Below are 57630 nucleotides of genomic sequence, written 5' to 3'. Positions count from 1 at the left end.
TAAATTTCATGTATTTAAAGCAATTTGTTTAAATTATATGATTATATAAACTATTCCAAATTAATTAGATTACAATTGATATAAAATATAAATAAGACTTGTACTGATCATTATTACTTATCTTATTATTAAAATATCAACTCTAAACCGTAAAAAAACCACACCATAAATATAATACAATCCACGTTATTTTAGAATCTAAAATCTGAAGAATGATCATTATTATGTGTTATAAATAAACTTAAATAATACTTTGATAATAATAATGTTCCATTCTTAATGTATCATATAATTTCAGTTGTACAATGTAAGTCTCGGAATCTAATATCTACTGTAAGATGAGATTATTTTAAACTATGACAATACAAGTATTAGTGGAAAGTTTGATGTCTGAATAGTTCTTGCTTATTAAATTACAACATCAAAACTATATAAGTTTTAGAAGAAAAATAATTAATTTTCATTAATTAAATTCACAATTTATCAAAATATGTATTTCAAACATGTATATAAACAAATTCCAACAACTTATATTCGATATTTTTCTACTATAGGTACTGTAAGAATAACTAAATATGAGGAGCCTCATAATCAATTTTCAAGTTTTTTGACAGATAATCACTATTGAAAATACTATTGTAGCTTTCACTTATAACTCAACTCCAAAACGTGATATCAGACATATTATTATACCGTTAGGTATATCCAATACATTCCACATTATTTTAGAATTTAAAATCTGTAGGATCATTTTTAATAAGTGTAATAACTATAAACTTAAATAATACTTTTATAATAATAATTTGTTTTATAATTTCAGTAGAAGGAAGTAAGTCAGCACTAAACACTTATTTTAGTTTTAACTTTTTACGGTTTATCAACTTAATGAAATTTAGGTACTAATTGCCATTATGAATCCAATGCGACACACATTCTTTTGTAATCTAAAATGTGAAGGATTACCAACTATAATAATTTATTGTAATATCTTAACACATAAACAATACTATTAAAATAATAAAATGTTTTATTATTTTAGTTGATGAAAGTAAGTCGGCAAAAAACTCTTATTTTAGTTTAAATATTTTGCAAATTATCAATATAAGAAATTATATTTATTGTAAAAATAAACATAGTGTTAGAAAGTGTTGAGTCTCAATAGCTTATACTTTTTAAATTGCAACAACATAACTTTTATCTTTAAAAGATAAATCATTAATTTTAATTTAATTACCAAAGTTAGAATAATATATTTTAATTCAAACGTGTATACAATCAAATTGAATCAATATATTTTCGATATTTTTCACCTAGGTACCAGTACCTACATACTGTAAGCAAAACGTAGATCCTTAAATTAAATTTTTTAATTTTTTAACGAGAATCACTTTTGGGGATTGTACATTAAACCTATTTATCTTCAAAACGTGATATCAGACATATAATATAATGTACGATAATGTAATATATGTATCGTAATACAATATAACAATAAAAACCCACTTTTTCATTGTAAGGATTTAATATGTGAGGTTTAAATTAATAAAAGGTTTAATTAATAGGTAATCATATGTGTAATACCTAAACATAAGCAACACTATTAAACGAATAAACTGTTTTATTATTTCAGTTGATGACAGTAAGTCGGCAAAAAACTCTTATTTTAGTTTAAATATTTTGTAAATTATCAATTTAAGAATATATATTAATAATTATAATTCGAACAAATTCCATGTGTTTAAAGTAGTTTGTTTAATTGATATGCTTGTATAAACTTACTATTTCGAATTAATTTGATTGCAATTGTCAATTGGTATTAAGTAATTGAGGACTTCAGAAATAATATAATATAATATAATATCTACTTATTATAAGATGAGATTATTTTAAATTAAAGCAATATACGTAATGGTATAGAAAATTTAAAGTCTCAATAGTTAATACTTTTTAAATTACAGCACCAAAACTTTTATTTTAAAAAGAAAAATCGTTAATTCAGTATTTTTTACCTAGGTACTTACTTATAACCTATGGGGATCCTCAAATTAAAATTAAAATTTTTAACGGGGTTCACTGTTGGGAATTGTAGCTTAAAGCGCCCGGTGCCGATGCCATTTTGTCCTCAAAAATACATTCTGCGGTAATAACAATACCGCCTTGTAAAATCAACCAAATTTCATAACTTTATTTAATTGCTAGAGAAAAATATTCTACATCCCGCAACGATCTCTGTTTTTCAATATTTTATTCACATACTTTATAACATGACTAAAAAAAATACAAGATAAAAAGCATTTTTTACAATTTTTTTAAAACAATTATTTGAAATAAAATACAAAATCAAAGATCAATGCGGGCTGTAGGAAGTCTTGATAGATGTTGCATAGAAGTTGTATTTTAGTTTTTAATATCGTATTATAGTTATTATAATTTAATAATATTTTTTAATTACAACAAAATAACTGAAAACGTTATTTTTAGTTTTAATACAGGGACTGGAACCTTGATGAATTTTACGGTTCCGGTCCCGGTTCGGTTCCTAGAAAACTAAAATTTCGGTTTCGGTTAGGTTAGGTTTTCAAAATAACAAAAACTACTAATCTTTCAATTTATCTGTTTTGGTCATTTAATTATGTAAAAAAATTTGTTCCGTCTCGATTTTTTAAAACTTAAAATAAAATATAGATAAGTATAGTAAGTATCAGTATTTCACCAATCGTTTATAAATTATTAACAAAATATGTAAAACATAGTAAAACGGTGTTAAACGGATAAGAACCACTCAGGCTATAGTTCAAGTTATGCAACCAAATATTCCTACTAGAAAGAGGAGAACATTGACTGTGCGACATCGTTTTTAATTTTTCGATATCACAAATACAAAAAAAGTTCTTTTTCAAACTTAAATAACATTTTTTTTTTTTTAGTTCTGATATCGGAAATCTAAAAACAATGTTGCACAGTAAATGTTCTCATTTTTATAGTGCGGATATTTAGTTGCTTAGCTTAGAGTACAGACTGAGTGGTTCTTATACCCGTGCAAAACAGTTTCTCCTATGGTTTACATTTTTACATTTGTAATACGGAGACAACACATGCGGGTGTACCTAGGCGTATTTTTAACAAACAAACAGACTATTTGATTCATTGCTATTTACATATTACTGTAAACAAATGTAAAACTAATGTAATGTAGTTTATTATAGTATTAGGATTTAGGGGGTGTGGCGGGAAAAACCCCCCCATGTATCTGTATAACATAAATTATTCCAGCACCCCCTAAATTCACACACAATGTGCGATTATGCTGAATGGCACAAAGTGGGGGAAACGGGACCTCGTAACAGTCGCTGCCGTCAGTCTGCAGGCGCGAAATAGGTTCCTCCTCTCGTGGCACAGAGTATCCTAAAAAAAATACGTTAGGTTAGCTTCAGATGAGTCAAAATAATTTGAAAGTTTGATGGTGTACTTACATAAAATACTAATACAAATACATTTAATGAAACTTTCATGTAAGTAGCTAGGATAATATTTTGTTTTTAGAATTACATCGAAAATAAAAATCTATTATGTGAAATACCAATTTTTAATAGATTAACCTTATTTTGTTTTTGCTTTTTCATGGCACTTTTTAAAACAACTAAGAATTTTAAATTTAGAACTCCCAAGTAATACACCAACTATATTCAGTTTCCCAACAGAAAAGATACTGTAGTGTCAAAGCATTATTACGAGTATTAATCATGTGAGGAAACACAAAAAAAAAAATGTTTAAAACAACACATCCGTTAAATCAATACATTCGACGCTATTATTGTAGCTTGAACCTATTTAACAACAAAATATGATAATAGACATATTATAACAAAAAAACGCAACCCAGTAAATCCATTATATTATTTTAAGAACCTGAAATCTGAAAATCTAAAATCTGAAAGATCATCTTTACTAAGACGTGTAATAAATAAACTTAAATAATACTTTTACAATAATAATTTATCTTATAATTTCAGTCGAAGAATGTAAGTAAGCACAAAACTCTTATTTTAGTTTTGATTTTTACAATTTATGAACATAAAAACATTTATTAATTGTAATTCGAATAAAATATTTATTGCGTTTAAAGGAGTTTGTTTGAATTGTGTTATTTGCGTACAATTTATTTGAGAATTTGTACAAAATAATTAATAATTTAATTATCAACGATACTTAAACTTTAAACAATCATATAATAATATCTAATATATAGACCGGTAGTTGAAAATGCTAATTGTGAAACAACGTTAATATGATCATGGAACATGCTAATAACCAAGGCTGGGCATTAACGAGTTAAAAAGTTAATTTTATTTTAACTTTTTAACTTAACTAGTTACTTTTGGCTTTTCATTAACTTAACTGTTAACTTACAAATTTTTTTTTAACGAACGTGAAATTAACGAGTTAATTTTTCATTTTAAAAGTAAGTTAAGTTAATTTAATTATATTTCACTATTTCAGTCTATTTCGTTTTCATGTCAAAAAATATGTATCGTAAATTGTTTGAAGTTAAAAATGTATATCATTCGAATCTAACTTATATGGAAATACTGTATGAAGTATTAACACTATATCCTATAATTTAGTTTTGGGTTGAGAAAAAATTAAGTACGCTAGCGTTGTATAAACAAATTAACTTTTTTTTAACTTAATAAAAAGTTAACAAAAAGTGTGTATTAACTTTTAACTTTTAACTTTTTGTTATTGGTGCATATTAACTTAAGTTAACTGAGTTAAAAAAAATCATTAACTTGCCCAGCCTTGCTAATAACTTTGCCTTTTTAGATTGATTAAAATGGTTGCTATAGCTATGGTCTGTATTATTTTTACACAACTAAAATACCACGCCAAACACTGTGTAAAAAAACGCTTAGTATAAAAAAAACGGCTCTAAAAGTTGCAATATAATTTTATAGGTAAATCTTTGAACTATATAAACATTTATGTAAAAATAGTCTGCTAAATAATTGTTCTTAGCTTGATGACATTAAAACACTTGATTAGTAAACTAATTGATAGTATATTATATACATTTATGTACCTACTTACTCATTATGCAATTGTATTTTTAAATTCTTAACTTAAGTCGCCAAGCTAAGTTCAATTATTTAGCAGCCTATTTTAATAAAAATAATATCCATAGTTCAAAGACTTAGCTAACTATATAAAATGGTATCACGACTTTCAGAGCATTTTTTTTTATTCTCAGTTTTTTTTTTCACTAAATTTGGCGTAGTGTTTTTGTTGGGATATCGCTTAAATACCTTATTATTTGTAAGTTGCCGTTGCATGACGACTAGAATTAAATAATAACGTGCTGTAAGAGAATAAATTTATCTAGACTTGTATAGGAGTCGATTAATGATATTTTATTTTCAATGTCCAATATTTAGCTCTAAAGCTTGTGATATTTCACTTTTTGAATTTAAATTATTGTCTATAGAGTTTAGTAATTAAAATATCAAACATTTACTTTTATACTGCCATAGTTAGATTAACTTCTCTTCTACAATATTGATAATAGGTGTATTTACTCTCAAACCGCTCAATAAACCATATTATTGGAAATAAAAATATACATTTTCATAGAATTTTTCAATACTATTCATACGCCTTAAGTGTAGTCTCAATTATATTATATTATTTTCAAAGATAGGTTCAACGAACGTGTTATCTTGTTGAGTTTAAACACGTAACTGAAGTTGCATTACCTATTTATAAAACATAACATACCAAAATAAAAACAAAAAATATTTATAATTACATGTTAACACTACTCCAAATTGTTGTATATTAATAACTTTAATAATTAATACGTTTATACAGTAACGAAAAAACGTAAGTAAACTAATTGTTTATATAATTTATAATTCATAATACTAATCATTTAATAACGATTTACGCTTATACATTTACAGTTATACAAAGTAAGCTATTTCACTTAATTTATAATAAAACATAATTCATTCAAATACGTAAACAGTAAAATGTCCTTATAACGAACACCCTGTAATAGAAGGAAATCTCCTAACAAAGGAAATGACAACTGTCCCGCATTTATAAATGTATTATTTAATATTATGAATGTTACTGTAAAGTTTAAATATAGTTGAATTATACACTTCTAAACAAGCAAAAATGTATTCAATTTAAAAATTGTTTATACTTTCAGAATGTACAACATCGATATTAAAATATAGACATGGTAATTATTTTTTTAACCTAATCAGTAAACTAATTATTATAACCATGTGTTGATGTGTTAACGTTAAGACAATTAATAGTTTTGTACATAAATAACATCACCAGTCATAAAAACACAACCATTGTCAAATTCAGTTTAACATATTATTTTTTGAATTAATTATCAAAGAATAGATGACCATTCAAAATGTCTATGTTTAATAGTGTTTAAATTAACTACCAAATGAAATACGATGACCCATCTCCCATAACTTTAACACTTAAGTCCAGAAGTAAATTAATATTATTAACACTAATGTACAGAAGTGCACCACTCAATCTTCTTTTTCATACACTGGTTCAAATATTTGAAATAGCATACATTATGAAATAGTACGTGATTATGCAGAACTATTCTATTTTCAAACTAAATTTAACAAATTTTGCCATTATAACAAGCTGCTGATAATTTCCCGAAATTGTAATTCTCAGATCATCAATACCCTGTCCTCTTATATTTTTATATTTTTATAATATCTTAAGAATAAATAGTTTTTAAATTAAATTCATTAATGTATTTAACAAAAATTGTAACGACTAAAATTAGTTAAATCTCGGGAGCTTACTCAGTGGGGCCCATTTACATTGTGTGCTATATTACATACAATGTATAATAATATGATGCATTTGTACCAAATAAATAACAATAATAATAATAATGATAATAATATTTTGAAATGTTTGTGATAGTATGACATTTTAAAGAATAATACATTTCAATTGTGTAATATTTAAAATTTTAAACGTTACTTATTGATTAGATATATAGTGAGACAAAAATCATATTATCTTGTGCAAATTTTATTATATAATATTTAAGCACAACATACATTTTAACGTTTATTGTTAAAATTAGCATTAACAATTATAATTGTGTTTTTATTAATATTCAATTGTTTTAATTATAATCCAATAAAACAGAAAATGGTGATAAAAAGTTTAAGTATGATGGTAAGTAGGTATATAATAATTATTTGACAAAAATAAACCATATTCTAGTTATTAGAGATCTGAATGACACTGGTTAAATTTAACTTATTAAGATATAATAATTCTCAGTCATTACATATCAGCACCCAAAGTTTTAAATTGTCATATGTATTGCATACTATCAACTCTTCTGAGCGAAGACATAAATAGACTATATAAGACTATATGATATATATAGGTTGGTCTGTCATAAGTATATTTATATTGCTCCTATTTTTTAAAGTAATTTATTTTACAACTGTCAATTAGTGATATTTTGGTAGGTAGATGAAAATATTTTTTGAAAAAAACATTGCCTTTCAAAATTTCGTTTTGTGTATAAAATAAATATAATATTATAATAATATAACTTCATAAAATTTTAAAAATATTTTTGAATTACAAAAATATTTAAAATCCTTCTTAGGTATATTATTCGATCAATTGCGTAATTTTGTCCAAATTACAAATTTAAATGTCTATAAAGAAAAATATTACTTTATATAGTTTTTAGATTTGTTGGTCCTAGTAAACCTATAGTGGCCTAAATACTAATCAGAAATATTGTGTTAAATTATCAAGCCTTAGCTATGAAAATCGAACATTTTATACACTTTTCAAAAACTAATTTGTTAATTTACATTATTTTAACAATTTTTTTCATAATTAAAACTTAAAATGCTAAAATAAAATTGTCCATATTTGTATGTATTTATATATCTTTAATGTTATAAATATACATTACAACAACTTATTAGGAACCTTGTATTATATTTAAAATCTTTTTGACCTAATAAATAATTTTTTTTTTATAAAAGGTATAGAATAAAAACGGACCCATTAATAATGTACCGTTTATATAAAATGCTAATATAAAATTAATATTGAATCTTGTAATTAATTAATAAGTCTTGGATTTAAACAGAAAATTTGTAAGTGAAAAAAACGTTGTGGGTCCCAAAATATGCATGTGCATATTGAGTGCTGAAGTTGAAATGTGTTTCACTCGTACCATTAATAATTTCAGTCGTACACACAACACCAGTCATTTACCATTAGTGATAGTTCATAACTGGTTTTATTGTTACCTTGAAAATATTGAACTTTTGGGTTTTAAAAAAAATTATCATGGTTAATTCCGTTACAAAATCTTGATAGAAATATTTGTGTACATTTTTATGTACAGGTTCCACTTTTATGTATGGATATTGGAACCAGTTTAATGGGATAGAGGAAACTGGAAAAAATCCAATATTAAAAATAAATTACCACTACAATTCATTTTTTATACAATTTAATGTCTGATGGGGTATTGATATCTTACTCAACTTAAAGTCGAAATGAAAATTAAAATAAGACGATTACCTAATATCTATGTAACGATAAAAAAATATATGATTTGAATTTATTATATGAATTTATTAGAAAACAATCGATACAAATGTCTCTTGACAACATATGATATGGGTAAGAAAAATATTAAACGTTATGTACATAACATCAATAATACATAAATAATACTAATGGAGAAAACTTTTATTCTATTGTTTTTTCACTGTTTTTACTTTAAATATCAAATATACTATAAGTTTATAAATGAATACCAATTATTTGATTATATATTGAATTTAGAAATCAACTAATAAAATTATTTACCTACCTACCAAATAATATATTCTACGTATTTACAACACATTGAAAAAGTGTATTGCTAGTTGCTACTTATATTTTGGTGAGCATATATATATATCGTACATCAAAAGGAAAATGGTGGGCAAGTGGGTGTCGCTGTGCTGTACAGTATATTACAAATGGGCCAGTGCAATGGATGGTGTTAAATTTGAATTCAATGATATACTATCATAGCTTACGAAAAACGAATCTAAGCGAAAACGATCAGTCATGCTATTACTTGATATATTCAATGATATTGTTATGAATGAAGTAATTTATTTAACGCTATTCACGTGGAACCTTGTTTTAAATTTTCAATACTTAACTATAAAAGTTGAGCATTTTATAAATTGTTAATTACAAAATAATTTTTAAATTTTAAATTAGATAATTGTTGTCATAATAATTCGATAGTGGGAAGGGGTTATATCACATCGTCTGATGTAGCATATCTAGAATAATAATTTTATAGTAATATAAGTTTTGGTTTAACTTAATAATTTTCCAAGTTTTTTTAAAATTATAACATAAACAACCAGCTAATCATAAAACTGTAGGTATATGTACCCCCACATTAAAATACGACTCTGGGTACTTTCTATAACTTAATGGTTTTTGAATATTAGATTTTATTCTAGCTCTATTATAGTACCTACTGTATATCGGTACGAACCACTATTGTAATATTATTTTTAAGAATCACTTAACTTAAGCAAAAACTAGACACATTATATAGATAACGATAATTAACAATTTTATATTTTCTTCTTTAGCTGTGTTAAATAACCCTGACGAAGGTAATAATATCTATATACTCGATCATGTTTTAGATAGTGGCTTTTTCAATGTCCGGTGGGTATCTATATGAGACAGCGTCTTATAGCGTCATATAATGCTGTGATTGCCGATTGGTCCAAATATTGAATAACAAATTGTAATCTTATGACTGCTGATTTGATAACTACCCTCATTAAAATTGTAATTATAAATTTATGATGGCGCAAGTTTAGCTTTCAAATGACACTCTTCTTATAGTTACAGTTTTGACATTTGTCTGCGCTAAATAATAGTTACCGACCAATATTAGAACAGCTGGAATGCTTACATCAGTAAATCGCACTCATGGTGTCAAACGTCAACCTTAGCAAATGCAATTATAATTGCGAATCTTTAATTGGTAATTGATATCTGATCGTTAATATAATTATTTACCTAGAAATACACTGATTATTTGTGTGACAATGTAAAATATTAAAATGTTAAAACTTAAAATACTTATACAGTTATACATCACGTTCAAATCGAAATATTTTCAAAAAAAGTCAACGTGCAAACACAGATAGGTACCTAAGTCTAAGGTTAGTTTTATAATAGATTTCTTCACTCTGATACTAAACTCAACATCAAAACTGGTGCTTCTGACGACAAATTGCAATGTTGTACGTTAGTCGAGGAGAGAAAAGAAATAGTGTTACACTGTAAAAAAAAATCAATGACTGCATTAATACTTTGTAAACTGGTTAAGAAATCACAATAATAATTAGAAGTATTCTTATATATTTATATTAGAGCATAATCTTTTCTTTATTACAAACATATATTTATCAATATTTATATATCCATCAATCAGCTATATTTATGTTAAGCTTTTATAATTTGCATTGCTACAGTCAACATTTGACACCAAAACAGATTCTAAACTTTATGCTGTCATTCCAGGCATTCTAAAAATGATCGGTATCAACATTTTTGCCAGGCTATAAACAATTTTAATGAGGGTCAAATAAAATAGAATAATAATCCAGTTAAATTTAAATTTGATTAAGCACTGGTAAGTATTTAAATCAGTGATGATAAGATTACAATTTTTAAATCAATATTTTTATTTTGGGCAACAACATAGGACGCAAAAATAAATAGATGAAACAACCACTTCCTATATTTTAAATATATATTTTTTAATCTAAAATTATGACAAAAAATGTATTGTACAGCAATGGTTAGAATTATAATTAATAAATATAGTTCTAAGATAATGACATTAATTAACAATTATATATTGTTACAGAGAAGTCCAAATTATTCAAGAAAATTTTAGGTAAATAATTTTATGTAACATTTTTCAGTACTACACTTACCTATATCTAAATATTCTAGTATACCTTCTGCGAATACTATCATTACTAAAAAAAAAAAATTATATAGGTACTGAATCATATTAGTTCGGGAACTGCTATTTGGATTACAAATTAATTTTAGAGTTACTTTAAATTCTTTAGAATATAGATACTTGTATATTGTGAGTAGATACAACTAGATCATGTAGCCTCATTTACAAATCCTTGTGCATTTATTACAGTCTTTGACTTTAAAAAGGGCTTAGGTGCTATTACCCTCTTCCCAAGGTGAACAGTCGTGACCTACGAGCCAAATTGCGTAGTGCGATTGCAGGCACTTTGACAAAGCTCACAGGTTCTACAGATAATAAAACAATACAAATAATAATATTAACAATATAAGCGAATAGACGTACGTTTCCCCAGCCCCCCACATATCAATTTTCGTGAATTTTCTTTTGCCAATATTTAGTTCGTTATTAGTTTGAATTCGTTTGACCCGAATCAGAATTTGTTTGACATCAGGTACCCAGGAAAATTCAATTTTCCCGTGGGGGGCCGAGGAAACGTTTCCCCAGCCCCCCTCATAATTAAATAATGGACTTTCCAGGATTTTTCTTTGCCAATATTTAGTATGTTATTTGTTTGAATTTGTTTGAACCTAATCAGAATTTGTTTGACATCGGGTGCCCCCGAAAATTCAATTTATCTGTGGGACTTATAATTTGTTTAAATTGTATGTTAAATAAATTCAAATTTAATTTAATTTGACCTTTCAGGGCAGGAGTCACTCAGAATACCTTATAGCCTCATTTACAAATCCTTGTGCATTTATTACAGTCTTTGAATTTAAAAAGGGCTTAGGTACTATTACCCTCTTCCCAAGGTGAACAGTTAGACAATCGTGGCCTACGAGCCGAATTGCGTAGTGCTATTACAGGAACTTCGACAAAGCTCACAGGTTCTACGGATAATAAAATAATACATAAGAATAATAATATTTAAGAAGTATAGAAAATAAAAAGGAAGAGAGTATAATTTGAATAGGTAGTAACCATTTTACCTTACTTCCTGTATATTAAACCAAACTTTTTTAAACTGAAATTATGATAAACCAATTATATAGCATTGCAATTATTAGAATTACTATAATTACAAAATATAGTTCCTAGCTGAACATTAAACGATGCATTTTATAATTATAAATTGTTATAGATAAGTACAAATTAGAGAAACCGGAAGGTATAATATTATTTTATTTAACATTAAATAATTATTTACTTACATTAAATGTAAATTTTAAAATTATTGTTGTTCAGAGCCCCTGGATACCTGGGCTAGTTATAGTACTTTTACTATATTTTGTAACTGTACGTCTGTATCTAACACAATAATATTCACAATTGGTTTTTACTTATACCAATAGATAGAAAATGTTGTCTTGTTTCATAATATGCATTAAACTCCCTTATTAATAAACACAATAATAGAAGTGAAATTCAATATCATATTATTATTTTTTTGTTACATTTAACCCCAATACTGGAGCGAGTTTCAACATGTTGTGGCCTTGTGGGATTAGTTGTAACACTCAAATATATTGCGTCATTTTTATATTCTTAAAAAATATATACAATATTTCAAAATAAATAGTTCTGTGAGAATTATTATAATAATATAAATAGTTTAAAATGAAATAGTTCTCTGTGTTTAATTAACTGTATTGGGAACCTCTTTTAGTGTTTCTTATAGTGTCTACTGTCTGGGTATATTAAAGCCTCTATGCCTCTATACAAGTATAAATGTATAATAATAAATTAATATTTTAGCTAAATACTATTAAAGTATGATGTAATTACCAAGCCTGGTCATAAACATGTTAAAAAGTTAAAGTTAATTAATTTTAACTTTTTAACTTAATTTTTTTTAAATTTAATTTTCATTACCTAACTTAAATTTTAACTTAACTTATTTTAATTAATTTAAACTTAATAATTAACGAGTTAATTTTAATCAAATTCAAGTTAGGTTAATTTATAAATAATTAAGTAATACATATAATAAAAATAAAAATTATTTTTGATGTTGCATATTACTAGAATAGGAAATTAGAAATATAGTTAAATTAATTTTTTGTTCCATTAGCCAGAATTTTTCGAGAAAAATAACTTAATTAAATAGTAAATACATATTATATCAATAGCCATTTAGGTATATATATTATCAAGGCTGGGCATTAACGAGTTAAAAAGTTAATTTAATTTTAACTTTTTAACTTTACTAGTTACTTTTGGCTTTTCGTTAACTTAACTGTTAATTTATTAAATTTCTTTCTTAATTAACGTGAAACTAACGAGTTAATTTTTCATTTTAAGATGTAAGTTAAGTTAGTTTATTTTGTTTTTAATTTTATAATATTTCACTATTTCAGTCTATTTTGTTTTCATGTCAAAAAATATATATCGTAAATTGTTTAAAGTTAAAAATGTATATCATTCGAATCTAGCTTATATGGAAATACTGTATGAAGTATTAACACTATATCCTATAATTTAGTTTTTGGTTGGAAAAAAATTAAGTACGCTAGTGTTGTATAAACAAATTAACTATTTTTTAACTTAGTAAAAAGTTAACAAAAAGTGTGTATTAACTTTTAACTTAACTGACTTAACCTATAGTTAAATTAACCTTTAACTTTTAACTTTTTGTTATTGGTGAATATTAACTTAACTTAACTGAGTTAAAAAAAATTATCAACTTGCCCAGCCTTGTATATTATAATATATAGGTGTATCGTAACAAGCTGAATTAAATCCCATTAATATCCTTAATTGAAATTAAATCTCCCAACACTATCCTAAAACTTTCCTTTGTAGAATCAAACACTAAATCGGGCTAGTGTTGCGTAGAAATATTCTCTCACTTCTTCGTCCTTCTCTTCAGCTGGCGCACGTAAATTAATTAATACAGTACCAAAATTATCTGTTATTACAGTTAATTTAGAGAGCCTAGGGTTAATATCTTTGAAATTTTTTACTGCGCAGATGATTGACTCATGTATAGTGAAGCCAGTCCCAAAACTATGAACATGTTCGCACTTACCATTAAATATGACTATATGAGTGTTTGTGATGTCTTAGTTATCCCAAGATCTTCCCGTCAAAGTTCTTATAAGGCTACGTACTTCATTCTATATTTCTCCACTTCCCTTCTCCAAATCAAATACCGCTAAAGGTTTGTACAGAGTCCTAACGTTCCATGTACCAACCACATATTAATAATTCCGTTTTCTGAATTCCAGTAAATTTGTCTAGGCTTGGTGTCCTGAAAATATGTCTTTTTGTAAAGCAAGGGTTTTACCCCTGCGCTTAACCCCAAACTTTGAGCACCAAACTACCCCAACCAATGAAGGTAAAGGTAGCAATGCACCCTAAGTACATTGGGCGATTGGAGTGCCACTTTCCCTATGCCATGTTTGAAAACGAAAACTTTTGTTAAGTATAGGAGGGTGATCGAAGATACGAGTCTAAAGCCCCCCCCCTCCTCCTTAGTTGTCGATACCATGCCTAAATAGAAACCATGTAAATTAATGCTAATTACATGCTAAATATAAAGGCCAAATTAAGTTTTTAATTCCAATTTGGTGGAGGGAGGCTGGATACATTTAGTCAACACAGAACAACAATTTGGTATTAAACGACAAATAAAACCTAATCTTTAATGGTTTGATTAATAAAATTAATATAATAAATAAGTGATTAATGCATTATTTTATTGTTATTTTAGGAAATGTACATAACTACTACCTGTATAATATCAAAGTTTTTGAAATATTGTTTGACAGTACGTATTTTAGTGAACACTAATAAATAATAATATAACTTTTTTTTGTATTCAGTTAAATTCATAAAAACATGATTGTGTGCGTGGAAACTTGACATAAATTGTATAATTTTCTGGATATAGACTCGTAATGATTTGCGCTGAATAAGTAATAAATAAGTGTTATAAATAAATATAAATTGTGATGAGTAGATCTAACAGTAATAACTAATAATGAACTGTATAGCAATTGATATACTACCTGCAATCTTTATTAACACGTATGAAGCAATGCAATAATAAAAGATATAAATGTGTCGCCTACCTTGCTAAAGACAATGACAAATACATTTTAATACATACTAACGTGTAAGTCGGTGCACTAGTGAACGTCTAAAAACAACTATACAAACAACACAGAATGACAAAAAACAAATGATAGAAAAACAATCTATCAGGTTATGTAAAGAAATAAGCTAATGACCATAAGTCCATAATATATTTTATATTAAATATCTTAAATTTGTGAAAACTAAAGGGATTCTGAATAAGTGTAAGAAGAAATCAGAATAACAAATATTATTTTGAAAACTTTGATAAATATGGTGCTTAAATAAAAAATTAGAAAAGTAGTAAACTAGTAAAAGTAGTAAAGACAGATACTGAGAAACATAATAACAACGAGCGCTGATCACAATGATTTTGGTTGGTGGGAACCACTTGCATATAGTTGCATGCAACGAATTTTTAAAAGATAATTTTAGCAATAGTAAAATGTTTTGATTTGCAAACAAAGTTGTTGTTGTTTTTTTTTTTTTTGAGCATTTTAGATTACCGATTTAATTATTTAAGTATATAAAAAGGAACTTATAAGAAAAAATTATTTAGCTCTTGTAATTTTAGGTATTTTAGATAAAACTATTAATGCATATTAATACTAAACTTTAGAGGACAATAGTTAATATTCTAGCGAACCAAAATTGATCATTTGACTGTCGAAATGTTCAGAAAAAATGCTTTACCAGAATCCATCAAAAAATATATTGGTTACCATTTGAAAAAAATAAAGTCAATTTTATTATTGGTACGATTGCGTGTTTAAAAATTTTATAAAAAAATTACCTGTTAAAAATAAAAAAACACGTCTTTTTTGTTTTAACAAAATTCCATATTCTCGATCCATAATTGTTAAAAAAAAAAACCCTCTGTACAATGACATAAGATACACCCTTTATATTTTTTGTATCGTAAAACTGTATACAACAATATAAAGTCGTTAATATGTAATGATACTTTTTTTTTAGTTAAAGTTGAAAGGGGCCCCACTAAGTGTATGGTGTCCCAGGGCCTAATTGATCCTTAATCCGGACTTGATTGCACATAAAATATTCTGGAGCAAACAAATAAATATCCTGCATTAACCCGCGTGAATCCACACTGACTTAACGATAGCGGTTAATGTTAATAACCGACTTTTTTGTGCTTTATCGCAAGTTTTTCAGTTGTTTTATTGTTTGAGTTATTATTTATTTAGTTACCTAGTTGCTTTTACTTGGTTTGTGCCCATATTGCTCGTCACAACACAGTCGACCGCACCATATGATTTTATTTAATTCATGTATACATACCTAACACATATCACACAAATAATATTTATAAAATATTTATATTGTATTTACTATCAAACTTTTTAAAAACGATGAAAACAATAGCATTATGTAATATGAATTTCTTTTGTTTTAAGCCTTTCCCTGGTTCATTCCCTCTAAATTGTGCGGAAATTTTTTTCCCGACGAACATCAAGAATCTACAATTATAGAAAATCGCGTTAGGATTGAATAAGAAGAAGACAATCTGTACTTTTCCTTTTAGTACTAGTTAATTATCTTGAATGTCGAAATTTGTAATTAAAAAATTAAAAATATTTAAATCCGGGTAACCACTTGCTTTATTATTACATATTGTAAGTTACAAGTGCTTTTTCGTCACTTTTAATTTATTTATTTATTTACTTGGTGTCTATAATTTTTAGTTTAATTAAATTGTTTCAATATTTAATTAAAATTAATAAATACCTTTTATGTACCTAAACATTTGAAATATATCATTGCTATTATATCATTACTCTTTACAAAATATAAATAAATTTGAATTGAATATTTAAATATAATTTATGATTTTACAATAAAGTATAAAATACCAACAGACATAAATAAAGAAAAATGTGTTGCCACGTGTTTGTCAGGTCATCAGGTGAAAACGTCTCGGCTGATGGGCCGATCTACCAATCTAACCTATTTATGTGGAACTTTATTTTAAATTTCTAATCCTTGACTATAAAAGTTGAACATTTTAAACATTTTAAACATTTTTAACTATTAAATAATTTGTAAATTTTAAATTTGATAAACTTCATTAAAATTTCATAAATGACTATAAAAAAAAATGTGCCTATACATTTATAATATTTTTCATCAGTAACAATATATCAGGAGCCTTATATTAATTTCTCACGGGTTTTTACGCAATAAATACAATTTAATTGATATTTATAGAAAAAAAAACTAAAAAAATATAAATTTGAAATTGTCCGTAAACAGCTCAAAACGAATTTTTTAAAATAAAATTGTTTGGTGTATAGAAAATGAAAATATAAACACTCCGTTAAATTGTCCTTTATCTACAGTTATTCGTTTTTAAATTACAACAAAATGATAAAACCACTACATGAGAAATCGAGTGAATATACAATGTATGTATATCTAAAAATATGAACTTCTGCAAACGCTCATAAAAAAATTAATTTGACTTTCTTGTAGACATTTTTTTTCGAGAAAGGTACACAAACTTATTTGGAATCTTGTATTACATTTTCAAATCATAGATTTAAAAATAACAATTTTATGAATTTCTAACTCAAAATTGTTTACATATTTCCGTCATTTTTATGTAGTTTTCCAAGATTTGATTGAAAATTGTATTGATATTTATGGTAAAAAAAACTAAAATATTGGAAACTGAAAATGGCTGTAAACATCTCAAAACAGGTCAAAATATTTTGAAAATTATATGGTGTAAAGAGAATGCTGATATAAACATTCAGTGAAAATGTCATGTATCTATAATCATTTGTTTTAGAGTTTTCCTTAATATTTATTTTGTTTTCCACGGTGCTTTTCAAAACTGTTGGGAATTTTAAAATTTAACCTCCTCAATGCACCAACTAGATTCACTTTCCCCTCAATCAAAATACTGTTGAAGAAAATCAAAGCAGTTTTACTGTCCCAAACGGCAATGACAGACACAAAAATTAAAAATTTAAATTTAAAAATTAAAAAAAACATACATCATTGTAAAATCAATACATTCATCGCTCCGCTCAGAATCTACACTATCACATAAATATTAGAAAAACGAGATCCATTTGAAACGTTCTTTCCCAATAAACACCTAAAAGTCCTAATATTAGATTTCATTACAGTTTTAGATTTTCTGACAAGTGACATCGTACATTCCTAAACAATGTAGGTGTTAGTATGATTTGCGTGGACATAAAAAATATATTACAAACACCGATTCAGACCCGACGTCGAATAAAAATAAACAGAAACGGAATATTATACTTAAAGATTAAAAGCTGCGCTATTTTATTAAACGTTTTCATATTTATTCGTAAGTTACAAATTTTATTGATATTAATAGAAAAAAAAACTAAAAAAATTGAAAACTGACAATGTCCCTAAACAGGTCAAAAAGAGTCAAATTATTTTCAAAATTGTATCGTGTATATAAAATGCTAATACAAACATTCGGTGAAATTTTCAAGTATCTACAGTCATGCGTTTTTTAATTACAACAAAATAAGAAAATCGTTACACGAGAAATCGAGTGAAGATCAAATGTTGTAAAATTATGAATTTCAAATGCTCATAAAAATTTAATTTGAATTTCTTGTAGACATTTTTTTTTTTTGATAAAGGTAGACAAACTTATGGATAATCTTGTATTACATTTTCGAATCTTAGATTGAAAAAAAATAAAATTTTTATGAATTCTCAACTCAAATTAATTTGCTAATTTTCGTGATTTTTTTCGTATTTTGTCAATATTTAAACTTTAAATGCTTATAAATAAAAGCTGTGACTAAGGATTTTTAATATTTTTCAAATGTCATTTTAACTATATAGTAGGAGCCTTGTGTTAAATTTTCAAGCTTGTTAAAATTTCATGTACCTACGATCATTTGCTTTAGAGTTGCACCAAAAACCAAAATCGATTTTCTCGAAAACAGATTTCGCGTGAAAATTCCCGTTTTCCTTAATTTTTCTTTTGTTTTTCACGTCGCTTTTGAAAACTACTGGGAAATTTTTACTTTTGACCCCCCAAAGTACCAACTTAATTCACTTTCCTATCAGAAAAGTTACCGTTGAAGAAAATCGGAATAAACGGAATATTATACTTAAAGATTAAAAGCTGCGCTATTTTATTAAAGGTTTTCATATTTATTCATGAGTTCAATGCAAAGTGATGTCCATCTATAATATGGGTGTGATGATCTCAGCCAGACTTGGGCCAAACGATTCGTTCAATCCACGGCAAATACTTGGACACTTTCGTGTAAATTCCTGGTGAATCATTCGTGGCGCATTCCTTACCGGCCGACGTGACGCCTATTTGCGTGTACATGCACGAGTAAGTGGAGTGCGCAAGTTGAAGTGGACCACCAGAATCGCCCTGTGTGTCAAAATCGAGGAAAAACAGTTAAAACCGATTACTCTAAATACTACCAGTGGCGGATTTACGAGGGGTGATCCAAAAGTACTGGACCGCTAAACCCAGGGACGAAAACGCCGATATTTATATTTAAAAAATACATTCAATATTTTTTTTTATTAAAAAATACCTTTCTAGTACATACCTTTTTAGCACCCCCACCCTTTATACCCCCAGAAAAATGTTGAAAGTCCGCCTCTGAATACTGCAATACGAGAACTCTACACACGCATAACGTTGTTCGTATTTAACGTTTCACAATGATTTCATATGTAAGTGGGTGCGGGTATGTAAGTAGATTTTACACGATATCATAATGATAAGATTATAGTGTGTTTATTGTCCGTTCTATCCAGTAGATTTTTTTGCAATAAATGTAACGATTTTAAAGCGAGTTTAACAAAACAAATTAATAAAGAATTATCGATTGCTTTTAAATTAAAATATTGAAAGAGATCGATGATAGTGGTGGATTTAATGTTATCGTTTACTTTGTATAAATATGATGCAAAATATGCCCAAATTTAATCCAATATTAAGGCTGTTGAAAGTGAACCATTTTTAAGAACGCGGATTTAGGCAATAGTCTATATATCTAGCGTGAGTGATGAGTAACTGTGTATAATCTAGTGTACTCTCGAGTCAATTTTTTTTAACTTTTTAACATAACTATAGTTAATTATTTTTGTTTTTTAACTTATAAAATTATTCAGTTAACATTTTTATTGTTGTAACTTAACTTTTTAAAGTTAATTATCATTGTCGTGGGAACCAAACCAATTAGAGAACACTGATTTGTTGACTCGATTTTGGTCATTTATTTTCTAATTATAATAACCTATTTGTTTACATAGTGTTAAACGTCTTGGTAAATATTTGTGTACATACGGGCGGTCACACATCACTATATTAGGTGATCAAAAAAATTTCAACACGAAAATCCCATTCAAAGTATGACAATTTCACCCAGTACCAAAAGACCGATTTTAATTTTGAAAACATATTTTAATTCCCTTTTCTCTTTTCTAGATTATGAAGGAAATTGATTTTTGATTTAAGGCGACGACTGAGGTCATTAGCCTGTAAGGTTGGTAGGGTTCGTAGGTTAGGTACGGGAACTAGTTGCAGCGGCCGTGATTAATTTCAGCCACTGCGCCACGCCGAGCAACCGATTTTTTTTTATTGTTTATTTAGTATATAATACCAAATTAGATTTCTTTTTTTTCAAAATTCATCTTTACTTCAGTGTAAATAAAAAAAACATCGAAAATTAGAAAAAAACTAGAAAAGAAGATATAAGAAACTCAAATATATTTCAAAATTAAATTCGGGCATTTTTTTTCAACCTGTTAAATTTATAAATACACGAAATTATGACGGAAAAAACCAGCTTTCAACAGTCTTAAATACGACAAACTTGTTTGTCGTGGTTCATTATTACATGTAAATGTGTATACCTACGTTATGCGTGTGTAGGAGTGCAGCGCAGTCCTCTTAAAAGATCACTACACAGACATGTGTCCTCTCCGTGTTACAAGTGCGTAACATATATTATCAAATTTACGCTCAGTAGGTCACGTTTAGCTTCGTTATAGTTTAAATATTAGAGCGAATCGACCTGTTTGACAGTTGACGGTAAGAAAATTATCTGTGTTTGTACGTGGGTTTTTTTTACGGTAGATCAGGTTTCACTGTATTCTGACGGTTATGAGCATTTTTATTGGTATTTTTATACGCCATATTATATACTCAAGACTTGCTAAAAATTTTAACTATCGTTAAAAACCCTCATATACAATCACAGATAACGTTATTACCATCAAGTTTCGTAATATTTCGACTCGTGATCTGCTGAGCGTAAATTGGCCATGTTACACACTTTTAAGACGTAGGCAACAAAAAATGCCTTAGATGCAAATTCTGAAACAACCCTTAAAACGTTAGCGTGGACAAGAAACACAATATGCAACTTACCCCACAAGTGTCTTTTTCGCCACCAGCATAGCCCGCGCATATCATGCTGTCTTCAACTATTCCGCGCATCAACTGTTTTTTACCAACCGACGCATAATTGGTCTTGCACAAACTCGACGGGATGATGTCCAAAGTAACTCTCAACAGATCCGGACTGGTTGGTCCAGCTGTAAAACGGTTTAGTTGTAATCATGCTTTCGTCACATAAATTCTAAAACTGAATAATCACGACTCAGCTTGGAGTCAGGACCGTATTAATAGTTTTAGCGACAAGAGCATAAAACATAATATGTATGCGGTTTAAAACACCCCTATTTCTAAGTATATCAAAAGGTACTTGGTATCTAACTAATTTTGAAAATTGACGATCGAGGGGAGCGTGGTAGTCGTCTTCAAACATTTTTTTATTCACTTTTTTTTCAATTAAATAAAAGAAGCATTTTTTTCAAAAATATTTTTATGTAATTATTAATAATAAATATTATAATTTATAACAGTAAAAACATCTGGAATTTCTCAACCGTGCTTTCTCCCTCCTCCCTTTTTTTTATGCATACGGTCATATACCTCTTAAGTACGGCCCTGGTCGATGTTCATTTTAAGCCAATGATAGTAAACAAACCGTTTTTGATCCGTCCCCAACCAGTTGCTATCACAATGTTCGAGGGACTCGGCTGCCAGTTTTGATCTCCGTTAAGACAAATGGGTCGTACGTACGACGAAAACAGCACGTCCTGGTCCAAATGGAACAACGCTATATCGTTGTACAATGAAGGTTTTTGATAATCTGGGTGCACTATACGTTGATCGATTTGGTAGTCCATTGGTCTGGCGTCATCGGTTTCCGACAAATAGTTCAGATCTCCCACGCGTGCCCAACGCACGAGTGTCCTTCAATAATAATATAATATAATGTTTTCACAACACACGAATATTGATCAAAATTAACCATTTTTGTAGTTTATATGCAATATACCTGCGTTTATACCTAGGTGATACTATCCCGAAAGAGTGTAATGTGTAAGACGTAATGACACATGCAGAAATGCGCAGTGAAACAATTTGAAAATTTAAAAATCGAATAAATTTAAAGTAGGTATACCTATAATATCAATACATCGTAGAATTTTATTTATCTATATTAACAAAACTATGTATTTTATTTCAACCAAACCAGTATGAAAGTGCCACATTTTGTATATTTTATGAAAATGTAATTAATATTTTTTCTTAGTATTCTTAGTTTAGAATAATAAAGTTAATTTTCGTCCGAAGAATAATACAAAATTTCTAATGAGATTTTTACTTTGATCTATCATTTAAAATTTTCCCAGTAATTTCTTCAGCGTAAAGAAAAACTATCTAATGAACCATATTATTATGTGTCTGGAATTTTTTATTTTTGCAAATTAAAAAATTTTAACTTTAAACTTATAGTTAAGTTACCGTTTTTTAAAGTTAACTTTTAATTTGATGAGTTAACGAAAAAAATATGATTAACTTAAGGCCCCTGCAAACCCTATTAATTTTTCATCAAAACGACCTTAGCGACTGACAAAAATTAAAGTACTTCTAGTGGTTCGATTTGAAAAATGTAAAGATGTTTTAATTTGTCAACATGTCTACTTTGCGTCGGTTGAAGCATATTTTTTATATTTTAGATTGTTTTTAATATATTCAATATTAAAAATTTATAAATTTATAAAATGTAAAATATTTATTCTCGTCAAGAGTTTGCTAAAATTGAAAAAGTGCTCCGACCGATGGAAAGTAAACTTGTTTACCAACACAAACATCTCTACATTTTTTAAATCGAACCATTAGAAGTACCTTAATTTTTGTCAGTGCGACGACTATTTCACGTCCATAAATTGGTATTTAATGACTTTAAATGACTTTTGCTTGTGCGTGCGTGCGACCATAAACCAGATAAGAAATAACAATCAATTGCGAATTGATGCGGTTCTCGGGTGATGGTAGGGGAGTATAAACACACTAATGATCATTTACTACACTTACACACACAAAGACGATCAGTAATCGCAGGAATGAAATAATTGCCTAAACACAACCCCTTAAAAATGACACATAATTTAATTATTTTAAGATTAAGGAATTAAAAAACACCGTTACTTGCCCAGCTTTGCAATTTGTTAGCCACTCTTTTAGTTAAGTGTCCCGAATTAACGTACCTATATACTACAGTATCTATATTTGTTTTACGCCTATGCAAGTAAATAATAATTTGTTGTGATAGAATGGGGTGATCGCCAGAACACCTACTCTTGTGCAGCCCTTGCTCAAACTATGTATAAGGAAAATTTTTTCAGCCATGTCACTGGTCTGAAGAAGTGTAAATTTAATATTATAATATTTATATAATATCATATACTAACGTATTGTCTAGTTTTTCACAGTGCGCAGCGGAAAGGATCCATCTATTGCTGATCAGTGATCCACCGCAGGCCCATGTATCATTTCTGGGATACCTGCTATAACCCAACAGTGCCTATACAATTATCAAATAAATTAGAAAACTATTAATTTATTCTTATGATATAGTTGTGTTTCATATTATTATTTCTACATTACCATGTGCGGAAATTCTTTTGGTTCTGCCTTCGTGCCGTTAACGATTAATGTTATGGAATTGAGACAATCTTTAATTTCAATAAATACCTCATCCTCATAATCAAGTAGTGCTGGATCCTTTATATATTTGTAAATCAACTTCGAATAATTGCTGCACACTTATTCAAAATTTAAAAAAAATGCGGTATATTACTGCTATATTGAATAATATAATTTTTGGATCAGCTAGTTGCTGGTAAAAGAAATTTCAAATTATAGTCACAATAATTAATCACTTACTTTCAGCAGCCGAATATGATTCTGTGGCTTTGGGTTGATCAACTGGCGGATTACTAGTGGTATTGGTCACATCATCTGTAAGTGGACAATAAAAAATGTAGAAACCAATGATTAAGATGAGCAAAATTGCAGCGAAAAAACATTTTTCTCATTTTATACTACGTATATACATTAGATTGGTAAAAGTTAATACGCACTTAATAATAAGTAATTTATATTATTGTTATTATTTTAGTCTGCAATCAATGATAACCATTAATAAACAAAAAAAGCTAGTAAGTGCAGCGGGGGGTTGAGTAGGTCAGCGTTGGTGAAAGTTTGTCCAGGCCCTCGTACAGGATTGTCCATTACAGTATTCGATTTGAATGCAATGATTGCATTCGACAAAAAAACGATTCTGAGCGGACGAAAGAAAATTTATAAATCATAAATAATATGTACTAATAAGCAAGGCTGGGCAAGTTAATGATTTTTTTTAACTCAGTTAAGTTCAGTTAATATCTACCAATAACAAAAAGTTAATTTAACTATAGATGAACTCAGTTAAATTAAAAGTTAAAAAAAAGTTAATTTGTTTATACAATGCTAGCGTACATATAAGTACTAAAATTTTTCCAAAACTAAATTATAGACATAGTGTTTATACTTAATACAGTATTTCCATATAAGTTAGATTCTAATGATATAAATTGTTAACTTTAAACAATTTACGGTAAATATTTTTTGACATGAAAACAAAATAGACTGAAATAGTGAAATATAATTAAATTAACTTAACTTACTCTTAAAATGAAAAATTAATTCGTTAATTTCACGTTAGTTAAAAAACAAATTTGTAAGTTAACAGTTAAGTTAACGAAAAGCCAAAAGTAACTAATTAAGTTAAAAAGTTTAAATTAAATTAACTTTTTAACTTAACTTAAACTTTTTAACTCCTCTTTAATGCCTAGCCATGTTTATAAGTAACCATAAATGGTTGGAATTAGGTAACTTTTTACATTTTATTCGTTTCTATGTTGTTACATACACTGTTAGAAAAACAGGTTAAAAAATTGAATGACGATGGTTTTTTCTATGACGTTAAAAAACTATTGATACAATTAAAAATAGAACTTTCTAAAATACAATTTCTAAAATATAAGATACTATAATATATCGAAATCGAAGCACTCCTTCTGGTAAAAATTTTTTAAACAGCAAAAAATATAAACATCATCGTAAAACCGCTAGTTTCCTTGCTCCGCTCAAAATCTAAAAAATGACACCGTAATAACGGGCGCATGTATATTCCGCCCGAAATGAATTACAGGTAAAAGAAGATGCATGTATAAATTCTACCCGAAAAAACAACACCTGAAAAAGGTACATGTAAACGCTGCCGGAAAAAAAGTTATAATTAATAAACACACCCTACTTATTAGTAAGAAGTTCTTATTACTTATTGAAGTTTAAAAGTTCAAAGTAAGTTTTGTTTGTATTTTTCAGTCAAAACCATGATATTCATATCAATATTTATGTATTTTCTACAGAGTAGATTTGAATATTTATTTATTTATTTGTATACAGTGCCGGATAATTTTTTTTCTTTTTTCATCTCTATAAACAGACAAAAAATTATTTTACTCTATTAGCGCTTTCCTGGCCACGTCGACCGTTGGGACATATAGATCTGACGTCTCTAATCAAACGTACTATTTTTAGTATTTTATAGGAATCGAACGTTATTATTATTCTGGGAATTATTTTGTTTTTCAATTTTTGTTTGTCGTCGACCGTCGTCGTCAACTTACGATAACGATTATTATTATGTTTACATTCCATACGGACGCGGCACGATACTTGATGCTCAAACTATTTATGTTATTTTGTTTTTACACGAACACCCGCAATGAGCTAACGATTATTACGTAAGTACCAATTTTAATTATTAGACTATTAATTTAATAATTTATAATATATACATTTTTAATTATAATTATCAATATATTATATTAGACAATTTAACACATAGATTAAGAGATAAAATAAGAGATCAGCTCGAAAATAAATATGAGCTTTACCGAGACATTTTTCAGAAATTTACAGCGCTTCTAAGATTTGGCGAAAGATGAAACTGATCTCAGAGAAGAAGCTGAAGTTTTACGAAATTATTTTCTAGATGATTTAGAGTCCGCATTTGCAAATGAATTGATTCATTTTAAATTATACTGCAAAAATCTCCCCCGTCAAAACTACTCCAACACATACGTGATCATGATCTGACATCTGTTTTTCCAAACATAGACATCTCGTATAGATTATTCAATTGCATGCCTGTTACAAATTGCAGTGCCGAGCGTAGCTTTTCATGTTTAAAACGTATAGAAAATTGTTTAAGGTCGGCGACATTAGAAACACGTTTAAATAGTTTGATGCTTCTCGACATTGAGGCTGAAATATTGACAGCCCTAAATTTCGACGATATAATCGACACATTCGCCCAACAAAAGGCACGAAGAAAATTTTTTTAAAGTAACCACTGTATATCTTGACTTTTGTATTTTTGTATTTGTATTTTAAAATTAAATCTCCTGTTTCTTGAGTACTTGATTTTATAAGTTTTTAATTGTGCACTAAAATAACACTTATATGAAGCTCATATTGGTTTTAAAAAAATGATTGTATGATTTTGAGGTGGCATTTTCCTAATAGCCTAGGGCGGCTGAAGAGGTAAATCCCGCACTGTTTGTATAGGTATTTAAATGAGCATAGACGCAGACCTTGTTGGCAGGAGGGACGCAGTTATAATGTAACAATAATAATATATAATAGGTTTAAATAGAATACATTTATTAGGTACCTACTGTCAATATATAAATTTGTGAATGTGTCTTATTATTCATATTAATAATATTATGAGTCATAACATAGATTCATCATTATAAGTATTTAAATAAACTTATATTTCACATATTAATTCAATAATTAGGTACCTCATAATTATATTAGTCATATAGTATAATTAATAAAATCGTAAAAATAGTAATGATTATAATGATAAAGACGAGTCAAAATATAATCATCTAAAATTCTAAATTAAAAATTTTAAATCAATCAAATCAAATCACATCATGGAATTTACAAATCCATTTTTGTACCTGTATATTTTTTGGGCAGAATTTACATGTAACTTTTTTCACCTGTATATCATCTGACATGTTGTCATTTGCTCGGCTCCTAAGGGATAAGGATCGTAGCGCGATGTTAAATAGCCGAACACCTTTCTTAAGAATTGGTCTATCTAGTGCAAAAATAATTTTTCAAATCTGACTGGTCCCTATAGGGAACTATAGTTACAGAGATTACCTCGAGCATACATCTGTATGTATAATTATAGATCACGGTTAAGCCTTCAAATAGCTCAAAAAGAACCGCAATATTCCAAAAATTCTAAGCATCTAAGGTTATTTTTTTTAGATTTACAATAAAAAACAAAATATATTTATTAAAAAATCTCAGTTTTTCGTTAATTTTTAGTTTGTTTTTCCTGATGCTTTTAAAACAGTTGAGAATTTTTTACTTTTTATCACCCCAAAATACCAACTAGATTCACTTTTCTACCAGATAATATTCTGTTGAAGAAAATTAAAGCATTTTTACTACCCCGAAAGGTGATGAAAGACAAAAAAACAAAAAAATTAAAAAAAAAAAATCAAACATTATTGTAAAATTAATAAATTCGTCGTTACCCTCAAAATCTAAAACGTAAATTACACGACATGGCATTGTAAAAGAGTTCATAAAACGTAATATCAAAATAAAATTATAAGCTTACCTTTATTTTGCGGCGCACAACATCCCAAACGCACAATGCATAACATAAACAGCATAAATATACATTGTAAGCTTGTTGCACTGTTCATTTCGCACCAAACTATTAGGATTAATATTTTAATTGTATCTACTATAATAGCTATTATCGTCTAACTGACGAGAGAATATAGAGTCGAAGTTAGGTTAGCGTTTAGAACACTGCAAGTATAGTTACTGAATAATGAACATCAGTATTAGTGGTGTTGGTGTGACGTCACAAGAATAAAATATTCACATAATAAAAAATTCAGAATTCTCATTTATATACAAAATTATAGACTAGTTTAAGATCTCAAATCCCACTTCCATTACAAGTGACCTTCTCTGTCTGTAATATCAATATAACAACAAATTGCAAACATGGGTAGGGACATAAATAAAGTTAAAAAAAGAGGAAAGTAGGTAACCGCTCTGCTGTACAGTAGCAGGTGGTTTCAATAAATTATTGCATACAAAAAACGATTATGAGCGAAGATGGCAGCCTATATATTACTAAGTAAATTTTATGATATATTTATACTATTATTGCCACTATATAGGTATAGTAATTTATTTTACTATCTGCAGTAATACCAACGGCACCCGCATGGCTTCCCCGTTTGTTTAGTTAATATTAATTATTAAAAAATTGTATTTGCTGTATTATCAGACTTTTTATTTTGTCCTCCCCCAGTTTATATTTCTGCGGGCGCCCTTGAGTAATACCACAGTAATACTGTAAGTTTTATTATTCATTTTTCAGAACACATCATTGCATTTAATATATTATTATTATTATAAATTAAAATGGTACCTACATACATTAAATATTAATATTATATATATATTATATTATATTACAAGCTATCTCTGCTGTAAAACAGGTTTTGAGCTATCGAACAAGCATCTTTGAATGCCAAATATTATTATTAAAAAGCCAGGTATAATTGCATTTTAGCTACCACGTGGTTTTTTAATTATTTTTTCAAATCATAATAGGTTTTTTACGAATTAAGAACGATGGTGCAAAAAAAATGACCACGTCCAGGTGGTACTTACATATTATATGAAAATACTATACATTTCAATTAGCTATAACTTTAAAACTAAGTACAACCGCTGAATTCTGACTTTATCATCGTTTTCAGCATGCTGAACTACATTGGTACGTAAAAAAAAATTGCAATAAAATGGTTTTCGGTAAAACAGAAAAGTTCCAGAATCACGGTAAAATAGAGCGTGTAGGTACGAATTTCCACCTATTTATTTTTGTACCCTATGTCTCAATTCGTTTTAATACATATAATATAGTTTTCCGAAATAGTAATAGAAAAATTCGTTATAATAGTGATGCCTAGTGATGCTAAACGATGATGCCTATAGTGCATGCGTATAAACGTAAAATCTCTTTCTTTCGAAGGATATATAACTTCCAAAATAATGATTTGCTCAATTTCTTTTTGTACCATAGTTCTTAATTCGTTGAAATACATGTTTCAAAAAAAAAATCATAGAAATCCAGAGGTAGCAAAAGTACAATAATTGTTCTCTATAAACAATATGAAAACGTTTTTAAATAGTTTTAGTTTATATACAAGTTGTTATGAACTTACAACAAACACGGTGCACAGTCGACATTTATTCAGATTAAATTGTTACAAAATATAAATGTATACTATATTATATCTACGTATTATACAAACAATTTACCATATTTTCTAATCGTATGTAGTCTACGTCTAATGATGATAATGATGATAATAATAATGATAAGTTTATATTGCCAATATAAATTTTCAGTGATACAAGAAAGTAATAGTACAAACTACAAAGTAAGAATGAATTATATTGACTCACTTCTAAAAAGCTAAAAGCTTGTGCTAAGAAGTGAGAGTTTCTTATAACATTATAACATGATGATGATGATGATGATGATGATGATGATAACAATAATAATAATAATGACGAAAAGTTGTTGAGTGACAGAACATATTTTAACATAATATAAAGTGGTAGGTGGCATGAGTGTCGCCTAACTAGTGAACAATATTAGTGCTACCTTGTGGTCGATGGACGTGCCTATCGTACCCCTTGCCCCAAGTCCCGGCCACTTAGTAAATATTTTTTACATAAAGACTTATTATTTGTTGATAACATCGACAAATACGTTTTGATTAGGTACTATAAAAGTATATCCGAATGAAAAATATGTAATTTGTTTATATTTTATAGGCAATATTAATATATACTTAAGTATATAGTATAATTATATGGCTATAATACATGTTATTTTTATTTTGTTAGATTCGCGATGTTTATCAGTAATTCATTTTAGATTCTGAGCGGAGCGAGGAATGTAATGGTTTTACAATGATGTTTATTTCTTTTTCTTTTTTATTCTGTAAACACTATTTCTCCATCTAAACTTGCTCAAAAATATCAAGTATAGCATCTTTTCTGAAAGGTAATGTTCTTGAGCTGGTCTTTAGCTAAGTCATTTTTCGATTTCCGAAAATAAAAGCGGTTAAAGGAGATTTAAATAATTACGGACGACGTTTTCTACCAGAAATATTGCTTCAAAAGAAAAATGACAAGAGATATTTTTTGTTGTATTTAGGATTTTGTGCCTTAAGAAGGTTTAAAGTTCGGAAAATTTTAGCCATTTTCGAGCTATTTATAGACATTTTAATTTTGGGAGTTTTTTTGTTGTGATTCGGTTAAAATATTCGTAAAAACTTGAAATTTGGATTGTTTACTTATATTAGCCTTACCTAGACATGGTAAAATTTTCAAAACATTTGAGCGACTTATGAACTTTTTCTTTTATTTTATATTTTTTTTCATTTTTATATTTCCTAATTACAATTATATAAAATACCTAATTATATAAATCGTTCTTAAGCTGTTCTTAAAACGCTTTGTTTATCACCATAGAAACGAATAAAATTAAATAAAAAAGATTCCCTCGTCCGCTCAGAATCGTTTTTTTATCGAATGCAATCATTGCATTCAAATCGAATACAGTAAAATTACACTATCCTGTCCTAGGCCCGAAGGTGCACCGAAATGCGCTGACCTACTTTTTCAATTACTTTCTTACTCAGTAGGTACTCGATCATGGTTGGTCGAATCGGTAAAAAATAAATATTATCAATACTGATGAAAATACCAAGAGTTGTTGTCTGTTGAGTGGTCATTAAAAGAAAATAATATCATAATAATAATACCACTTTATAAACACCGGGTCAGACACGACGTCAAATAAAAATAAACAGACTAGTGAAAAACATTTAATGAATCAATAGTGAGCTAATGGTCCCTTAAACAAGATTTAGTGGCCCACGATTGGTCCACTAAATTTTTAGTGAACCATTAAATTTAATCAATTATTTATGCAACCTAGCATAAGAATATTATACTTACAGATTACTAGCTGCAATTAGGTTTATTATTCACTATCGAATACAATGTTAAGAAGACGCCACGCATGTGCTATCTCCCTCTTAAAAACCTACAATATGGCAAATTTTACGTAACCAATATTTCATTTGACTATGTTGTTTTAAAATTAGAGCGAATTGACTCATTATAAAATGTTGAGGTAATATTATTGTCTAGAACACCTCGGAAGATTTTATTGATATTATTATTTTTAAGTGAGTTATGATCATTTTCAAAAAAAAAAAAACAAAGAATTTACAGTTTCAAAGAGGCCATAACTTGCTTCTTAATAAAAATATGTATCAATAAAAGCCTCCGAGATGCCCTGTATCTTACCTTAAAATTTTGTAACGGGCCAATTCACTCCAATTCTAGAATTTACAGAGCAAAATGTATTATTGTGAACGCAAAATTTGCGTTTTTGTACGTAATTGTAAAACGTAGTTAACAAGTGCAGGTGTGGCATCCTCTTAATCTATATTATGTTCACTTCAGGCAGACTTTTTGGGCCAAACGATTCGTTCGATCCACGGCAAGAACTTGGACACTCTCGTGTAAACGCCCGGCGAATTCTTCTCGGCGCACAGCTTACCGAACGACGTGACGCCTACTTGCGTGTACATACACAAGTAATTGTCGTGCGCTATTTGAAGCGGACCGCCAGAATCACCCTGTGTGACGAAACCGTAAATAAATAGAGTTAGAGCGGAAGACTATGGATATTATAATAGAGTACTCTGTTATTCCACATCATAGACCAATAATAAAGTAATGGTCTGCGAGAAGATAGAGAGGTACTGCGAATCCGATACTGTTACAAGGAGATAGAGCATATAAAAGAAGATACCATAGGAGAACAAACAATTTGACAAGGAAAAAGTATAGTTTTCATCATGGACTAAGACATTATAATGGACTGGTATCGTCACGATGAAAGGGGTAGAAAGTACAGGACTTGCAAATGTCTGGTATTATAGGACCTCGACTGTAATTAGCGCGAATAGTGGTAATTATTTTAAACTAATGACTAGATATACCATATTATTATCTAGTCCGTAGTTTAAAATTAAAACCACTATTCGCGCTAGTAACAGTTAAGGTCCCATAACACCAGACATTTGAGGTCTACCGAAATTGTCTCGATGCCAGTTCATTATATCCACGGAATAAGATATACTATGGACTGGAAACGAGCAGCTTATCAGTGACATCGAAAGTATGTACGAGAGACAATTGCGGTGGTCCACGATGGTTATTGAGAGTTAACAACCCCCCCCCCCCCCCCCCAATGGCTAATATAATATTTTATATTTTTTAAATATTCCCTGACATTGTCATCAAAACTTATTGATATCTTGTGTATGTTTAAATAATTTTAAATAATTGTGTGAAAGCAATAAAATGTATTACTCAGGAAAGGAACGGAAAAAAAGGAATTATTATTTTTTGGACCCTCTTTAATATATTATCCTGGTTACGCTACTGGTACGAATGCAGTGTAGGTAGTGCTCTTAAAACGCCCAACACGAAACACGATATTATTATGCAACTTACCCCACAAGTGTCTTTTTCACCATTCGCATAGCCGGCGCACATCATGCTTTCTTCGAGTATTCCGTTCGCCAACTGAGTTGCCCCGATCGACGCGTAATTGCTTTTGCAATGATTTGCCGGGATCATGTTCAAAATCACTTTCAACAGATCCGGACTAGGTGGTCCGTCTGCAAAACAGTTTATTTGTAATCATGTTTACGTGACATTATTCTGAAAATGTATCAGGACTCAGGACCGCATTAATAGGTTTAGTGACCCGGGATATAAAATGCATAATGCAGTTTAAACGCCCTTCTTGCTTAGTACTATAAGTACTATATAGATACCCACTTAATTTTTAACATCGATGATGATCATGAAGAGTGGCGTATTTAAGGGGTGTGATCTGGATAATATTATATAATCCCAAGAGCCTTTTATCTTTTTTTTTCATCCAATTTCACCGTGTTTTCATTAATAAGTTCATTAGTGCACCTTACATAGATGTAGTATAACGATTAAAGGTACACGGGAAAGATTGGCGATTATTCATCTGATATGCACCGATTTTTTTTGGATATCACCCCCCAGAAGGAATTTGTAAATTCGCCACTGATGGGGACCGCAGTTTTTAACATTTTGTTTATTAAAATTGTTTTCAATTTAATTAAAAAAGTGTTTTCTCTTTCAAACGTAAAACATTTGTCATATAATTCTAACAACCATGTTCCCCGCCCCTACGGTCCTACCTATTAAGTACGATCCTGGACGATAATCGGTTCAAGCCAAAGAAAATAAACCAACTGAAGTGGATCTGTCCCCAACCAGTTGCTATCACCGTCTGCGAAGGACTCGACTGCAGTTTTGGATCTGCGTTAAGACAAATGGGCCGAACGTACGCCGAAAACTTGACATCCTGGTCTAAACGGAACAGTGCTATATCGTTGTACAATGACGGTGGTTGATAATTCGGGTGCACTACGCGTTTTTCGATTTGGTAGTCCATTGGTCTGGCATTGTCAGTGTCCAACAGATAGTTGAGTTCTCCCAGGCGTGCCCAGCGCACGAAAGTTCTTCAATAATAAATACTAATATAATATAATATTAATGTTTTCACAGCAGAACGAATTCATCAAAATAAATCATTTTTATAGCTTAAATATAAGAGGGTGTAACAGAAAGCCCTGACAATAAAAAACTTTTGTTCTAATCAATTTATTAATTTTTTTTTATTTATTATCATTTACCGATGCTTGCGCTGTATACAGTATAACATTTTTTATTTTCATTTTTTAATACTGAAAATAAAAAGGTTTTAAATCTAATATAAAATTGCCAATTTTTAAATTTGGTTTTTAGAAATAATTTGATTAATAATAATGATTTGATATTTGATTTTTAATTTTACTTAGATCATGTAGTTTTACTTTTTAAATTTTTTTGAATTCACATTATTTATGTTAAATAAAGTTGATTTAGTCGTAAAAATTTTAAATTCAAAAAGTATAAACAATTTTTATATATTATATGAGAATTTTTAAATAAGTAAGTACCTAAGTACCTAAGTACCTACTTGTTAAATGCTACATTTTTTTTTATTAAGTTACCAATTACTTTTCAAATTAATAAGTTAGATAGGTTAATAAGTTATATTACCTACTCCAAAAAAATTTAACATTTTAAAAAATCATAAAAAATTGACCACTTACACAGATGTATTCTAAAAACCATATTTACAAATTGACTATTTTGAATTTTTCAGTATAAAAATTATAATCCAATTTCGATTTTCTTATTTCTGTATTAGGAATTAAAATTTAAAATGTTATAGGTACTATATATTATGTATAGCTTACTCATTTTTCAGATTTTTCTGTTATATACCTGCGTGGTACGTATATTATACAGTAAAGCACGATTTTTCAGTATAAAAATTATAATCCAATTTAGACTTTCTTATTTCAGTATTAGGAATTAAAATTTAAAATGTTATAGGTACTATATATTATGTATAGCTTACTCATTTTTCAGATTTTTCTGTTATATACCTGCGTGGTACGTATATTATACAGTAAAGCACGATTGAGCATATACCTTTTTACCAACACGATTGAGCATAGAATATTTTATGCGATTTTGCCACATTCACGTGACCGAAATTTTGTAATTTATTATTTTCACGTAGTAAGGTTTACTATTACAACAATTATTACCTAACCTATCAGTGTTCGATAGTATTATAGTATTATTATTTATTATAGTATTCTTGACTTATAAACCATGCAGTATTTTTTTAAATTCGTACCATAATATTTTAATTTTATTATTTTCATTACTATTATTATTACTATCAAACAGATTTATAAAATGTGACCATATAATTGAAAAATATATAAAACTCCAATTGCCAATAGGTATATTTAAATAGTAGGTAACTATATTATATCATAAAATTATATATTATTATCAAAACAATGTATTTTATTTCAACCCGACTAGTAAAAAATATGCAGTGCCGCATTTCGAATATTTTATGAAAATAAAAATATGTTATTAGGTTTTCTTGTAGTCTAGATGAATGTGTCATAACTGAGACGTATCTCTTAACATCGTGAAAAAAAATGTTTTTTAAGTAGAAAGATAATTATTTTGAATAATTGTATAATATAAATTATAATATGGTTGATGAACGATATTAAAATATTTATGAAAAATTACCGAATTACTCATAATATTAGTATCTTAATTACCTCCAACCGTAGAATATTATAAAATTCCACAAACCCACTTGAATAATCGTGAAACTCAAATAATGAATGTATTCAGTCATGATGTCACTGGTCTGTCAAAGGAGTGCGCATTTAACATTATGTATTACTATAATATCATACTAACTTGTCATCTAGTTTTTCACAGTGTGCTGCGGACAGGATCCATCTGTTGCTGATCAGTGATCCACCGCAGGCCCATGCGTTACTTTTGGGGTTCTTGTTATAACCCAACAAAGCCTAAACAATACATTTTCAAATAAATGTCTAACCTACTATACTGCATGCCTATCGCCTATCATCAATGTGTTTCGTATTATTATTATTATCATTATTATCACATTACCATGTGTGGAAATTCTTTTGGATCAGCCCTCGTGCCGTTAACGATTAAGGTTAAGACATCGTGACAATCTTTAACTTTGATAATGTTGTCGTGACCCACTAATAATACTGGATCCTTTATATAACTGTAAATCAATTTCGAATACTCGCTGCACACTTATTCGAAATTAAAACAATAATAACATTGAAAATAACAATTAATATAATTTATTTTTATTTTTGGATTATCTATAGCTTTTATTATAATAAATATTATAGTTACAGTATAATATTAACGCTTACTTTCAGCGGCCGAATAATATGTTTCCGTGGCTTTGGATTGATCATCTGACGGGAAAAAAATTTTACTGGTGACATTATCTGTAAGCGGATAATAAACGATAAAAATCAATATGAGTCACAATATGAGTTGCAAAATTGCTGTGGCAAAACATTTTTTTCATAATTTTCTAGTCATATTAGTTATAAGGCTGAACCGTTGAACCTAGTTGAACTACATTTTTGTCAATTGATACGAAGATAACTGTGCAGTATTATATAATCATAGCATTGGCGTAATTCCATTCATTGGGTGCAATAGTGCAAGACTTTCATTGGCACGTATTTAGGGGGGGGGAGGGCCAAGTGTTCCATGTCACCAAGGATGACAGATTTTTCGGAATCAAAATTCGTACGAGTAGTTTTTAAATTATTTAACTTTGTGTTCTAATATGATAAAAGTTCCATATTAATGGGTTTATAATATATGGGGGCAGGGGGTAAAAAATATTACGTCTATTTTATATTTTTGTAAAACCATTTTTTACCTACTATCCTTGTTACAAACTTTTTATTAACTAAAAAACTGGCAAACTGCATCGAAATTTTCAAAAAAACTATCCACTAAATAATTTATAATTGAAAGAGGTGCGTACTACAAGTACATTAAGTCGTACAAAAAAACTCAAGAATTTAAAAACATTTATTTAAAAATTCCATAAACAATTTAAATTTTAAAATGATTATTATTTTGATATAAATTATCGATATCAATGTATACATTTTGAAGGTATATCGTTAAATAATATATTTGACTTCTATATCACTTTTGATTTCTTAAATGATATTTAACGATTTGTATATAGATATTTAAAATCGATTTCAAACCCTGCCTGCTGCAGGTTCTAGCTAGGTTCTGCCAGGTCTCAGGATCAAATCTTTTTACCTATTCTAGCCGGAATAACAGTCTCCAAATTTTCGCCTCTAACACGCCCGATTTGGTTGTTCGAAATTATCAATGTTTCGTAGGTACCGAGGTTTCCCCATAATGGATATTAAGATTATAATAGATCTTCGTTGGTTAATAATAATTCATTATGGTTAAGTCAACTTTCCCGTTATTATTTGTACACATTATTTACACTTTTCCATAAAAAAAAGCCACCTTGCGCCAATATTCACGTGTACCTATTGAATGTATCATCATATTATAATATGTCTATATGTTTAAACAAATAAGTAAATAATAAACATATGTTGTACCATACATTATACCGTATAAGGGAATACGACACACGCATTGTCTTAACGTTCTCAAGGTAACGATTGTTTTTTTTTTATGTTGTATTGTTTCGTATTTGATCATAATACGTAGGTAGGTATGTAAAGCATCAAAAATATAAATTTATTAATAATTAATAATTATTATTTGCCGCTAATATAATAACCAACTAATCCACCAGCAACGCCATGACCGTAAATTCCGAAAAACCATTCGATGATTTCGGCTGTCTGGAATTGTTATTGTTTTACTACGACATCAGCAAAACCATCGTATTCTGGACGAATGTTTTCTTGATCTCTTCCACCTTTATTGACGGTAATCTGTAGCTCAATATTATGAAATGGGTGATTGTAAATTCCCCCGATTTATTTTCAGTATATTATACGTATAGCGCAAATGTCAATCAAATATATTATAATATATACCTAGTTAAAAAAAATTTTTAAAAATATTGAATAGAACCAAAGTTATTTAATGTTAGATCTTTGCCTGTTACATCCAGTATACTATTATAATATGTTAGTATACTTATGTTACTTAATAGTTGTAGGTAGGTACCTACTTAATAATAACTAATAAGTATAATATCACGCTGTACAGGCCTTTGTCTCCGTCCCCTCATGTCCACATACATGAAAATCCCGAGCTTTTGATCGGAAATAATCAACGTGCTTATCTGTTATTATGTACAATATATTTAAGTGTAAACTATTATTTTTGAAAAGAATATCGTAGGTAGTTTTATTGGACTGTCATACAAATCGGTCGTTTTTAATCATTTAAGGAAACAATTTTCCAGGAAGTTTCGGTAAGTCGTGTTTCGCCGTGAGTAAAAACGCCGAAATGGCGGTCCGACGAATCTGTTCTGTGTTCCGGATGAAACCATTGGACATGAAACACTTCCAGGAGGATACGATGCTAATGCGCCAACAGCGTAACCGCGAAAAGAATCGCATCGAAAAATTCGAGTGGCTGAAACGTAAAATGATCGAAGAGGAGATACAAAACAAACGAGACGAACATTTCATGATTTACGGTAATTTCCACGCTGCATCGTACCTACACTTTCCCGGGTGAAGCGGGTGATATGGAAATGGGCAATAATATTAATAAGTAATAACTTTAATATTATTATAACCGATGATAGTTGTTCGTTATGTTATCGAGGCTGCAGGACATATTATTTTAAACGATTACAACCAATGGACAGGTTACTCGTTATTGGATTAACTCGATGTAGGTGCTCAATGCTCATATATATAGATATAGGTAGTTATATAGGTATTTTCGGAGGACTTGTGCTGGTGCGGGTACGCCATAAGTGGAGATTTGGTAAAATTTTAGGAGGCTTATACTTTTTATTATTTTAACATAACTACGTTGAATTTGTTTTTTTTTTATACACATCGCAATTTATATCCGCGTATAGTGCAGGTAATGATGGTAGTGATGTTGCAAAAGACTTGGTTAATTCGCCTGCCTTACAAGTTTCATGTCGCCTTACTGCGTCCCGCTAAGTACATCGTACCTTTTAGATAGCCCCAAGTGTGCCCGCGATAATAACGCTAATAATTTTGGTATATCCACGCGATTAGTACATCCGTAATAATTCTAATCGATAGTATAATAACTATGATGGTGCTATTAAATTTAGATCAGTCAGTGGAAAAAAATAATAATTCATTAAAGATAATATAATATAAATTACTCTCAATAACCGCTCAATAAACCATCATAGGTATATTATTGGAAACACAAAAATTAATTTTCATATATAATTTGTCCATACTATTGATGCCCCTTAAGGCCATTAACGACTAACGTTTATCTAATCGCTTCTCCGATATTATAGATAGGTTGGTTGAAGCGTTAGATTTTGTACTGGGCACGAAATCCAGACATCGTCAACGATACTGCGGCGACCGCGGCGAAGAAGCGGAAGCGGACTCGATGCCGTTCGCCAAACCTACTACTAAAGATCTCAGATCGTTCCGAAATCTAAACACAGTTGTTGTAGACGCGTTGGGCACATCAGCAGAGCAATTAATTTGCCAAAAATGCTTACTTGAGATGTAGTAAAAAAAAAAGCAGTGTTATATATAATTTATAATATATATGTCATTGCGGATTGTATATACAAAACGTTTACCCGTAAAATATTCTCATAATTATTATTATTGCACATAAAAATACTTAAGCTACTTAGGTACTCCTTTCAACCCGCATCTATGTCGTGTGTTTCCTAATGAAACTCTATATGTATTTAAAGCCTATTATATACTATAATATGTGTATGAATATATTATTATAATGAGTTGTTATAGTTGTTTTTAGATTCTGAGCGAAGCGATGAATGTATTGATTTTACAATGTGTGTTTTTTTTTTTAAATTTTTGTGTCTGTCATCACCGTTTAGGACAGTAAAAAGGCTTGGATTTTCTTCAACAGTAACTTTTCTGATAGGAAAGTGAATCTAGTTGGTACTTTGGGGGGTCAAAAGTAAAAATTTCCCAGTAGTTTTCAAAAGCGACGTGAAAAACAAAAGAAAAATTAAGGGGAAAACGGGAAATTTTACGCAAAATCTGTTTTCGAGAAATCGATTTTGGTTTTTGGTGCAACTCTAAAACAAATTACTGTAGGTATATGAAATTTTTTACTGAATGTTTATATTAGCATTTTATATACACTATAACATTTTCCAAATATTTTAAATTATTTTGAGCTGTTTACAGACATTTTCAGTTTCCATTTTTTTAATTTTGTTTTTCTATAAATATCAATAAAATTTTATCTGTTGGGTAAAAAAGCTTGAACATTTAATAGAAGGCTCCTAGGTTATTGTTTCAAAGGCAGATGAAAAAAATTAAAAATCCTTATTCACAGTTTTTATTTATAAGCATTTAAAGTTCAAATATTGACAAAATACGGAAAATACACGAAAATTAGCAAATTATTTTGAGTTGAGAATTCATAAAAAATTTTCTTTTTAAAATCTGAGATTTGAAAATGTAATACAAGATTATCCATAAGTTTGTCTACCTTTATCAAAAAAAAAGTGTCTACAAGAAAGTCAAATTAAAGTTTTATGAGCATTTGAAATTCATAATTTTACAACATTTGATCTTCACTCGATTTCTCGTGTAACGATTTTCTTATTCTTGTTGTAATTAAAAAACGTATGACTGTAGATACTTGAAAATTTCACCGAATGTTTGTATTAGCATTTTTCTATACACGATTAAATTTTAAAAATAAATTGACTCTTTTTGAGCTGTTTACGGACATTGTCAGTTTTCAATTTTTTTAGTTTTTTTTTCTATAAATAATAAAATATTATTTGTTGGGTAAAAGAGCGTGAAAATTTAATATAAGGCTCTTGACATATCGTTCTAATAGCAGTTGAAAAATATTAAAAATACATAGGCACAATTTTTTTTATAAGCATTTAAGTTCAAATTTTGACAAAATTTATCAAATTTATAATTTAATAATTATTTTGTAGTTGAAAATTTATAAAATGTTTAATTTTTATAGCTAAGGATTAAAAATTTGAAAACAAGGCTTCACGCAAATAGGTTATATACATATAAATTACTTTATTCACAATAATATCATCAAATATACTTGGTAATATCATAAGCTGACTGACCGTTTTCGCTCAGAATAGTACAATTTAACACCATCCATTCCAGTGACCCACTTGTAACCTATTGTACAGTAGAGCGACATCCATTTACCAACCTTTTTTTTTATATGCATTTAAAGTTCAAATTTTGACAAAATTCATTAATATTTTGAAAATTTACATACTATTATTCAGTAAGAAATCCATAAAAGTTTTTCCTTTCATAGCTTACATTGACATTTTGATAAAAGATTCCCCACAAGTTTTCTACATTAAACAAAATAATTTATTTAACGGAATATAATATCAGTTTTACTATCAAATTTTGATTATTTACACAAGTATGCTCGGAGGACCCAACGTCTCCGCTCTAAATCGTATATTATTATTATATTATATTATATTATGAAAATAAAACAATTATTTACCTTGTAAGTGTAATACAAACGATTAAATAGGTATAAGTAATAATGTTGAAGTTAGAAATAAACTTTGCAATATTGATTATTTTGAATTGATGTTTGGGGGGAGTGGGAAAAGCCACTACGGGCTACGGGTTATTGAGGTGAGCATACATAATTTTAGAACCCCCTTATTTAGCTCCAGTGGTGCCTATGGCGTCGGCGCGAGCGTACTTTAAAAAATGAACAACGCTAAAGCAGGGCAACGAATAGCAAAGACAAAGTTAAGGAGTAGTGTTGAGCTACCCGTACTCGCCTATATCAGCTAAGGACCGTGTACCTATAGGCATATAGTTTGAGTTGATTAGATATTATACAGCGGAATTGTAATTATTTATATTGGTAGAGCATGGAGGTAAGTTTAAGGTTAGACTATGGTCGTAAGCACAAACAATTCAAATCACCGTCGTGGCGACGGATGCCATCAATATTTTTGTTAAATAATTCACAAAATTATAAGCTTACCTTTATTTTGCGGCACACAGCGTCCCAAACGCGCAGTACAAATAATTATAATTAACAGCATTAAATAATATACACATTGTAAACTTGCAACACTCTTCATTTCACATGAAACTATTAGAATTAATATTTTAGTACCTATCCGCTATAATTTACAGTACTATTATCGTCTAATTTCCGGGAGTGTATAATAATATGGCCGACGTTAGGTTTGAGAAACACCGCAAGTAGACAGTTATAATACTGAACAATGAACATTTAGATTTGTTGTTTTGGTAGCCGGTGGTCACAATCATAACATAATCATAAATTCGGAATGCGTATTTATCATGGCTAAATATATAGGTATGATCGCATCGAGACGCATTTTCGTTACGGGCTGCGCACGTACAATTATTGCATGTTTTAGCATGGAAAGGAATCTCAGCTGACAGTGATTTTTGGATTTATTTAGCCAAGAAATTGATATTTTGTATGGTTTTGTTAGCAAATAAATCGAAATGATAATATTCACTTCCGGTGGCGGCCATGACACCTGCGTATCACAAAGTTGCGATCATACCTATATATTTAGCCATGGTATTTATATTGTACACAATGTTATGGACGAAAATTTAAAATCACAGTTCTCACTTCCCACTTCCACTACACGCGTGACCTTCTCTGCAGTCTTATAATATCGGTAGGTAAACATACCTATTGTGTAAGCTATTAAATGTTGTACCTACCTATATTGAATGGGAGTACCTATATAAAATCCTTACTCTTTGCTCCTCTGATGACCAACTCTTATTCTATTAGTATTAACTATTAATGAAATAATGTAACATGTGTTATAATATTTGTGCTAAAGACTCTTCGGTAGTTTAGTATAAGCGTATAATATTATATTATTGTCTAATACCTATATAACAGACTATTAATTTTAAAAAATGTTCGGACACAACAATTTTGACTATACCTATAGACGAAATATCAATATGTAATAGGTTAATACCTATATAAAGATATATTATAAATATATTATATTGCACTACCTACTTCGGTAAGTACCTATAGTAATACATAAACATAATATAATACGTTGGAACTTGGACCGGTGGGGAGGGGGGTGATTTAATTACAACATTATGTCAATATTAGTTAGGTTTCCCGGATATTATTTGGACGACAAAATAGAGAAGAGTTTAGGCTTAGAATCTTTGAGAACTTACTCATAGGTAAGCTCATAATGAATATGTTTGAGTTGTAACATAAATATATTATAATAATATGCAACTTGTACACATATAAGTACAAGCGGAAAGCTCGTAAGTGGTAGGTACGCTAAGAAAATTTGAAATCGTGTAAATGAAAGGTATATGCGGAATCCTGTAATGTGGAATCGTAAATTGCCGGTAGGTGGTACGCATATAAAATGATCGAGAACCGCTGGTATAACGTATTACCATTATGCTGGTAGGTATACCAGACACCCAAACCCCCCTCACCGTAATTACACCACTGTGCGATTAGCGTGGATAATTAATTTTAAGTTTCCCGATGAATTTTGTTGGTCTGTTTTAAATTAAATTTGCGAATGTATATACCTACTGTTTAGCGTCAAAAGCTTATAACTGCGGTCGGTAACCGGGCATTTATCAAATCTATTTTTAAGATGGGATGGGTGAAATATTTTATCGCAACTACATTTATAAATTATATCAAAGTTGATCTGCATCGAAGATGAAGTAAATTTGCAAACATAGCGGGGTTTGGACTGATAGCAGTACAGAAAGATATCAATGCGATGGTAATAATCTGCCCCCCCCCCCCCCATTTTAATATGCCACTTACACTGTAAGTGAGTTAGTGAGATAACTTTTTTAATTATTTTAAATCATTAAAATCAGTAAAAGTCTGTGTGTAGGAAATTGAAAAATATTTAAATATTTTTGTATGTTATCACCATCAATTAGAATATAATTTATGTAACAAAAATAGTTTATAAGAATATTCAAGGTTTTTAAAAAACAAATTTTATTATGTTTAGAAAATAATATTGGGCTTGTTAAATAAATTGTTACACTTATAATATAATATTATATGTATATTATAATTATGTATGTAGATCCTTTTAGTTATATTTATTTTAAGGAAAAATAACTATCTAATTCTTTAAAATCCGATTTATGATTATATAATAATCAGTTTAATAACTTTAATTTTCTAATACCGTCCAACGGGCCAACTTGGGGCGTGTGTTTAACATGGGGGCCAAAAATATTATCTTTTAGTTTTATCTCATAACGGTCCTCTTTTCAATTAATTAATGTGATACAAATATTCTATTGTTATCTTAACAATATTTAAAATCACTTTGGTAGTGTTGCAGCATCAAATTTTAAACGAAAGTATTAATTTTTAGTTTAATATCTATTGTTTTTGAAAAGGTACGAAAACTTACACTAATACTCATTGAATTAGACGTTTTACATAAAAATTGATAATAAAGAATATGTTCGGATGTGTGTTAAATTTACTAATCTATATTATAAAATATTATAATTTGGCATACATTTAAGTAAATTACGTTTTACTTATTTAGTCCAAGTAGTCCAACTTGGGCCACTGTTATTCAACCCTGATTTAATTAATGTTGTTAACTTAATATTGTAATACCTACTTATTTAATTGGTAAACAAGAAAGTTACCGACCTATTATTTAATATCTGACAAAAATGTTATTATTTTTTTATTATAATAAGTACCTACTTATTTAATTGGTCAACAAGAATGTTCTTATTTTTTTTTATATGTTAATATAATATACTCACCAGGTACAAAATATATTTGTTAAATTCAGAAAATTGTCTATTACTTTTTAAAAATTTAACATAATGCCCAAAGTTAAATAAAAAGTAAAATAAAAAAAAAAACCATAAGAAGGAAATAGTTAGTATGATTCAAATGCAACAGATATCAATACATCAAACCTTAATTTTAAAAAAAAATGTTACATTGAAAATATGTCTAGATTAATTAATCTTAAAGTTATTTACAATAGAATTTCAAAACTGCCACAAGTTCGGCAGTTTGACGGTATTATAATATATTTTAGACTTAAAATAAACATCAATACATATTTATAATATGCTATAGTACCTATACCTATATAATTATATAATATTATGACAATATTCTATAAATTACGATGCTCTTACTAGTTAACTTTTCAGTAGGTATTACAATATAAACAATATTATAATTTCAATAAACACAGCATAGAATAATTTATATATTCTATGTACCTGCATGTTTAGTTATTTTATACTAAAGCAGTTAAATAATAATAAGTAACGCGTACCTAATTACTTTGAATTGACCAATTATCATTTCTTCTTTTTTTTTATAACGAACTTATCCATAGTATAGAAATAAAATAAGTAGGTAGGTAATTAACTTAAGTTAACAGAATAGGTAACTAGTAAATTAAAATATTAAATGATTATTGTTTGTTATTTCTATAAAACTAAAAACACGTTATAAAACTTGGGACACACTTTGATTTTCAGGGGACACAGTATTTTAGCCCCTGAGATAAAGTAATAACTAATAACATTGATGTAAAAATTAAAAAGGACAATTAATATGAAATGCGTACGCAGAGCCGTGGAAATACCCGTCCGCAACTGTCAGCGGAAGTGTACACGTCGTGTCCAAAGTAAATCCGGCGAGTGCGTACGATTTCTATTCTGACCATTCTGTTCCAATTGCGTCCGATGCGGGGAAATACAAGCTGTTTTGTTTTTCGACGCATCGGACGCATTTACTTTGGACACTGCCGGTTAGATTAATGTACTCTCCGGTTAGTGACATAATAAAGTATGGTAAATGACATCGTTTTCTTGCAATATTATGTAAATAGTTATTTAAAACTTAATCTTAAAAAGGGCACTATTAATTATTGTAATTTATTGTTATATAATTTTAAATTAACAACTCTATATTATTTCAAATATGTACTGCATAAAATTATGTACTACATAAAATGTTACTTAGGTACTACTGATTTAATCGTTTTCAGATTATTTATTAAATTACATGTTCGTAGGTTTATAAAAGTCATTATATTTAACAAATGCCTTTTTATAAACTGAACTTTTTTATAAATATCACCATGGCCACTAGATAAATGATTTGTGATGTACGATTTTATAATAATATAATTATGGACGTTTTCTACCAGAAATATTTCTTCAAATAAAAAATGGCAAGAGATATTTTTTGTTGTAATTCGGTTAAAAACATTCGTAAAAACTTGAAATTTGGGTTGTTTACTTATATTAACCTTACCTAGACATGGTAAAATTTTCAAAACATTTGAGCGACTTATGAGCTTTTTCTTTTATTTTATATTTTTTTTCATTTTTATGATATTTCCTAATTATAAATTATAATTATAATTATATAAATCGTTCTTAAGCTGTTCTTAAAACGCTTTGTTTATCACCATAGAAACGAATAAAATTAAATAAAAAAGATTCCCTCGTCCGCTCAGAATCGTTTTTTATCGAATGCAATCATTACATTCAAATCGAATACAGAAAAATTACACTATCCTGTCCTAGGCCCGAAGAGACGATGGACAAACATCCACCACCGAAATGCGCTAACCTACTTTTTATAGTTCAAGATATCAAATAGACAACCGGGTTGTTATTATTTTGGAAATTTATAAAATGTAGAATATAGAATGTAGATATTTTAGTACTTATATATATTTAATCCATAAGTTATATAATCCATGATAAAGTAAATTTCTTTATCATGTTATAATCGTTATATTACAATTTACAGTAGGTACATAATCACATTTTTGTTTCATTGTATTTTTTCCGTATCTACCTAGTCACCTAGATAATATTAAGTATGGTAGTAACAAATATTGAAATATTAAAAATGAAAAATGTATAATATTGTTATGTTGTAAATAAAATATTGATCTTTTACATAATGCTTTTTATATTGAAAGTAGCAATGGATAACTAATTTAGATTTGTTAATAAACAATGCATACATGTCATAATTATCAATATTATTTTAAGCCTGAAACTTGGAAGTATTGACCACAGATTTTAGCTTTAAATACACCATTAAGAGATGGTTTTCAACTATTACTCGATTAGTTTAAAATTTAAAATCGTTTCAATTATTCGTGGTAAATAAATTATTGGTCTAGTATATTGCAAAAGGTTTTGTAAATGTTAGTCCTCACAATACTGTGTGAGTGTGCTTGATTTTTCGTAAAAAAATACTAATTCTAGTAATCTCCCTAAGATGGGCGTATTTTGTTAATTTTCCCCAGGTGTTAAAAAGCTAAGATCCGGCCCTGTTAATGAGGAATATTTTTGGAGGGACTAAATAGTAGTAGGGGGGCTTAGCCCCCCTAGTGGCGGCACTGGTGAGAAGTATTATACATTATGTTACTTTTCTGTCCTATCTTCTGATAAACTGCAATTGAAATTTGAATACGTATTGTATATTTGTATAGTATACTAGCTGATCCCGTGCACTTCGTTACCCGTTAAAATTCGCAGCAGTATATTATTTGTAGCATTTCGGGTTTTTCTACCTAAATTGCTTCGTTGTATAGGAGGCATATCAAATATAAATTATTGTGTCACATGCGATAATTAGTGATCATAGATAACTCTGCACAAAACACGATATACGAATTTAATTTAATTTAATTCGCATTGTAAATTGTTCATCTGCCAAATCATTATAATTTTAATCGTTCATTAACAGAGAGCTCACAAATAATCGACCACCATAGATGATGTTCTTGATCAGTGATTACATTGCCATGGAGACGATCAATATTATAGTAAGAGCTGTTTTAAAAAGAAAAGGGATGTTTTTAGGGTCTTCCCAGCAATTATTCGAATTTTTCTCGCTGTAAAAACCATCCTTGTACTTCAACGAACATTAAAAAAAATAATTGGCCAAATTGGTCCAGGCGTTGTTGAGTTATGCGCTTACCAACACATTTTGCGATTCATTTTTATATTATAGAATATAGATTAGTATGTAAGTAATAGGTATGGTAGGTAATGAATACAATTTTTAAGTGCGGCACTAAAAGTAAACTATACAACATATTTGGGCATTTGGCCCAGTTAATATACTTTGAGTTTGACATGCCTGATGTAGAAGCTTGTTGTGTATGTCTCTGCAACATATCTCACTGCAAACGTTTGATGCTAAATTCTACGATTTATATACCGTCCAATTCGACGTATTTCGGCTGTCCTCAATACTGTGAAGTCTCATGTCTGTTTGGAAAGTTGTGACTTTCTCTTAGGTACTGTGATGAATTTTTCTTTTTCTATTTTTAACGTTACGACTAACCAATCCCTGAAAAATATTGGAGCATCAATCATGCTTTAAATATGTATATTTCTTTTTAATAAATACATATTTATATTTATTTATTTTATCAATAGCCGTTAGCAAGAGCTTTGAACGCAAGTTATTTAAAATTATATACCTACACTTAAATTACTTTGTTACTCAGGGATAGTGTTGCTTACTACTAGTAAAATAATTTTTAGATTTTTGGTCCAGTAATTACAGCGATCACATCTTATCTCTTTATAACATTACAAAATCCTTATAGTACCTACAGTTACAATATTATACTTGTATGACGCATATTATAATATTATAATTTATATAGATTTCAATGTTTAACCAATGGACAATGACTATAACAATATCATATCATGAATCTGAGGTGCCAGGTGTCAGTATATATTTTACCTATACTTACAATCTTCAGAAGACTGAAAATATTATATGGTATTTACCTAATTATACCTATACCCTGTTCAAAATAAAAAGCACATAGATTTACATAACAAAACCACTTTTTCTCATGGCCACCTATCAGGGTATATATGGCTATATGCTAAGATTCAGCAATACATTATACGTGTATAATGATGTATAATACATTAATAAATGCACGAGTCAATCAATAAGGTTTAAAATAAATAATAACAATATTAAATATTACTCTTGCCTATATTATGATCAAAGGCTATTATATAAATTTATTTTTATTAATTATATATATTTATTATTTTTTTATATATTTATATATATAATATATTTATATATATAAATGTATATGAATCAAAAATATATGATTAAGACACATAATGTAATATTATGAGTTTGATATAATTCCACAAATCACAAATAAAAAAAAGAAAATAGATTAAATTAAAATTGATCTTACAAAATAAAACATTCAATAACTAATGATTTCATATAATATATAATATAATATTGTTTACAATTAATTCTTAAAAATATTGTGGGAAGTTTAGTATAATGTATATATATATATATAAATATATGTTTTTTCAATTTTTTTTTTTTTTTTTTTAACACTTTAAATTCAATTACACTGCATGATAGGATTATAATTTATTTTTGAAGAAATATAATATACTTTATTCTTAATACCCTCTATAATTCATTATTTTATAAATTTTGTAATTAGTTAAGTACTAAGGTGAGCACAGGTGAGTGAGCGGTCGGATGTTGCTTATATTCTAAATACAATTTAATTAAAAGAAGTTACAAAATCAAACAATTGAAAGCGTAATTAAATCAATAAAATATTAGTAATAAATATTGAGAGCAGAAATCATACTTTACTTCATACAACTAATACAATCATGGCCCTAGATTTGATTAATAAAATCATGTAATCTAAATTCATTAATATTTGCATCCTAACAATAAGCATAAAAATACAAATGTTGTAATACCAAATCATGTAAAATAACATATTTGTTCATAATATCTTTTGTCTAAAATATTTAATTCCAGCATATTCATTTAAAGTTGCACACAATACCTATTTAAGTTTATAATAAATTGACAAAACTTTAAACGCAAAAAAATTATATATATTTATATATATATACTAAAATAATTATTTATTTTAATATAATGCACTAGTAATAAAAAATCAATTGAATAGATTAAGAGCGAATGTTTTTTTTTTTTTGACAAAATTAACTACGGCGATGGCAACACGGAAAATATATTACACAATTTGCTACGTTTGTGTTGCCATCAGTCGCGTAAATAGCCTAGAGATCTCAAATATTGTTTATTTAAGTAGTCCTGAATAAGGGAGGAATGAAAGGCAAAATAAAACTTTTCTTTGCAAATTAAATTACCTAAGTAAGTCTTTGTTTTTTTTTTTTTAAATTTAATTTAAGCCTTAAACATAAGCTAAGTCTATGATGTTAATAATACTTGAACGTGTGAGTACATAAAAAAACAGTCTTATTATAATATTCAGCTTATGCTTATACAGTGTATCGGACTTAATGCGCGCACAGTTAAATGAAAGATAAGAAATGAAAATCAACATAATAGTAATAATAATTAAAAATAAAAGAAAAAAATGTAAGAAAAAGTAAAATGTGAGTAAACGCAATATTAATGATAATATAAATATAATTCACAAAAATTAGCTAGGTGAACAAAAAAGAAAATTAAAAAATTAAAAAATTAACTAACACATTTGAAAAATTTGTTATTTCATAGGTTTAGGTCAACGCAGTACGAGTATAGAAAATCGATGGAGTTTACATTTTGTTTTAACTGAGTATAATTGTTTAAAAATAGTAAAATAAGAAAAATAAAAATCTAAAATCGCTATTTGTTATCGTTGTCTAGGGCGAAACGCGGCCCTCGGAGAATACAACTACTTCAGAACACCAATGTCATGTAGTGGGTAGCATATTTGTTATCATTGTCCATAGTTCTTTTTTACATGATTTGGATCTGAATAAGAAATACATAATTATTAATTAAATGACAAATATTGTTTAAATACTACCAAAATCAATTTAAATAATGCTCACCTTCTAACAGACTGTAACCAGTCCTTGAACATGGTACCGCCTTCTGGTGTCATGGCAAATGCACCATAAGCAGAATATAGTATTCCGACATACTCTTCATAGTCTGCTGCTGATAATTGATATAACTTTTGATGTAACAGTTGAATATACCTGTGTATAAATAATGAATAGTTATTAACCGATCAGTTCAAAACCACATATTTATGCGTGATACATAATAATGTAATAATAACACATACATTGAATGACACTTTTCAACCAAGGGACTCAAGGTGGAGCATATGGCAGGACTGGGACTAAAATGTCCCATGTACATAACAGCCTCCATTGCAACATCGTGTAGTGTGAAAGGATTCACTACACTGTTAGTGACAGCCAAACAAAATTGTTGAGTGTAATTAGGTCCTAAGAAAATAATGGAATATTAAAATTAAAAATGTTATTTAACAAATATTGAAATATAGATTGTATATAATATATACAAGTAGACCACAGAGCTCTTTTTTGTATGTATTACCTATGTTTTTAATTAATTTAAAACACATACCTAGTTTCTTCGACAGACGCAACAACCATTGTATGTCTTCTCTGAATGGTGGGTTCCTAGAGTACTTTGCCTGATTAGGTTCGTGGGCACGTCTAGCCAATGTGTCTAAAGCCAAAAGGCCAACACGGTACGCAGACGTCAAATGATGAATTTGTCTGAAATTTGGTGGTGGAAGGTTTGACATAATGTTTGCCTAAATTAATAAATTGAATTATAGCACATTTAACAATTGTGTTGTACTTTTGTTTTAAATTTAACAAAAAATATACTTCTGTTTGTTGCTGTGGCGTTCTGATTTGATTAGTAGGCTGAACAAAATATTGTGACGGTCCTTGCTGTGGTTGCCTTTGAGGATTTGCGTTTTGATACTGCACAGGAGTCTTAAATAGAAAAATAGTTTACTATTGAATTTACACAGAAGTCAAACTATCAATAGTCTTTAGGATTTTAACATACATTTATTTATTTGTGAAATTCACATATAATTATATAAATAATATAATATTGTTTTATTACCTGATGTATATACGGTGAATAGTACTGTTGTGCATATTGGTTTGACGTAGACACAGATGGACATGGATAATACATTAATTTGGGCTGTTGGGTATTGAGTGGTGGTGAATTTTGAGGAATTGATTGGTTAGGAAAGTATGATAGTTGGTACAGATGAGCTGGAGATGTCTGTGGTGGCACCATCAACTGATGTGCATACAGAGGTGGTGGTTGTTGGGATGTGTCAACTGACATTGAATAGTTGGCATGAAAAACATAAGGGCATTTGAATTCATCTCTGGGATCAACTTGTAGAATGTAATTGTCCTCGTCTGGATTGGAATTCTGCATAAATAAAAGGCACACAGGTTAAAATACTTTTATTCAAGTAAACTAAGGACACATACCTTCATATATAAGTCAAACCAGTGTTTTGCTACACTAAATAAAACTTCAGGAAAAACTCCTCCACCTTTGGCAGCCATTTCTACAGTCAGACAAGCTATTTCCATCATGTGATCAGACTGTTCTTTACACTAAACATTACAAAACCCACATTAATGTATTAAAATCTGAAACTCTTAGTAATGATAAAATTATGTGTTACCTGTATTATAGCTCTTGTTATTTCGTTTGGATTGAGAGCAACTGAATGTTTTAAACATGACAATGCTAATTGTGCTGCTGCCTCGACTGTATTACGTTCGTGGCTCCTAGACATTCTATCGGCAATATTTGCTATTTCGGTTGGTGTCAAATGACCATCCCATGTACCTAGTAAGAAGAGTGTAGCTGGTGCACCTACTTCCATTGCATGATCAGCAATCCATGTAACTTGAGACGAATAATTGCGACTTCGCCAGTTGGGCGTAACACGATTGAGAAGACCCAAAGAATACAAGGCCAACTGGAACGCACACATGTGTAGAGCACGATGTGGTTGGGTAGGTAATGGAGGTTGTGAAAATACTGTAGTTTGTATTGGTCCACCTACTTTACTTAATATGGTTTTACCCAATTCAAATAAGTAGTGAGCATTTGCTTCGGAAGCTTGGTTTGGTTGACTGGGATATAAACGTTTGCTACTTTTATATCTAAAAATAGTTATTAAAATTGAATATTGGAACACGTCATAATAATAGTATTAATCCATCATACAATTTAAAATTAATAATATAATACCTGTTATTATCTTTCCTATGAGAAGATAATCCTACATTACAACTACTAGATGTTTGAGATGGTATGGGATTTAACGTCATAACAGCTATGTTTGTATCTAACTCTCCAGGTACACTGGTGGTTGGATTGTAAGTTTGTGGTGCTACAAATTCAAACAAACAACAATTTTAATGGATGAACGTGATACTGATGATTGTGATAAATATATACATACGTTGATTATGAATATTGCTGTTGGCGACATTCTTCATAGCTATTAATGGTAAATTCCTAGGATCCCTTATTTGATACCAACAAGAGTCCATTGCTGATTGTAAAAATGGATGAACTTCTCTATCTAATAGTTTGTCCATAGCCAAAGCCAAACGAGTAGGATTATTCTTATAACGGATCAATATGTTTGTTGCCAAATCACCTCTAAAATTATTAATTTAATTTAGTCAAAACAATATATTGTATGAATAATTAAAAATATTTGCACATACCTTTGTCTGCGAATTCCTTCACAGAGCAATGGATGATCTGCTTCACTTATGTTGGCTTTCATACCTAAAGCGGCTACAGATGCTTCAAAACCTAAAGTTTCATCAGTGATTTTATCTTGTATAAGTGACGGACACATCGCCAAACACTCAAAAATTAATGAAGCCAAATTCAATGGCAATAACGATTCACCACGTGTTTTGTATTGACCTTCACGTAAAAGTTTAGCCCTATTTTGGAGAATGCTCACTTGTTCTTTACCTAATGGCAACATACGTTTTAAATGATTTAATATTTCCCCTTCTTGATGAGCCATTTTTACCTAAAAAAATTATTTTTACTTCAGTTTTTTTTATCGTTAATTTTACATAATATATTGTGTGGTGTATGAACATACAATTTAATATTAATATACATTTTATAGTTCAATTTTCAATCAATTTAATGAGTAAGGCTCAGATTTATATGCACTAAGAAATTAAGAAATGTCTTTTGAAAAAAAATGTGTTTATGCACTAAAAAATATGAACAAATATGAATAATTGTAAATACCAAAAATAAATATATAATTTTAATTTTAAATTAATTTAAACAAGTTACAACAATGTTTATTTAATAATTGTGATTATCTAAAAGTATTTTAATCACACTTTCATAAAACATTGTGCTTAACTCTATTCAATTTAATTTTACCGACTTACCAACAAAAAACAGTCAGTCGCACATCCCTCCTCATAAATTATAAATAATTAGCCACATTCCCACGACCTGTGTACTTGGCTAAAGTCAGTTTCCCATGACTGGTATACTAGTTGAGTGCACCAATAATCAAATGGGCAAGTAATTTGTGTATAGTGTTCCGACTAGGGGCGTAACTAACGATGCGATGAGGAGCTGATACATTCCCCCAAAACTTTTTTTTACGTTATACATTTTTATCAAAGAATAGGTAATGAGTAATGACAATTCAAACTTGCAATATTCTCAAATCTAAAAAAAGTTATGATTTTTATTACTATACAAATAAAATATAGTTTTTTTACAACTGAACAATTTAGGCGGTAACTGGTTGGTATATAATATTATTATTACATAATATTATGTACATTATGTATGGTAACTCGGGACCGTAAAGGAAACTTAAATCTCGAAGAACCTTTATTGCCAATTCAACCACGATTCAAGATCAACCGGAACAACAACAAAAATGGAGAGAAGAGCTACAATGTAAAAAACCTATCCAACCTGCTGAGCATTTAATATGTGGAGGAATCCAATCATGGATTATATGGAAGACATTAAATAGGTTAAGAACTGGAGCAGCTATAACATGATGAAATGGGGATACCAGAAAGAACCAGACGTACTATGCAAATGTGGCAAAGACAAATTAAATGACTCCTTATTACAGTGCTCCCTAGCCCTGCCAGGATGCACGACCGATGACTTGCCTTAAGCCAACAAAAAAGCAATATCAACTGCCACTCACTGGCTAAAACAAAATATCTAAACATTTATTTTATATTTTATATTCACATTTTAAGCTACTTATTTTTAGATTACTTTATGTATTTATTAATGTAATAGAATATAGCCCCAGCAACGGACACGATAAGAAAAGAATGTACATTATTTGTATTATGAAATTATTAAAATTATAGAACAAGAGGTACGATTGTTTGATGCAAAGGTGGGTAAACTTAAATAGAATAGAGTTAGCATATGGTACGATCGATCAGTAAAATTATGCAAAACTGAGCCCTATTACTAATGACAAAGCTCACTTCTAAAGGTTTTGTGCTAGCAGGCAATCTTGGCATCTCCAATCCATACAAACCAATTTTAAATGCATGCAAATAATATTCTTTCCTTTCTGCTAAGACAGAGCACAAAAAATAGCATTTTTGTAGAATTTCTGATGCCAATGTAGACAAGTGGTGACTGACCGGATTAATCTAAAATATAAATTAATAAATTATTGATTTATTGATACAATGAGAAAGATTGCTATCAATTCTTGAGTGTTTACTTTTTTCCGTTTTCCTTTTATCATTGATGGTGGTATGTCGATTATAAAATTAGGTGGATTTTTTAAGAATTGGTCAACAAGCTTTACACAAAGTACACAAGCTTCATTTGTATGACCATAACCATATAATCCTTCTGCTCTTGCAAACATTGTTTCCCACTCTGCATCCAATTTTACTAATGGAGTAATAGGTGCAGCAGGTATTTTGGATGTAGATGGTATTTGATGATCAAGATCTTTAAGTGATTTAACAACAAAATCTGGTGCTGTTACTGGTGCTGATGCCAAGTCTTTTGTTTTATAAAGGTAAAGGAAATCGTATTCATCTATATCTGGTGGTGTGGTAGTCTGGGAAGAAGTAGACTTTTGTGCAGCTGTTCGATCGCCTTCATCGCTACTCTGGCTTTCAGATGATGTGTTACATGTACTATTGATTTGATGAGGTGTACTAGGTTGGGTACTAGACGAGGAACTTGTAGATGCATTAAAGTCTAAAATCAAACAAAAAGAAAAACATGTATTTTGATATTTAAATTTAGAACTTAAAATAAAAATAATTACTTGTACAACTTGCCGATGCACTTAAACACTCAGCAGTTGAAAATTCCTGAGGACTAGTGGTATTACTGCTTGCGTTTTCATCATCCGGTGGAGGTAATGATATATTTCTTGGCATATGCACCCAATAAACATTTGTCATTGCTCTATTCCTATATTATTGTAATTATTATTATTTATATTTGTCACAAAATAAACTTATTAGTTTTAAACATACTCAGTATTTGGCATGTGATTGCGAATCATAGGCATGTTATGACGTGTGCTAAGGAAATCATATCGATGTGGCTTACTGCCAAAGTGCAAATGTCGATTATTTTTTAAATCCAAGAAACATTCATCTAAGCATATTTGAGAAGAATTTCCCTAAAATAATTATAAAATATTGAAAATAAATAATATTTATTATTATAAATACAGTTTAAAAAATAAAATAAAAAGCCTTTTAAAAACATCTTTATAAAATGTATTAATGATATTTTTCTTTGTTAAACTTACTCTTGCAGATGAACTGCCTTCATTCCAGTTTATATGGTCTCCCATAAAATGTGTAGCTGTTCCTGTTCGTTTAATGTGCACACAAGAACCATCATCACAACAGCAATTAGTCCCATAAGTGATTCCAGCTAATGGATAATCTACCCAATCTAGGTCACAAGCTTCACAAGCGGGTTTGAAACCCATAAAAATTTCTGTATCTTGGCGAAAATTATTTAGTGATTTACTGTTTGACAAATTTCTGTGTTTCATCACCTACAATTTTAAGTAATTCAATTTAATAAATTATATTGTTAAATTATATGAATAATTACATACTCTATTGAAAATTTTTTCTTGCCAGTCTTTAAATTTAATTTTTAATGAAGTTTTAAGATCAGGTGAAATGCTTGGATTTAAAGCGGCCAAACGCCA

At 28.9% G+C, this 57630-nt stretch overlaps 3 protein-coding genes across 4 annotated transcripts in view; all 3 read right to left on the bottom strand.

Moving 5' to 3' along the window:
• Positions 1-19323: 19323 nt before the first annotated feature.
• LOC132944533 (venom protease-like) lies at positions 19324-28562 on the bottom strand. The gene is made up of 7 exons (XM_061013932.1): positions 28297-28562; positions 24483-24557; positions 24204-24361; positions 24008-24120; positions 22234-22502; positions 21612-21778; positions 19324-19598 (listed from the first exon to the last, which is right to left on the bottom strand). Exons 1-7 carry the CDS (start codon positions 28382-28384, stop codon positions 19422-19424), a joined length of 1047 nt encoding a protein of 348 aa, XP_060869915.1. The 5' UTR covers positions 28385-28562; the 3' UTR covers positions 19324-19421.
• Positions 28563-31326: 2764 nt separating this feature from the next.
• LOC132944532 (venom protease-like) lies at positions 31327-42786 on the bottom strand. 2 transcript variants are annotated; one of them, XR_009664465.1, is made up of 8 exons: positions 42495-42786; positions 36683-36760; positions 36402-36556; positions 36183-36295; positions 34092-34360; positions 33309-33475; positions 32091-32425; positions 31327-31824 (listed from the first exon to the last, which is right to left on the bottom strand). XR_009664465.1 is itself a non-coding variant. In XM_061013931.1 (7 exons), exons 1-7 carry the CDS (start codon positions 42592-42594, stop codon positions 32246-32248), a joined length of 1062 nt encoding a protein of 353 aa, XP_060869914.1. In that variant the 5' UTR covers positions 42595-42785; the 3' UTR covers positions 31327-32245. The 2 variants fall into 2 exon arrangements, 1 of the variants encoding a protein (XP_060869914.1); XM_061013931.1 differs by having other exon boundaries at positions 31327-32425; positions 42495-42785.
• A 7647-nt stretch (positions 42787-50433) lies between these two features.
• The window catches only part of LOC132945644 (zinc finger SWIM domain-containing protein 8 homolog), a gene marked incomplete at its 5' end in the record, with an annotated part of 16150 nt that continues 8953 nt past the window's right edge, over positions 50434-57630 (bottom strand). The window contains 17 exons of the mRNA XM_061015414.1: positions 50434-51344; positions 51425-51574; positions 51664-51829; positions 51972-52164; positions 52241-52351; positions 52488-52811; positions 52874-53002; positions 53074-53560; positions 53649-53790; positions 53863-54065; positions 54134-54453; positions 55916-56086; positions 56161-56651; positions 56722-56870; positions 56936-57084; positions 57217-57471; positions 57535-57630. The exon at positions 57535-57630 is cut by the window's right edge and continues 138 nt beyond it. Of these exons, the coding sequence (XP_060871397.1) occupies positions 51284-51344; positions 51425-51574; positions 51664-51829; positions 51972-52164; positions 52241-52351; positions 52488-52811; positions 52874-53002; positions 53074-53560; positions 53649-53790; positions 53863-54065; positions 54134-54453; positions 55916-56086; positions 56161-56651; positions 56722-56870; positions 56936-57084; positions 57217-57471; positions 57535-57630 (3597 nt within the window). The remainder of the gene's footprint in view (positions 51345-51424; positions 51575-51663; positions 51830-51971; positions 52165-52240; positions 52352-52487; positions 52812-52873; positions 53003-53073; positions 53561-53648; positions 53791-53862; positions 54066-54133; positions 54454-55915; positions 56087-56160; positions 56652-56721; positions 56871-56935; positions 57085-57216; positions 57472-57534) is intronic.

The sequence above is a fragment of the Metopolophium dirhodum genome, chromosome 5, assembly GCF_019925205.1.
Source record: "Metopolophium dirhodum isolate CAU chromosome 5, ASM1992520v1, whole genome shotgun sequence".
Taxonomy (NCBI): Eukaryota; Metazoa; Arthropoda; class Insecta; order Hemiptera; family Aphididae; genus Metopolophium; species Metopolophium dirhodum.
Note: the sequence above shows the minus strand (reverse complement) of the source record. Positions and strands in the feature narration are given on the sequence as shown.

Coding starts and splice junctions, on each gene's coding strand:
- LOC132944533 (XM_061013932.1), bottom strand. CDS start 28,384: ATGAACAGTGCAACAAGCTTACAATGTATATTTATGCTGTTTATGTTA. Junction 21,779..22,233: donor TTGGGGACGGATCAAAAACG/GTTTGTTTACTA, acceptor ACCGTTTTACAG/CTGGACCAACCAGTCCGGAT. Junction 19,599..21,611: donor GCGAAAAAGACACTTGTGGG/GTAAGTTGCATA, acceptor TTTGACACACAG/GGCGATTCTGGTGGTCCACT.
- LOC132944532 (XM_061013931.1), bottom strand. CDS start 42,594: ATGAAGAGTGTTGCAAGTTTACAATGTGTATATTATTTAATGCTGTTA. Junction 36,557..36,682: donor ATATTATTCGGCCGCTGAAA/GTAAGCGTTAAT, acceptor ATTTCGAATAAG/TGTGCAGCGAGTATTCGAAA. Junction 36,296..36,401: donor CAAAAGAATTTCCACACATG/GTAATGTGATAA, acceptor TGTATTGTTTAG/GCTTTGTTGGGTTATAACAA.